The 72,089-nt window shown below is 40.4% G+C and overlaps 3 protein-coding genes across 3 annotated transcripts in view; all 3 read right to left on the bottom strand.

Moving 5' to 3' along the window:
• Window positions 1–12,010: 12,010 nt before the first annotated feature.
• atp7b (ATPase copper transporting beta) lies at window positions 12,011–38,220 on the bottom strand (the record flags this gene model as incomplete). Its single annotated transcript, XM_079264077.1, has 21 exons — window positions 12,011–12,287; window positions 14,585–14,687; window positions 14,831–14,948; window positions 16,082–16,285; window positions 16,352–16,494; window positions 16,705–16,845; window positions 17,991–18,174; window positions 18,272–18,454; window positions 20,277–20,471; window positions 20,550–20,684; window positions 20,766–20,920; window positions 20,995–21,122; window positions 21,208–21,299; window positions 23,878–24,111; window positions 24,184–24,366; window positions 25,099–25,176; window positions 25,253–25,414; window positions 25,498–25,661; window positions 25,731–25,973; window positions 28,673–29,438; window positions 37,933–38,220. 21 exons carry the CDS (start codon window positions 38,218–38,220, stop codon window positions 12,011–12,013), a joined length of 4,176 nt encoding a protein of 1,391 aa, XP_079120203.1.
• A 266-nt stretch (window positions 38,221–38,486) lies between these two features.
• Window positions 38,487–49,209, bottom strand: eed (embryonic ectoderm development). The gene is made up of 12 exons (XM_079263812.1): window positions 49,045–49,209; window positions 48,084–48,236; window positions 47,915–48,007; window positions 47,302–47,367; window positions 46,935–47,060; window positions 44,959–45,040; window positions 44,337–44,428; window positions 42,434–42,567; window positions 42,247–42,352; window positions 41,935–42,093; window positions 40,754–40,827; window positions 38,487–38,913 (listed from the first exon to the last, which is right to left on the bottom strand). Exons 1-12 carry the CDS (start codon window positions 49,162–49,164, stop codon window positions 38,787–38,789), a joined length of 1,332 nt encoding a protein of 443 aa, XP_079119938.1. The 5' UTR covers window positions 49,165–49,209; the 3' UTR covers window positions 38,487–38,786.
• Window positions 49,210–56,674: 7,465 nt separating this feature from the next.
• Window positions 56,675–72,089, bottom strand: part of LOC306774093 (uncharacterized protein) — a 54,738-nt gene continuing 39,323 nt past the window's right edge. The window contains exons 7-16 of the mRNA XM_079264076.1: window positions 65,679–65,810; window positions 60,985–61,422; window positions 59,672–59,935; window positions 59,312–59,566; window positions 58,983–59,231; window positions 58,588–58,845; window positions 58,127–58,429; window positions 57,765–58,034; window positions 57,373–57,456; window positions 56,675–57,262 (exon numbers count right to left, since the gene is read on the bottom strand). Coding sequence (XP_079120202.1) covers window positions 57,196–57,262; window positions 57,373–57,456; window positions 57,765–58,034; window positions 58,127–58,429; window positions 58,588–58,845; window positions 58,983–59,231; window positions 59,312–59,566; window positions 59,672–59,935; window positions 60,985–61,422; window positions 65,679–65,810 — 2,320 coding nt within the window. The 3' untranslated portion in view covers window positions 56,675–57,195. The remainder of the gene's footprint in view (window positions 57,263–57,372; window positions 57,457–57,764; window positions 58,035–58,126; window positions 58,430–58,587; window positions 58,846–58,982; window positions 59,232–59,311; window positions 59,567–59,671; window positions 59,936–60,984; window positions 61,423–65,678; window positions 65,811–72,089) is intronic.

Below are 72,089 nucleotides of genomic sequence, written 5' to 3'. Positions count from 1 at the left end.
TAAATCTGAAATGACCTAATAAGGAAACACAAAACCCAAAAATGAAGATGAATCCTTAGTAGTTTTAGTTGATCGTTCAAGCCATTTATGACAATAAAATAGTTAGTTTTAAGGTAAAAATTGAAATTAGTTTGCATTGGGAATAGATTTGATCAAGCCTGTATGATTTGCAGTAAATTCAGTTTTCTGGGAAATTCCTTAATGGGGCGTTCACACCAGGATTCTGGTGGGTTCAGTTTGATTGACAGTTGCACCTCCCTTTTGTTTGGTTTGCTGCCACGCTGCACTTTACTCGAACACCAAACTGCCTGAATCACATCACACGGTTACAGCAACTCATTTTTTTAGAGCAGAGGTGTCCAGCTCCGGTCCTGGAAGGTCACAGGTTTTCCATGTATCCCTGCTCCAACACACCTGACTCAAGTTATTCAGTCATTGTACAGAACTTCATAGGCTGTTGGATCCATTTAATGGAAGCCAGGTGTGTTGGAACAGGAACATATTGAAAACCTCCAGGACAGCGGCCCTGGAGGACCAACTTTGGACACCCCTGAGCAACAGAAGAAGAAGTGAGATATTTATCATTCTGCACTATGCCCCATCCTGTGTCACTTCCTGTCTTTGCCTTACTGGACAGTTGTTTTGCTGTCATACTGTAAACTCAGACCTCTGGTTTTCAGGCAGACCAGAGTTCACCTCTTTGGTTCGTATCGGGGTATAAATGCGCATTCACACTGGTCCCAAACAAAAAGTATTTTCCATCAAAGTGAACCAGGGTTTGTTGAAACTGAACAAAATAGCGGCGATGTAAATCTGCCCTAGCCACGTCAAAACCCATTACAACCAACAGTTTGAATAAAATGCAGGTCATCTACATTTTAACAGAATAGACAACAATCTCACACCTTGCGTTGCAGAACGGCAATGTCTTTTCATGAATTTGGTCAACAGCTGGAGCTCCACAGCAGCTGGAGCATCGTTCACACCGCATGTGGGAGGAGACAGACAATACAGTGGATCTGGCAGCGATTTAAAACCAGTTTCCACATTAAAACATTGTTCAGCAATGACTCAACACACATTAATGTGAGCTTCTGCTTATTAAAATGAACATCAAGGTTACTCAGCATGAAAAATACTTTGCTATAATAATTCATTTGTCTGATCCACTCCTGTTCTCGCTTATCAAGAGATTAGACGTGGGACTGTCACCCTGACTTCTTTCTCATTTACACACATCACACACACACATCTTTATTGTTTGTTTGAGCTGAGGCGTGACGCCGCACCTTCATGGATCAGTGTCCAAGGATTAAACATCTGCAGCAGTGACAAAAAGCCAAAGGGCTGTTCATACCGAGGTATCTTAGCTTTGGGAAACAAGGAAGTAAGAAATTTCTGTCTAGAATTAATTTGAAAAATACTTTTAAATTAAAATCCTGATACCAAACTATGTTCCTAAAAGTCAGCAGAATCCACGCCTGCCTGCTACACAAGCTTAATGTCACATAACACCATTTTATCCAGATATGCAAGAGTTTAGGTGATTCTGCAACATTGTTTATCATCTGGACGTTTCATCCACACAAAAACGGCATTCTGGGAGTCAAAGAAAACCATTATTCCCACAGTGAATATCTCTGCCAGCTACATGTACAACATGAATGCATACAACATGGTGCCCCAGACCCCTTTCACAGTATGAACTGGGTACCAGCACGGTAATGGTTCCCAAACCTAATTTAAACTGGCACAATTCAGCAACAGGGTGACTCAAAGTGTTCCACAGAGACTCTGAAACATTAGAAAATAAGAAGCAAAGATTAAAATACAAACTAAAGGGAAAGGGAAAAAACAGCAATATCAAGTTTAAAAATTCAAGCTTTATAAAAGTTTGAAGACTTTTTATAACGTTTATTAAAGTAATAAGTCTATTAATGCTTTTTACATTAAAATATCAAGGGATGTGTGAGGATGAGTAGATGTGTGTGTGGAGGGGTATGTTGGCGCGTGGGTTGTATTGGGGTGTGCCTGTGTTGGAGGAGTGAGGGTATGTGTGTGTGTGTGTGTGTGTGTGTAGGGGGGGGTGTATATGCGGAATGGGATGTGTGAGTGAGGGTGAAGTTTGGAGGGGGGCTATGGGTGGTGGAGGGGTGTTTGGTGGGGCATGTGTGGTTGGGTAGAAGTAGAGGGATGGGGTGGCGGGGTGTTAGCGTGTGTGTGTGTGTGGGGGGGGGTGAGCGTGTGTGGGGGCGGGGGCGATTGGGGTTCGTGTGACTTGGTATGGGTGAGTGAGTAGAGGTGGGGTGGGGTTGTATATGTTATGGATGATGTGCATGGATTGCAGAGGGTTGTGTGGATGGGGGTTGAGAGGGGAGTGCGTGTTTGGGGGGGGGGGGGGGGTATGCATGTATATGTGTGTGTGGTTTGGTGGTGGGGGGGTGGTGTCCTGTACCCGGGGGCGCAGCTGGTGCGCTGGGGTGCGACCTGGCTGCCGCTGGGTGGCGGTCTGGGGATCCTGGTCCTCCGTCGGTGTGGGCTGTGCCCTCTGCCTGCGGGGGCGGGGGGCTGCTCACGGGCTCTTGGGGCCCTGGGGCCTGCGCTCTGTCTGCCCTAGGTGGCCGGTGCCCGGCGGGATCGGCCCTTGCCGGCCTGGGCCTGCTGGGGCCTGTTCCCCCTGACTGCGGGGGACTCTGGTTGGGCACCTCCTTCGCCACCTCCTGGGCAGATGCATGGCTGGCTCTGGAGTGGGGGGGTTGGGATCTGTACCTGGGGGTGACTGTCGGTTAACCGGGTCTCTGGGTTCTCCTGGCCTTCCTCTAGCTGTAGGCGGGCGGGGTCACATTGGCATGATCACTCTTCTCTAAACACGTTCCACTCTGAATGTTCTGCATGAATGTTCTGCATGTGTCACAGTCACTGAGTCATCCAGCAAGTTTATTCACTAACAGCAGGTACCTCTCTTTCTGTCTTTTTGACTTAACTTGCTAGTTTCTGGTCTTCATGATTGTCAACGGTTTTGTTCTCCACGAATCTAGAGTTGGCTTGTGTGGGTGTATATATTTATGTGTGTGGGTGGGTATGTGTGTGTACTTATGTGTATGTGTATGTGTATGTATGTATGTGTATGGATATGTATATATGTATGCATATGTGTGAGTGTATGTGTATGTGTGTGTATGTGTATGTGTATATGTATGTGTATGTATGTGAGTATGTATATGTGTATATATGTATATATATATATATATATATGTGTGTGTATGTATGTGTATATGTATGTATGTATATCTATCTTTATGTATGCATGTATGTGTACATGTGTGTGTATGCATGTGTATGTATGTGTATATGTATGTATGTATGTATATATGTATATATATAATGTATGTGCGAGTGTATATACATATATATGTAGGTGGGTATGTATGTGCATATACATGTATGCATTGATCTCTTTCTTTTGTTTTTTTTTTTTGTTTTTTTTATGTTCTCTTTTCTGTTCTCTTTCTGCCCCTTTCCTGTCCTTTCCGGTCGGGTCCAGTAGCATAAACTCTGTAATACAAGCTATTATCCAAAACAAATTGAAAAATAAAATAAGAATCAAGAAATACAAGGGGATCATTACATCTACAAAAGTTCCCCTTGGCAAAATAAATTTGCTCAGCAGAACACAGCATCCAGAACATCAGTCTGCTTGCTTAAATGCTGGACAAGACAAAAAAAAAAAGAAAAAAAAAAAAAAAAAAAAATATCAAGTTGTTTTCAATTTCCTTGCAAATTTGGCCTTGTGAAAATAACAGTCGGCTAAATGTGATCTCTTACTATTTGACTTTATGGGGGTTTTTTTTATGGTCTTGAATTGGTTTTTGCTTTTTGGTGCTGGGAAACATTCATTTCATTGTTCGACTTCTGACTTTCAAAAATGTTTTTTTAAAAATGCATTAGTTCAGCTTTGTGGACACATTTCAGTTTTGGCCTTGAAGTTGGACAGCAGTGCAAACAGGTATAAACACACAATGACATCAGAATGAAGGCACAGAGCTTGTAGGAAATACAAACACTTCCTGCAATGCTTTTCTTGATATTGGTGTTAATGAGAGAAGCCTCAAACTACTGATGATTTGTTAAAAACGGATGCTTTTCTTGTCCCATTCAGAATATTCTTCCCATATTTCAGAGATTTTAATATGCTCGTAAGGTAATAAAGACACAAGGAAAGTAATCCATTCCTCTTTGTTCGAGAAAGTCAGGAGGAAATGCAGTGGAGAATAGAGAGAAACTCTCAGTCACTGTGCTGCATGCAGGCTGGTGGGTGAACAGACTGAGCGGGACGCTCGGCTCTGCATGAATTCAGATATCTGAAGCGTTTGAAATGTGTTTGTTTGGGGAAAGTGATAAAGCAGCGTCAGATAAAGAATGAATTCCTGACCTTCCTCTTTCATTTTTAAATCTGTTTATGTGCCAAAGTTTGTGCAGTCCCCAAGTCAGATAAATACCAGTTCTTTCCACGTTCATGAACTTTAATCAGCTTTTATCGTAGAGAATTATTATTGAATTACAAAGTAACTGCAGAGGCGGAACGATTCAGGCTCTGGCACACGTCGTTTCCTCAACATATTTGTTTTACGGAGAGTGAAAGCCTCGTATCATGTCTCCCTCAGGAAAACAGTTGAATAAATGAAAACTGAAATTGTTTTTCATTTTGAAAACTTTTTTTTTTTTTTTGTGAATGACAATCTCTTGCACATACACATCATCCAGTATTTAGATTCACAACAAAATCCTTTTAAACCCAGCAGAACACACAATTAACTTGAGTATTTGGTCGATTGTTTTTTCTTGGCTATAAATGTAATACTGACGGAAAATCTGGTAAGATAAGATAAGAACTTTATTAATCCTGCAGGAAATTGTTGCGCCAGGGAGGCCATACAGTAAAACCAATAAAAGATATACAAAGAAAATAAGGATTTAAATAAGGATGAATATGAAGTATAAAGGATCAACCATGAAATATGGATACAATGTGCAGTTTAGCAGTAGATACGGTACAAATAAAAGATCTTAGTGTCTATTGTACTGGTACTGTCCAATGTGGAGAAACTTCCAGTGTTATTCTGTGGAGCACCTTGCTACTCTCTATGGTCTATGGCTAAAGGTGCTGCAATTGGAGACCAGTGTGGCACTCAGGGGGTGTGAAGTATTGTTCATGATACTGAACAGTTTCCTCTGTTCAGACACCTCTGCTAAGGATTGTTGTTCCATTCCCAGGACAGAGCCGGCTTACCCAAGCCTGTTGGCATCAGCTGTCTTCACCCTGCCGCCCCAGTACCCAACAGCAAAGATGACCCTTGAGACCACCGAGTGGTAAAACATCAGCAGCATTGTCCTGCAGACAAAGGTGACCTGTCCTTTCTTGTAGAGGGCATTGGTGTTGGGTGTCCAGTTCAGTTTATTGTCAATATGGACCCCTAGGTACCTGTAACAGTCCACAATGTCCACCTCAGTACCTTGGATGATGATCAGGTGGGGCTGGGCCTTCTTCTTCATGAAGTCCACCTGAAGCCGTCTTTTCTTTCCCACTGTTGAGCTGCAGGTGGTTCTGTCCACACCACTCCACAAAGCTGTCCACCACACCTCAGTATTCAGCTTCCTGGTCCTCACCGATGCAGCCCACAATGATGCAGTCATCCAAGAACTTCTGCAGATGGCAGGACAGAGTTGTACCTAAAGTCCGAGGTGTAACAGATGAGGTGAAAGAACCGTCCCTTGAGGAGTCCCTTTACTGCTAAAGATGGTGTCTGAGGTGGTACCCTGCAGCCTGACGTACGTTGGCCGACTTTGAGGTAGTCGCCAATCCAAGAGACCAGACAGTCATTCAGCTGCATGTCCAGAAGCTTCCTGCAGAGTAGAGCAGGTCTTATGGCGTTAAAGGCACTGGGCTCTGTGCAGCAGGTAGATGACGATGTAGAATCATTGATCAGATGAGGTTTATTCCTCTTTTAAATGGAGCCACATGTGCAAGGTGAATGTATGATAAGCAGCAGAGTTAAAGGGTTGTGCTAATCAAAACATTCTACGTCTCTGCGATCCTTCGATCCTTGGCTGGTTTGGTCAGTGGCCTTTCTGTGTGGAGTTTGCATGTTCTCCCCGTGTATGCGTGGGTTCTCTCCGGGTACTCCGGCTTCCTCCCACCTTCCAAAACACATGCATGTTAGGTTAATTGGTCACTCTAAATTGCCCCTAGGAGTGAGTGTGAGCATGAGTGGTTGTTCGTCTCTCTGTGTGGCCCTGCGATGGACTGGCGAGCTGTCCAGGGTGTACCCTGCCTGTCGCCCAAAGCCGGCTGGGATAGGCTCCAGCTTCCCCGCGACCCTGAATTGGAATAAGCGGTTCAGAAAATGAATGAAAAAAGGTCTTAGTAACATGAAGACCCAAACACAGTTGCAGTAAACTGGAAGCTCCCAACTCATGCTGGTCACCACTTTCATCACATACAGCTGAGAGATGGCATCTCAGTATTCGTCCCATCCCAAACTGCACACCCAAGCTGAGATCAGGACTACAGGTGGGTCATTCCTCTTTACTATTCTGGAGGAAGAGCAGTATTATCTTTGAGGACAGATTTTGATGCCAGATAGGTTATAAAATCTCCACATCTCTGCACTGAGATCGCCTTCAGTGATGACAAGCCTCGTTTTTCCAGTGAGGAAGATCACATCATCACACTACCTCAACCCAAACCCTGTGATCATACTGATGTTGGCATTACTTGCATCTACATGTCCAGGTTCCGGTGCATATGTTGCTGACACCAGTATAAAAGAGCTGGCCAGTAAAGTACAGCCGTGGCAATCAATATATGAATAAACATCATAAGCAAAGTTTTTCATGAGTAAAACCCACAAACTCAACTTTGCTTCTTACCTCACCAATACATCATCCTGACAAATGTGTCTCCATTTAAAAGGCTTCACAGCGAAGAAATAACCCAACAAACACACATTTCTTTACTTTTTCCCTAAGTTTACATCTACTAAAAACTGATAAGACAAAAACAATTAAAAACCTTAAATAATAATAATGATAAAGATCGTGGAATCAGGAAACAAAGAGGTAAGATCTAAACACAGGACTCAGACACACAGGCGGATGCTGGAGCCAGTTTAGATGGTTTGATAAAACAGAAAAGTGCAACATAGAAAAAGTTTTACTGAGGAAACTGAACACTGGAAGAAAATCAACAAAGAGAAACATAATGGGGCCCTGCGAAGAACTGGCGAGTGTCCAGGGTGTACCCTGCCTTTCGCCCAAAAGACTGCTGGGATAGGCGATCCGCGACCCTGAACTGGATTAAGCGCTTAGGATAATGAATGAATGAATGAAATACAATGAGGTGGCAAAGGACAAAACCCAGATACAAGCAGAGGGATTGGTCACCAGATGAGGAGCAGCTGTGACAATGACTGGAAGCAGGGAACAGGAAAAAAAGAGGGAGCTTTAAAGAAAAATATGGTTTCATTTCTCATAAAAGACAATACATTTTAATTTATTTTGATTTTGGTCAAATGTCTTTAAAAATAAAAAAAAAAGCTAAATTTGAGTATAAAACTGTCAATTTTCAGCTATTTCACCATGAATTTCTTCAAGGTTAATAAAGTGGAGACTGGCAATGAGCTGAATGGTTGTTAAACATGCAGACATTAAACATTAAAGTTAAAACAAATAATCACATGTAACAGTAAAGATACAAACTTGTTTTTGATACATTTTATAGGTATTTTATCTCTCTTTTTTTTTGTGTGTGACATTTCATTAGATTGTCTGCTAAACTTGAAATAAATCGAGAGATGGAGCTTCACGTACGTTCTCTTTATTCTGGAAAAAAAACTTGTACCCTTCTTTTTTTATAACTAAAAAACATGCCCTACTCACGTGACCACACCAACGTGATGACGCAAAACCTCTGCGCCATCTTACGACCACCACTAATAACTGGCTCAGTCTGATGGCTTGATCTGAACATTACAACATGTTTCATTGGTGCTCCAACTGTACTATAAGTTTTTTTTATTAATTAAACAATGTGACTGATCAGGGCCACCTTTCTACTTTTACTTTATACACCTTTGAAACCAACACAAGAAGTTCTAACAAACAAAGCAACTCTAGACCAGAGGTGTATAATCCAGGTAAAAGTCCTGTTCTGTGTTCTGAACGTTCCAAAAGCTCGATTCTTTTATCCTGAACAATGTTCCAAACAATTCAATCTCCCAAACGTTCCATTTCTGCCACTACTGTTTCTTAGTATTTGTAGGTTTTGGTGATGGCAAGATTGAAATGGCGTTCCAGTCTGAAACTACTGCGGAACCTGCGATGTGAAACAACGTTCCGTGATCCGAATGGAGGTATGTAGGTCACGTGACTGTCCCATATCACGTTCCATTACGTCATCAATCATTCTGGAATGCCATGGTTGTTCCACTCTGCGTTAGAATTAAAAATCTGCACCAGTCTTTTCAACATTGTGTCCAAAAATGGACAACCAAAATAAAGTAAGAATTGTTACCACATTCACAAAAATGTACATTTTCACCAAAAAAAATACTGATATTCATAATTACTTCTCGTGTCTTTCCTGATTGGCGGCTGATCCATCACTTGATGTGCGTTAAATATTTTAAATCTCTCTGAAAGTGCTGTTAATTTGCAAAGCCGTGCTTCATTTATCTCTAATGCACAAAGCGTTCTTTGAGAATTGTCTTGTATGCAACATTTGGCCTTTTGCAATGATACTACAACAATGAACATCCTGATGTCTCCATCAGTCCCAGCGCAACACAGAGCAGTGAATCAAGGCACTTGTTGACCAGACTGTAAAGGACTCACAACCCTTTTTGATCGTGGACGATGGCGGTTTGAGGAATTTGTAAAGAAACTTGACCCTAATTATGTCAACCCATCCAGAAATGCACTTAAAAGGATACTGAAGTCCAGATATGTGGAGTGTAAGGAAAAGCAAGGGAAGAGGTTAAAAAGGCCAAAGCTGTGTGCCCGACATCAGATATGTGGACCTCAGTTAACATGGATGCCTACCTGGCAGTGACGTGCCACTTTGTTGATAAAAGGAACAAACTTGCCACCGCTGTCCTAGAGGTGTTCAAATTCCCTTCGTCACACACAGCTGTGAATCTGAAGGAGGCCAAGAGTGTTCTTCTGCATTCATGGGGGATACACAACAAGGTCACATGTTTGATCACTGATAATGCACCTAACATGACTGCCTGTGCACAGATGTTACAAGTGGGACATGTGGCTTGTTTTGCGCACACACTGAATTTGGTTGATGAAAAAAAGCCAACAAATGTTTCAAACAATCTCACAAACTTTACATTTCTGCCATTTTTTCTTTTTTACTTTGTTCATGTTCCAAAGGTGTAAATTTAAACGCTCAGCAGATAATGGCAATGATCACCTCTTGTCTTCTTAGCAGGGCACAGGAGCTAAAAGAGGAAAGATGGCTGAATTACCTGCTTTAGAGCAAGTGGAGCAGACCATATAAACGAGGGGGGTGGCTGAGATAAATTAAAGATTAATGCAAAGTATGATAAAAGATAGTTGTTGAATAATGTATAGGCATGTATAGATGTGTAAATATTTATGCTTTGTTGTGTTTTATAGTTGGTGATATGTGTTATTTTCAGGAGTTTTGGTATTGTAGCCCCACCTCAATGAGCTGATCTCTCAAATCATTGGTAGACTGCTGAAACTCTATGGAATGTAATGATGGTCAGAGTAAGATGGTAAATAAAGCTGACTAACTGGACCATAAAGCAGTCTCACACCTCTCATTTATAATTTGTTTAACTGACAGTGACATTGCAAGTAAAAAGCAACCAGTTACCCTGGTTACACATACACAGCACAGTGGGATTATCTCCAAATTTCCCCTGCAAACCTTTTTCCTAAAAGTTCCTTTTTTAGCACCCTAAACAAGTGGATGAAAGGTGCAAAGACGAAAATTAACCATTTGCATGTGGACAAGTTGGGTTCTGATGGTTATTCTGTGTTTGGCAGCGTCTCACACCTCTGCAGATATGTTCTCAGGCATCCAGATTAGACTTTTTATTGGAGAAAACAAGCAAACTAACTAGTGAGCATGTCCATATGAATCACTAGCTGTCTGATGAAAACATGATGCCATCAGGTCGTGCTTTATAGCTTTTGGTGCCTAAACGCTGAGAAGATTCTGGCTTTGAGCCCATTCCACTACAGTCTTTCAAATTTTTTTATTTCGCCAATTGTCTTCCATTTTGGTCTGGATTGAAGTTGATTCTTTACAATGCCCCGTAGCGTACCAGTTTGGAAGCAGACTTTCTCCTCTGGTCAGTATTGAGGTTGCTTGTTTCCACATGGTCTATCTCCATCATGTCCATGTGGATCTGCAGGTCTTCATTGTTTGGTCCACGTTGGTTTTCTTTTTTTTAAACTAGTGTCCTTCAGTAACAACTTAATTTTGACCAATACCATCCCTCCTTTTAAAGATGCATTATGTAACCTTCTTACCTTAAAACTCTGTGTTAGATGATCAGGTTTATAGAGCTACTACAAGCCTGATAATCTAACCCAAATTAAATGCATGAAAAGGCATCAATACCTAAAGAGCAATTATAAACTTCAGTTGTTCTTGTGTTTACCGGAAAACCAGTGACTCAACCCCTGAAAACTGGTGCTGGAGTAGCGCCAACTGTTTGCTGAGGTAGAGGAAATAACCGCTTACGGATGAAAATGATGTGATTGCCATGTTTAAAATCTTATATCCTGCTTCATTTAAGAAATAGGCACAAAAAACATGCTGTATGATGGAATCAGCAGCAGTTTATACCTCTATACCTCATGAATGTGTTCATCTCGCTTTCACTGAGTGTAAATCAGCTAAGAGCGCCGACACAAAGCAATGCCATGGCAGACTTGTTGCTGACAAAAGTCTGGATGCTCCTTTTGTTTTCTGCTAAATTTCTTCCAGCAAAACATCTGAATCCTGATTGGTCTGACCATAAACCATGTGTCCTCTGTGTACTGGTCCATCCCAGATGCCTCCAGGTGCAGGGAGGTTAATATAAAGTTGCATCTGAGTATAACTGAGGAAGAGAAAGACTGAAATGATTGGCTGACAGTGTGAAGGATGCTCTCCAGCAGCTGAGTTCCAATGCCAGAGGAACAGAGAGATTATTAATAAATCATCTGTAATTAAAACCATGAATAATGGCTGAGCTTAAAGTGGTGTTCTGCTTTTCCTGCTGGAACATCTCAAACAGCTGTAGGAGAAAAGTCTATAAAGAGGTCTGAAAGTGACAAAAGAGCTATAATTAAAACCCTAAAGTCTATATATCTACTAGCTTGTGAATAAGCTCATTCTTTGTGGATAACTATAGAGTCCATGTGTGAGGCTATTTGATTAATGCCTCCCATTAACTATCCCTGGCATGGCTTGAAATTCTGCTCTCCCTCTTTTCAGGTCTATTTTTACCTTACAGTTTCTGAAGGTTTAGACAAAGCAGCATAAAACGATATTTTCCTCCTCAGTTGGATGCACAGAATCAGGTGGATTTTTACAAAGAAAGTTATTTTCCTCTATCAACACATGCATTATTTATAACCTCACAGATCAACACAGCCACTGACAGCCTTATCCACACAGAAAATGTGCACAGCAGTTTTACTTTGAATTGTGGATTTTGTAAAAGTGCATTTTTAAGCAGTTTTCTCAGGATTTCATATAGAAGATTTCCTTCATGTGGTACCTGCTACCGGACACAAAATGCTTCAGATGAAGGAAAGCCATAGATTAGACCGAATAGAAGCTAAATATACAGAATGTGTTTTACCAAAATATTAGAAAATGAGTCTTTTTTACATTAATATACAAAACGTTTTGCATAAAAAGCTTCACTGAATTTGTAAACATGAGAACTGAGAAGAAACTGTTTTCTTCTCTTGCCTTTGGCTAAACATTAATGTCCTCTGCAATCTGATGATCCAGGAGTGAGTAGCGGTCCTGCTCCGGAGCAGCTTTATCCAGCAGCTCTGGACCCGATGGTTGGCTGGAGAGGCCGGGTAGGGGTACGGGGGTCAGGCCGAGCTGTTCCCGAGTATTAGCTGGAAGAGCTGGGCTGCGCCGTCGTCCATCCAGACCCAGATGTGTGCTGATCTGAGACGAGCGAAGGCTCCTCATTTGGCCCCGTGCACGAGACTCGTACAGCTCTGTCGAGGTTTTCTTATACCTGCAGGGAACAGGTAGCCATTATAAAATGCTTTTGACACACAATTTACGACTTTCTGTGGAATTTTGTTAACAATCAAGTTCTTCCATCGTCCACTTTCAAATAAAAGTGAAGATTTCCACTTTAATTTTGTCTAAAGTTTCAAATCTTTGTGTCCAAAAAATGTATGTGTCCATGAACTTTGACAAGACTCTGAGTCATCTCTCACTTCACAAAACCAAAATGGACTAAAGGAACCAAAAGAAAGAAAAAGCGTGATTAAAACTAAAAATAGAGATCCAGCATGTTTATTAGAAATGTCGAAAAAAGCTTTAAAATCAAACATTTGCATCTTGTTGTACCGTCACCAAGTTGAAGTTGTCAGTTTTCCTCAGAAATGTTGTATAAAAACATAACCAGGTTCATTATATTCCCCTCTAGGATAGTTTTTTGTGTGTCATTTATTTCACTTTCATTACTTATGATGAAACTGGGACTGATGAGACAAAAAAGTCTACAGGCGTGTCTTTGTCTTTGGGGATCCCGCCCCTGGTATCATGGTGGCGCCGGCCCGCGATGGTTATGCTCTGGGTGGGGGGGTCTCTGCCGGGACTCTGCCGGGGGGTACGGGTGGTCCTGGGGCCTGTGGGCTGCTGGCTCTCTGTGCGGCCCGCGCTTTGGCACCCGGTGTCCGCCGGGCCGGCTTGCCGTCGCCCTGTGCTACCCGGTGCCCCTGCCTCGTGGCGCCGGGTGGCGCCTGCTTGGGGGCTTCCACTGCTCTGGGCTCGGCGGACGGCGGCTCTCTCTGCTTTGCCTGTCTGGACTCTGTGCGCGGTGGGCTTGCCGGGCCCTGGGGGCCTTGGCTTCCTCCCCTACACCTCGGGTCGTGGTCGTGCTCCCCTACAAGCACTCAGCTGATCTTTGATTGCATGATCACAGGTTGAACACTCACACGTGCACGCCCACAAAGCGCTCATCTTCCCATCTGCTTCCTACTAAATGTTGCTGATGACTCTCTGTAGGTATGTTTAATAACGGTTGGTATTGTAATTGTTATTTTTTTTAAATTCATTTACTTTTTTTACTTTTATTTTTTATTTTTTGTCTGTTTTTTTTTTGTTAATATTGTCACTATCCTACTTATGTCTTGTTGTATTTCTGTAGTAGTTTATTTTGTTTTGCAAATACTGTAACTTTAGCAGCTTAGACACGCCTTTCTTTTCTCTCTCTCTCTCTTTTTCTCCCTACATCTTCTTTTTTTTCCCTCTTCCCCTGCCAGGTCCAGATCAGCTACATCAAGACTGACAACGATTGCAAAAGAAAAAAAGAAAAAAAAATAAAATAACTATCATAATAATAAAAATATTCAGATTATCAAGGACAGCTATATACATGAGATATCTCCCTTGACAGAGCAAATCTGTCTGGCAAAAATATGGCACGCAGATTGCTGTTCTGTATGCTGAGATGCTGGACAGGACAGGTTAAAAAAAAAAAAAAAAAAAAAAAAAAAGGAAATATAAATAAACAGATAAAATACATAACATTTGGAATGAATTAGGGCTTACTGTAAGGGTTAGGGGTGTTAGTTTTGGTTTTAGAAGTGTTGTGTCGAATGCAGTTGTTGGAGGAGCTAAAAACATAAAGAGTGGGTACGCACATAAGCATGATTAAATCGTGATCTTTCATAAAACACAGCAACGAAACAGAAAACATTTAATAAAACAATACATTTTTAGGATGTGTGACTACAAACGGTGTCCCATTTTCTGATTTGTTTTCTGATTTCTGTTTTGTTTATGGGTTTATTTTTGTTTTGGTTTTTTTGTTTTTTACTCTATAAAACCAGTTTAATTGTTAAATATAAAAAGCATGTCATGAATTAGTTACATCAACATGGTCATTTAAACACTTCTCCAAAGCAGCTTAAGTCCGTAGTTTTCGCTGAAATGACCGTAAAAACCTCCATTCTCAACACATTTACACATTTATCTGTTAAATAAAGTGAATAATTTTACTTCTGGTTGCAATTTTCTATCTACATTCTGTTAAAGGCGGGGTAGGAGATCCTGGAAAAACTGTTCAAGCAGGCTACATTTATAAAATATACAATTCAAAAGTCTAAACTTTCTTCAGACTTCTCTAAGAAGTCACGGCTCCAAAGCACAGAAACATACAATGCTTGATCAAGAAGGGTTGAGGAACAAATGGCAGTTGAGTTTGAGATATATACAAGCAGTACAAAGTTTGGTAACCCTTTCCAACTCCAAAACTCCATTTATAGACAGAAACGATGCAAATCAGTTCTCTGAACTCACATCTTCAGCAGCAGAGAGGACAGAACGACTGACACAGACGAGGCAGCCATCGCAGCCGAGCCCATCCAGGGCTGCAGCACCAAGCCAGCGGGCATGAACACGCCTGCAACCAGGACAGCACAGAGCCACAGAGAAAAGGGTGAAATTCTGACAGATCACATTCATCTCAATTGTAGCTTTGAGTTTGTTTCTCTGCTTCAGGAGGCAGAAACGTAACGTTGCAGAGCAGTTCGGGTCTGATCACACCTGCTGCGACTGGAATACCCAGGATGTTGTAGATGAGGGCGAAGACAAAGTTGATTCTTATGCGGCGTACTGTCTTCTTTGACAGTTCGATGCTGGCCACCACGTCCAGGAGGTCGTTCTGCAGAGTGAAGAACCGCTTGACTCATTTATAGACATAACTGCATCTATACAAATAATGTTTCATATGGAAGCTCATGTTTGTCTGAAGTAAATCTAGATTATGCAATAATTATGAGATATAAACACAGACTGTATAAAAAAAGATGGGCATAGCCTCCATGACGTCACCCATAGGTTTCTGAAGAGCTGTGGGCGGTTCCTACCATCGCCATCTTGGCAGGGGCATGCGTGTCGTCACGCCCGGAAAATATAAATATGAGCAAAGAGGCAGAGCTAAGAGGGGGGCTGTGAGCGTCATGGTGGATGATTGACATAAAGTGATCTCCGAGCTGCCTGTAGCTAAGAGCTAACCGAGCTAACGAGCAAATAAAGGTAAGCAGGCTAAAGCTAAGTCACGCTGTTAGCCCGCTAAAAACCGCAGTTGTTCTATGCTCTTCTCACTTGAAGCGGGAGATCGGGTACCTGTCAATCAAAAGGGCATGCTTCTAAATATGCCGAATTTCAAGATTAAGTTACTTTTAAATGGGCGAGTAAGAAAAAAGTTCACTCCCCCACAGTTGTCATGAAGGTAAACCTGACCTATAAACCTAAAATGGATTTTTGAACCAGGCTGTAAACATGTTTATTTCTGCTGTGAAGTTGGCCTTTTTAACATGGAAGTCTATGGGGATTTGCTCTGTTTTGGAGCACCTAGTGGATGAAGGGGGAACTGCAATTTTTTTTGCACTTCCACATAGGCTTCACTTGCTATATCCACCTGGATATAAACTTATACATATGAATAAACTTGACAATTAAAATTCACAACTTAAGATAAGAAAAATAATAATGAGAATTATAATTATGAGACTAAATCCAGAGTTATGAATTAAAATTACCTTTAAAGGCTTCATTATAAGATGGAATTCACATTAATAATTATATGATAAAGTTAAAATAAGAAAATAAAAAACAATCATGGTGACATAAAAGATTATCATTGATAAATGAGGGGGGGGGGGGGGGGGGGGCTGGCTCATAAAAGGTTAAGAATCGTTGGTCTCCCGACTAATGAGATGAGTAAAAATTATGAGTTAAATTTCCTTTTTATCTCAAAGTTGCTGTGATGGGCTTCAATATTTCATAACTCACTCGGATCAGGACAATGTCAGCTGCTTCGATGGCCACGTCGGTGCCGGTGCCAATTGCGATGCCGACATCAGCAGAAGCGAGGGCAGGCGAGTCGTTGACGCCATCTCCCACCATGGCCACTTTCAGGCCTCGCTCCTGCAGCTCCTGAACTTTTGCCACCTTATGTGACGGCAGCACCTCTGCGAACACCTTTCTGATCCCCACCTGCAGCCAAACCAACCCTGTGAGTTCATGTAATGTCTTCAGGTGTTTATCTGCGGAACACATTACCTGTGCTGCTATGGCTTTGGCTGTGCGCCTGTTGTCTCCCGTTATCATGACAACTTCGATGCCCATGCTGTTCAGCGTGTGCACGGCTAATGCTGACTCTGCTTTCACTGTGTCTGCGATGGCCAACATGGCACACAAAACACCTAAAGAGAGCGCACACGGTGTAAAATTAGGTCCTAATTTATGGAGTTAAATCACTGCCAAAATTATTCAACACTGAATTTTTTTTTTTTTAAGTGTAGCAAATAATTAAATTACTTCGATTTTGAACATTTTCTATTAAGTTTTTGTCCTGCCTGCAACCCTGAATTGGATTATCCTGTTTATAAGATGGATGGATGTTTTGTCCTCACCGTCTACTGCCACCAGTATGGCTGTCTGTCCTTTAGTTTCATGGCTCGACATGGCCGCATCAACGTCTGCTTTGATGTGGTGGCCATTTCTCCTCATCCACTCCCTGTTCCCGATCAGGACAGAGTAAGATATTCCCTCAGCTAGAAGATGAGAAGACGTTTAGCTTGTTTGGGAGATGTATGCCCTTTAAGTCCACAGAAGTGAAAATGATCAAATAAATTCTTGCTTTTACAAATAATTTGCATTTCCTTTTGAAATTTATTCAAGCTGTAGAGTTTACAAACCAAATATTTTAAAAGAACTTGTGATGAATCTGTAAAAACAGAAAAATACATTTTGTTTTTGCAAATTTGAGTTACAGTCCCAGTAATTTTTTTTTTTTACCAAAAAAGGAATCTGTTTTGTGCCATATTAATGAGCTGTTAAACTATTCAGATGATCCATTAAAACCTAATAATCCTTCACAAAACCATTTAAACCCCTCTCATGCAGTATTAACAGATTACAAGCCATTCATACAAAACAGGAATTTTTGTTCCTCCTATTGATATTTTGCACATTAAACTATAGCACTTTAGACCACTGAAAGACTTAAGATTCAGAAGCTCTTAAATCAAAACCATTTTCCGTTAAGTATTTATGAGTATCATAATTAAAAAAAAAAAAAAAATGAACATCTTAGATTAAATTTATTGAACTATGGTGTTAATAAAGGTCTTTTGGAAGTTGTTTTGGAGAAATGTATAAACATATTCATCAGATATGGTCGGTGAGGGGGGGCATACTTAAGAAATGTCAAATATGAAATGAATGAAATATATTATATATGATTATATATGAAAGCAGAATTTATATAGATGAAAATACAAGTATGGGATCAGAGTAATAACTGCTTGTTAAGTTTATTGTTTTTAGGTCTTATTGGGGATTAAAAATGACTAGAAGATAAAACAAGCCCAAGACACCAAAACGATCTCTTCATGCAGACTTGTCAGTATAGCTTGATATGTAGAAATTTATAGTGTTAAATCCTGAGCATTCTTCTATTTATTTGAACTTACAGGCTGCTGTAGCTCTAAGATAGCAGCACACATCCCTTCAAACATAACCTCATGGACAGCATATGTCTGATTAGTACCATGTCCTAACCTACTAATGTTGATCACACAAGGTTGGGTGAACTTTATATGATGGAGCTTTATACGTAGTTCTCACAGAGGAAATCCACATGTCATAAACTTGAAAGAAAATTGTTGTTTGTCCTTCAGAGACAACAGGTAGATACCTAAAGAGCTAGAGCCCCCCCCAGAGAGCAGGCTGCTTTCATCAGTGGTGGCACCAGACAGCAGGAAACACTCATCAGTCTGCTGCTGCAGCAGATGTTCCACATTGGACACCCTGCAGCTGATCCCACAGCCGGGCACAGCCTGGAAATCCTGGCAGTATCCCAGGACATCAGAGCCCAGTTCCTGTCGGATGCAAGCTCTTTTTTTATTAGGATGCAAAACGGTTTAAGTTTTTTAGAGAGTTAAAAAGTCAGGTGATGTGTATAAAGAAGGCTCTCACATCTTTGCAGTGTTTGGCCACCGCCATGCCCAGCGGGTGCTCGCTGCTGGCCTCTGCTGTGCCGACTACTGCCAGGATCTTTCTCAGGGGCATGCGGGCCATTTCCCACAACACCAGCACACGAGTCACCCGTGGCACGCCGTTTGTAATGGTACCAGTCTTATCAAATATCACCACACCAATCTGAAGACAAATACAAGTACATGTTAGTATGTCATAGATCACACATAATGTCATAATTCCTTATATCATCAGATAGAGAGATTTCAGCTGGAAAAATTCTTCCAAGGTTTCCAAATGATTTCTCCATCATGCCACAAGAGGTCAGTATTTGATCAGGTTGAGAAAATGATGATTTACAGCCTTTTATGCATCAAATCAGAAGATTAATGTGTATCTGTTGCACCTTGCACATCCACATAGCAGAACACAGTGCAGGATTCTTGTTTTTATTGCAGTAAAAAGGCTCCACAGACACACTGCATGAGTGTGTTCATTAATGATTTATTCTTCTTTTCATGTTTTCCTCTTTTCTGTCAGAAGTTGCCACTCTGATCACAAATAGTTCCCCTGCTCTTCGTAGTTTCAGCATCAGCATTATTATTTACTGACAATGTGCTTCATGAATGAACTTTTATCAGGCTGTCGGTGTGATACTGGACTGATCCGTTCTACTGGGCGGAGAAATATATATATATATACAGCACTGCAGAATGAAGCTTGAGCCACTATTTATTTATATTGTGTATCCAGCCAGAATAATTTGGTAAAATGACCTTTGGCAAGAGTTTTCCAGCTTTGTGAAGGTTGTTAAAGTTTTGCTTTATTTTGTTTTTAGTTTTTCATTTTGCAGCACTGGTGTTTTACTCATTTTCAGGGGATTTTTTAAGCTACATAACATTGATCAATGAATCATTCAACTAATGAAAAAAAAGTCCTAACTCAAGCCTGTCACAGAGACACATCATTTGTCCCTATTTGTTTAGCTGCATCTAAGAAAAATGCCAAAGATAACTCAGTTTGACAGACCGAAAATAAGGTTTTTGCAGCAACGAGGTGATTCTCAAAGAGCTATTGGCTAAAAAGAAAAACTCGCCATATCTCAGCATGATGTGGAACGTGTCCTGAATACATCTGGAAAAACTCAAAGCATTGAGTACAAAAGAAGAAGTGTCAGACCTAAAATCTATGTACAGGGCATGAAGAAGATCTAAAAATGATGTCCTGAAGAAACAAGAGTAAATCTAGTAAAGACCTGAACCAAGACCTTGAAAATAAATCTGAACTGATTGGACAGGAACCTGACCAAGCTCCTCTTCATACATACAAATGTGACAAAACGTGGTTGGACACTCTGGTGGAGGCATCTGCAGCAACTACGAAAAGGGCTTCCATGCAATATGTGTGGGTAGTGGCGTACCTGCTCACTTAAAACCTGAACTACCTGAGATAATCTCACAATGACGTCACATAATCTCGCAATATTCCGGACATAAAAATACCCAACAAGTTTATTACAGGAAAGCAAGATATAATCAGGAAAATATACTGGAGAAACACAGTGTTGGCTCATCAGAAATGGTTAAAATGGAAGGAAAACTGGGAGAAAAGGCTGAAATATGTCAAATGACACAGGAACTGGACTCAAAATGAGCAGCAACAGATTTGAAAAAGTGACAAATTCTCCCCAGAATCCACACTTTAACATTACTAAGGCAGCATTAAATCCTCTTGACAGAGAACAGAATAAGAGACAGGCAACATCCAAAGAAGAGCTTTGGAAAATTCAAGAAGTCTGGTGAACTATTCCTTTAAACTACATAAAGAAATGACAAAAAAAAAAAAAAAACCTTGTAGAAGAAGTTTAGAGGCTGAGTTGAAAAATAAAGCTGCCCAGACCAAGAAATACTCATTTCCACATCCAGCTTCTGCCTTATGAATCCCCAGCACTATTTCCTGTTTTCTTTCTAAGATATAAAGACATGAGGGGTGTGAAGTGCATTACCTTGTGGGCCATTTCCAGCGGCTCGCCTCCCTTGATGAGAATCCCATTCTGAGCTCCAACCCCCGTTCCCACCATGACAGCGGTTGGGGTCGCCAGCCCCAGAGAGCAGGGGCAGGCGATGGACAGAACGGTGATGGAGGCCTGGAAGGCGAAGCGGACGATGACTTCGGCCTTGGAGATGTTCTGGTTGTAACCCTGCATGGGGGGGGAGAGTCGGAGCTTTGTGTGAGCTGCTTCAGTTTGCTCATGAAGACAGCTGTGAAGGAAACCCACCGGAAAGTTCTCTTTCACAATGTCAAAGTCGACGAAGCCGATGACCAGCCAGACCACCAACGTCAGCAGAGAAACAAGAACGATGAAGGGAACAAAGTAGCCGCTGAGTCTGTCTGCAAACTGCTGGATGGGGGCCTGAGTACACACACAGAGAAGTAATCTGGGTGAAATAATCAGGATTTTTATGGGATTTTACATAGAAAATATGCTTTCTACCTTTGAGGTTTGGGCTTCTTCCACTAGTTTAACAATCTGAGACAGAGTTGTTTCAGCACCGACATGAGTGGCCTCCACCAGAAGGGCGCCGTGAGCATTAATGGAGCCTGCAATTACCAGACTGCCCACCCTCTTACTAACAGGCATCGGCTCGCCTGATGGGAAGAAAGAAGTAAAAATGAAAGACTGATGAAGGCGTGTAACTCTTCACCTGATGCAGTTTGCTAACCTGTAATCAAGGACTCATCTGCCATGGAGCTGCCCTCAATCACTTTCCCGTCGACGGGGAACTTTCCTCCCGGGGCAACCTTCACGATGTCCCCCCGCTGGACCAGCTCCACCACCACCTGCTCCTCGCTGAGGCAACAGACGGTTTGCAGGTAAAAGCTGGATATTATGTAGAAGAGTTATTGCTCTGCAGAGGTCAGCATGTGTGTCTCACCTGATAACAGAGTGATTGGCTCCCAGAGTGACCACAGTGGCGTCCGTGGCTTGTAGTGACATTAATTTGGCCAAAGCTTCTGAAGTTTTGCTCTCAAATGGAGGACAAAAACAGGCTCAGTGACAGAGACATTCTTCAAAAGCAAAAGATAAAGCTCTGTTTTCTAAATAGTTATCTTTTTATTTGGGGAATAATAAAGCATTTTTCATTGCATTTAATTTAATTTAAAGGGGCGCTATGATGGTATTTGGAGTTTTCTGAGCTTTCTACAGTGTTACAGTGTTGAATCCTCATCAGACATGTGAACGGTACTGTTTTTTATCACCTAAACACATATTTGAGTTTGAGTTTGAGTTCCAGCACTCTCTCCGTTTGGTTTCCATGGCGACGAAAAACGCGTTGTTTTAAAGAGTTTTTTCTACTTGGAAATCCTTGTGACGTCCCGGGGGATAAGGTTCGGTGATTGGTTACCTTCTACTGGTTAACAAGGGCATGTACAAATACATCAGGCAGGTGGAAAACGTCGGATAAAGTTATTTCCAACAATGGCTGGTGAGTTTACCAAAGAGAGACATCCTGCTGCATTCGTTGCTGTGGGTTGCCAGTTTCCACTTGGTTTTCAGGGTCTGATTCAGGTTCCAACATGTAGGGCTGTATGCTATGTGTTGACATTGTATTTTTTTTTTTTTTTTTATTGAGTTCAAATTAGCCTAATCCTTCTGTTTATGAGATGTTACAATGACGGCAAAAGCAGTTGCAGTGAGCGCTCCTGAAGTAGTGCAGTGGCAGCTGACCAATCAGTGGCAACTTATATCTGGTGGGAGGCGGGGCTTAATGCGGAAGAGTCTCAATCCACTCGTTTTGCCCACAGACTGATCTGACAGCCTACGGACAGGGTCGGTCTGAGGTAAATAAAGCAATTTGTGACAATAACTCGATCAATCCCAGCCCTTCTGGGCTCAAAAATAAAAATAAATTTGCCTGAAATGCACAGAATAGTTCCACTTTAAATCAAATCTATCATTTTTTTTTTTTTTAATTCTTAGATTTTTTCCAAATTAACATACTTCCAAAGTCCTCCATCAAGCTCTCAGCTGGACGAGGTAAAGATGGAAAAAAGATAGAACTGCAATTTAGTATTTTACCAGTATTGAGGTTGATTTGTTGACCTAGAAATAAAACAGAACTATAGGGAAAGAAACGAGTGCTGGCTAGAAGCTGCAGTATGAAGACCGTAGGAGAAAACTCAGGAGCCTCCAGTTCAACATCACCTCCATCACCTCCAGCTCTTTCAAGGCACTGTTCATACACAAAGCTGCCATTCCCTAAGAAACTAGTCAATTCATCAAAATATGGCTGAATTTGGATTTTGTTATACATCTTTTATTAGAGAGCCTGAGAACAGCTATGGACTCAAGGCCATGGGCAAATTGTTTTCCTCGCCTGGAACCCAAACAACAATCATATCTGGATTCGGCTTCCCAGCAGCCTTGGGCCGACGCAACCTCCCCTGAGAATGGAAGAAGACATGTTCATAGACACTCTGTCCCCCCTCCTCAACAGCCCCCAGTCCCCTCCCACATGACTCACCGCCTCCCTGGACTTTGTGTGTCTTGTTTTAGTTTGTGCTTCAGTGTATGAGGTTTTTTTCTCTGTATGTCCGGACATGTCTCTGTATGTCCGGAGTTACATGACCTTGTTTTTTCCTCGACATCCCCTATGATCTTAATGTATCTCTGTTCTTATCTTGTAAGGCAGGGCTGGTAAACTAGCTGCATGGCCTAAGCTTAAACTTGGTTCTGTATTACTTTTAAGTCATTAATGTTACATGTCTGTATGTCTGACCTTGGACAAGCTGGCTTGAACTCTGAATTTCCCCTCAGGGATGAATAAAGTATCTTTGATTTGATTTGATTTCCCTCCCCCTCAATAACAGTGTTGCATCATTAACATGTATGTCTCCTGTCTCAGCAGGTCTCCTTGGCCGGGAGTAGCAGTTCCTGTTGTCTGTTGTCTTTCTGTCCTCTTCCTCCCACACAGCAGAGGCAGATGGCTGCCTGTCCCTGAACCGGGTTCTGCATGAGGTTTCCTTCCTGTTAAAAGGGAGTTTTTTCCTTCTCACTGTCGCCAGTGTGCTTGTTCAGGATGGGAGATTGAGTTGGACCTCCAACTCAATCTGTTGGTTTCCTTATATAGGCTATTATGAATTGGCTTTCATCATGTTTTCTCCTCTGTCTGTAAAGCGTCTTGAGATGGCATTGCCGTGATTTGACGCTATATAAATAAAGTTGAATTGAATTGTTTAATTCAGAAGAAATGAAAAGGGTAAAAACAATTGTCATAAATTTAAAAACAAAGATATATTAAACTTATTTTTGTTGAAACAATATCAGCAGATTATCAGCATTTTATTTGACAAAGAACTTCAGGAATGCGGTCAAGTTTCCATCTAAACATCAAGTTTTACTTATTCATTTATGCTGCATCGATGATTTCTGGATAAATGTGTGACAGAATCATCTGATGTGGAGTGATACATTAACTATGATAACTACTGACGTACAACAATATCTCCGGCTGTTAAAATCTCTCTTATGAGTCTTCAAAACACTGACGGAAGCATGGTGGTTTGAGATCTTGGAGAGTTTTTCTTTTTCCTCCTTTATTTACCTTGGCAATGTGCTCCAGCCATCGTCCCAGGGCGATGAACACAAAGAGCATTGGTGGAGTGTCAAAAAAGGTAACAGGGCTCTGGGCGGCCCGCTCTGCCATGGCGACGATCAGCACCACAAGGGAGTAGATGTAGGCGATGGAGGTGGCCAACACGATCAGAACATCCATGTTGGCTGTTCGGTGTTTTAAAGAGCGATACGCTTGGATGTAAAAGTACCAACCCCCAAAGATCTGAAGAGATAAAAAGAAAAGAGGTCAAACCTGCAGGGTTTTAGTGCCTTACATGCTGTTCCACCACCTCACCTGTACAGGTGTACAGAGAAGCCAAAAGGCCAGGTTGAGGATGGAGAGACCCGGCAGTATGTTCTGCTCCTCAGGCATGGAGCCTCCGTGTTCTTTGTGCTGGCTGTCCATCACCATCATGTAGATCATGAGGCCCATGACGGGAAGGCCGAACACAAGGTTGAGCAGAAAGGAGCTCTTCCACCTGCAGAGGCAGCATATATGAAACTGGTCATTTTCACAGGACCAATACAAAATCAATAGCTTCATGGATAAAGTGCTCTAAACCTAAACCAGTTATCATCTGGAGCTGGGGAGTCAAACTTCAGTCCTCAAGGGCCGGTATCCGGAAGGTTTCTGTTGTTTCCCTGCACCAACACAGCTGATTCAAATCAAATGGATCCAACAACATCTTGTCAACCTATTCATTCATTTTGGTCAGGTGTGTTGGAGCATGGAGACAACTTAAATCTGCAGGATACCAGCCCTCGAGGACTGGAGTTTGACACCTGTGTTCTGGAGGGAAGGACGCAAATGAGAACAACCAGTCAAGGTTGTTTTTTTTTTTTTAGATTGTTCTTGGATGGAATAGAGATAACTGGGATGTTTTATGACAGTTAATCACATCGATCTCGAACAAGGATACAGAACTTCACCATTTTGCACTGAAAGTGACTTTACAGATGTGCGTTCAACCCACTGACTAGTTGTATGGCTTCAGGAAGCTTCTACACATTCACCTCAGCTGCGAGTGGAACGTACAATCCCTGGTTTGCACACTGGGCTACTCGGGCTTCAGCAACAACACACTACAGTCACTCTGGATGAATGGTTTACCATGAAATAAAATGTGTCCAAATATAGAACAGCAAACCTTTCAGTTCACACCTGTGCCATGTATAAGCTAATCTATAATGACCATTTTTAACCAGATACTTGCTGTCGGATTTCTTCTGAGTGATCCAGATTGGTTTTAAACCCCTCCTTCACCAGACTGGCATCGAACCCGAGACTCTGTAGAGAAAATAAAGACAAAAAACAGTCACACATATGTAAACGTGTAGGCATGAAGACTTTAAACCCCAAATACCTGAATGATCCTGATAATATCTCGTGCTCCGAGCACCTCCGGGTCAAACTGGATCTGCGCTTTTTTGGTTGCCAGGGCAACCGAAGCACCGAGGATCCCTTTGGTAGCGGTGAGCTTGGATTCGATGTTGTGCACGCATGATGCGCATGTCATGCCTGTTATCTGTAGGTGAAGCATTGCGGAGTGTGAGGCTGCTTTAGGACAAAAGGGTGAGTCCTGTGTCGTATAATGTTGCACATTCTTACAGTGAGATCCAGTTTCCCATGAGTCACTGCGTTATCCTCTATCAGCTTGGCACCGAAGCCCAAGTCCTCTACAAGCTGAGTCACAGCTGCCGCATCCAGGACGTCTGGATCATACTTCACCTCTGCCTTTCCAGCCATGAGCGACACCAACACCGAGATGATTCCTGCAGGTAAAAGTAAAACACCATCAAACAAACACAACCCAGTCAGTAGCTATCACTTCTGAGACTTACCCTTTTGTTTGAGCAGGTGTTTCTCGATGTTGGCCACACAGGAGGCGCAGGTCATTCCCATCACACAAATGAAGCATTTCTCTACTTTTTCGGGGGATTTTAGATGACCTCTTATAGAGTTTCCCTGTGATCCAGATCCATTGCTGACTCCGGCCCTGCTGGGTGTCTGCAGGTCAGGATTATCAGACAATCCTGAGCCAGCAGCTCCAGACGTTTTATGACTCTGGATGCTCTTTATAGGCTCTGAAAGGAGAATGAAAAATGCCAGAATGGCAAAGTGCATCCAAACATGACCATAAAGCTTAAGCAGCATATCCATAGCAGGACTACTAAAACAATATCCTACAGCGTTAATAAGCCGTTCTGCAAGAATCAACGATAACAACTGAAATTTAAAGAAAAAAAAAGACGTGGAAGAATCTGCTCTTAATCTCCCAAAGTTAATTCCACATCTTGGCAAGCTGGTTTTCTCATTAAAGCTCCGGCCAGCATAAGAGCACTCCGAGTCGTTTTGGATTGCATACTTGCCTGGTTTCCATAGCAACTGATAAAGATAAAGTGGGGCAAGTGAAGGCTTCATGCGGGTCTTTATGAACATAATGCACAACAACTAACTATAAGTGTTGTTGGACTTTTTTCTGGCATAGTTCACACCTGCATAAACACAGCATAAAGTCTCCTGAGCATACATTGTCATGTCATGAAGCAGATTTCTTAGGTGTGTATGACATGACATACCCAAGATGATTCAATGACACAAAATATGCTGTTTGAAGGCATCTAACAATGGGTGCTTTTCAGTCCTGACCGGGGAGCTGAAAAACCAGTTCAGTAAAACTAGAGCATAAAGAGTCGACTCTTTATATCTTTTGTGTTGCACCTGGACGTCATCTCTTTGTCAGCTGTCATGTGTTAGTTTTTATGGACAGTATGTTTCAATAAAGTGGTCAAATGCACCAACAGAGACCTTATTCTGTTACTGTCAATATTTCAAAGTATGGCAAATTAGACCAGACAAATTTGTCAGAAGAGGCAAATGAAGTCAAAATAACGTAAGAGAGATGGAAAGCGAGATAACAAAAGGCTTTGAAACTAACAATAAAAGGTGGGAATAAGCTGCAAAGTAGCATTAAAGGGCCACAAAAAATGTATTTACATCAAACAGATGCAAAATGTAAAGAAACAGACAAATATACAAAACAGAAGCTGAATATCTTGAATATGAAGCAACACAACAAAATAAAGCAAAACTACCGAGTAGGGTAGATGGTAAGTAGAAGCATAAAGAAAACACACATAACATGATAATCAAGTTATGCTAAATGTCCATCAAAAATAGACAGACGACAAACTGAAATGTAAAGAAAGACATCCAGCCTGCAAGGAGAGTCAGGAAGTCAGACATGAAGTGATGAAAACACACATTTGAAACAAATAAGTTAAAAAAAAAAAAAAACAGTCTGGCGAAAAAAGTATAAAATGAAAACAAAATTACAATTTCACACAAAACCATTAAACTTAGACTCAACACGCAACAAATAAAATAAAATATAAAAAATAGATGAAAAATGACCAGACATACATGCAAAATTACTGAAAGGAGCCAAACAGACAACAAAGGCAATGAAGCATAATATGGCAGAAAGGAATGTAAACTCAACGTAAAGGGAAAAACAAACAGAAAAACAAAAGCAAAAGCACTGGGCCATAAGGATTTTATTATTTATTAAGTTATTCAAGCCAATGGACCTGTAAAAGTGCAACAAGACGAAGTCAAATCAAATTTTAAAGACAACAAAACCAATAGAAATGTAGTAAAAGACATTAAAAGTGGATTCAGGTTCATTGTAAAGACACAAAACAGACAAATGGAAGACAAAGAAATATAAACTGGAAAATACTTATAATAGCAAACTAATACGGTAAGCACAAGTAAATGATGCTAAAAAATAGAAAACGTTATTCGAAATAACACAACTAGTCAAACCCTGCAGTCTGGGGTCGTTTATAAAAGAGCTCATTAATAAGAGAGAGAAGATGTGAGACAAGTTTGCTGATATGAAACCAAAAAATACCAGAAACTTCCAGTTGTTTGAGGAGCTTAGTTTGGCTCAGGGACGGCCGATGGCCAGTCCTGCAGGTTTAACATGGCTGAAGCTGAAGTTTACAGTGTGTAACATCTGTCCTACATGTAGAACCGTTTCTATTTGCTATGTTTTAACAGCTAAAATTTCTTGTTTTGATTTGATGAGGAAAACGCTGATGTCCACAGGAGAGATGTGTGAGTGAGGAAAGTCAGAATGGATTACCTTTCATACACTTTTGTTTGAATAACTGTAGTTTTTCATTTAATGTCTGATTTTTTCTCAGAAATAAAATTATATTTCAATGTTTTAGTTTTGTTTTTGGGATGGAATATGAACAGAAGTGATTCTTTTAAATAAGCGGGTGATTTTGTCTCAAAGAAATCCTGAATCCAATCCCACCAGTATGGTAAAATCTGTGATATTAAAACATCTTACTGCTGGTGTTTTATTTACACCCCTACTAAGAGTTGTTACATACTTATGTTTTGTTTCAGTAATTTTGTAATAATTATGTAAAAGTTCAAACTGGGATAAAAGCCGCAACCAGTTTATGAGGATTCTCATAGAAATGAATGGACTGCCAATTTACTTAAACACACATCTTTGGAAATCAGATGGTAATTATCTCAAACTGGACTGAACTGGATTATAATGGGCTGCATGTAATTCAGCTTGTTTGTACAGATGTAACATTTCAATTGAACTGAACTCTATAATAATAAATAAAATGTCAAACTGGTCCTTTACAGACACCAGAAGTAAAAACTTACTGGACGAGGAAGTCACCTTTAGCAACAGGAAACTGTGATAGAAACATTTTTATTGCACAAGAGAGATGCCCACCAACTCTCCTACCTGTAAGTGATGCATTGAAGCCCATGTCGTCGATGGCTGCCCTGAGCTGCTCCGGCTCCGTCACACTCGGGTCAAAACTTATTGTTCCCTTTTCCTCCTTCAGAGACACAGTGATGGACTTCACTCCGCTCATCTGAGAAATTCTGCCTTCTATAGACTGCACACACGAGCTGCAAGTCATCCCTACAATCCAAACGGTTACAGTCTGCACGGTTGTGTTCGATGGTTCCTTCTGCCAGCAGCTTAAGTCTCCACTGGATGGATCCTCAGGTAATAAAGTAGCATCAAACCCCATGTCCTCTATCTTGTCTCTCAGCTCCTGTTGTGTAATGATGACAGGCTGAAATACAACCACAGCGACACCGTCTTGAAGAGACACTTGAATATGTGAAACCCCCGTTAGCTCTCTGATGCGGCCCTCAATGGACTGCACGCAGGAGTGGCAGTGCATGCCTTCCACTTTGATCTGCACAGCTGTTTCCACGCTGCATCCCAGAGTCTGCAGCTGCAGGGAGATCTCTTTGGTTGTGATAGCGGAGCCGTCATAGTCCACCTGGACCAAGCTGTCAGGCACAGACCAAATGACAGCAAGAACTCCCTTCAGGCTGCTGAGCGTGCTTTCCATGACTTGGTGTTCAGAGGCGAGTCCCAGGAGTTTAAAAGTGGCTCTGGAGGGAGATCTGGGTAAATGGGAGAGCTCGCTCTGGCTCCCATACTCGTAGGCCAAGTTGTCAAAGCCTTGTTTCTCAGAGACAGAGCCGTTGTCCTGGAAAGATGAGACAGAAGTTGATCAGTTTAGATGTCTTTGCGTCTGTAAACAAATACAGTGTAGAGAATTTACAGATGGAGGCAAGAGAGCTGATCCAACAATGATAAACACTGCAGAGTCAATTATGCAACAGACGTTCAGACTGAGCATCAGATTTAGGTGACTTTGAACGTGTCATGGTTGTTGGTCGGAGTATTTACTGGGATTTTTTACACACAACCATCTCCAGAGTTTACAGAGACGCTCTGAAGAAGAGGTGAGCAGTGAGCGAGAGTTGTCTGGAGTAAAAGGTCCTGTTGGATCAGATGGTCTCCAGCAGCAGAAGACCACAGCGGGCTCCCTCCTGTCAGTAAGAACAGGAAACTGAGGCTACAATTCATACAGACTCACCAGAACTGGACAATAGAAGATGGAGAAACGTTGCTGGTCTGATGAGTCTCATTTTCACCTCCATATGACATGGTTGTACCATCACAGCCTACCTGAGTGTTGCTGCTGACCATGTCCATCCCTTTATGAGCACAGTGTAGCATCTTCTGATGGAAACTTCCAGCAGGATGATGCACCATGTCACAAAGCTCACATCATCTCCACCATGACGATGAGTTCACTGTCCTCCTACGGCCTCCACAGTCACCAGATCTACATCCAACAGAGCAGCTTTGGGACGTGGAGGAACGGGAGATTCTCATCATGGATGTGCAGAAACTGTGTGATGCTTCATGTCAACATAGAGAAAAATTTATGAGGAATGTTTCCAACAACCTTTTTGAATCTATGACAACAAGAACGAAGCCAGTTCTGGTGAAAAGGGGTCCAACGTGTTACTAGCATGGTGGAGACTAATAAAGTGGTTTGGTGGTGTAACTAAACATTGTAAATCTCAAACAAAAACTATTGATTAGAATATCTTACAAATCCAAAAGTTTCCTTGTAAATAAAGATTTTCCTGTTTTAGAGGATTTTAAATAATAATGAGATGTTTTTGTCTGAATATTCCTGAATAAATATGTTATGCCTCAAAATTGTGAGAAAACATTGCTTCAAACATTTCCTAGTAATTATATTGTTCCTTGTGATCATGTCTTTGTTTCGTCACTATCAAATGATTTCACATGAATATTAAACAGTTAACAATGTAAAGGAAATGTCAATAAAATGATATCAGAAATTATGAAAACAATAAAAAAAAAAGATCACTAAGATGCTCATTTATAAATGTGACATAACATTCTCATTGTAGTTTTTAATTATTAAGACTTTTCTTTTATTTATTAGGTTCACATTTTACATTTAAGCACTTTATTCACTACTTTATTAGAATATCAAGTTGAATCACAAACTGATTCTTATGTCTATGAACCTGTTTCTCAGATCTTCATCTTCTCATGTTTCACCAGCGAACTTTTAACCTTGATCTAAGTTGTAGACATGCCATTTATATTATGTTTTTCCTGTATTACTGCATTATTACTAGAAAAAAAACTGCGCACCACTCAAACATGTTTTCTTTTTCCTCTCCATCTGTTTACTTTTGTCCTTGAATTCAGAGTTGAGCCCAGAAAAACATCAACAAACCCCAGTTTTATTGTTCTCACTTTCACAACCCCTCAGCAAGACGCGTGTTGATGAAAATTGATGTCCTGTTGGCAGCAGAAATTGCAGATTAGATTTTAAAAACATAGGATTTCTTGTTCCAGCAGACTCTGAAGTGTTGTTTTTAATGCATTACGGTTCTGTAGGGGAGCTGAAAACCTGGAAATCTGTGTGAATTTATCATTTAGAGGAACTAAAATAACAAAACCCTGTTTCAATGTGTTGGATCATGCTGAAGTCTTCTTATTAATGTTATAGCTTGTTCTGTAATTTCCTTTCTATCAAAGCTAACCTGGGACTTTGAACACTGAAGAATAAGTCTGTAAGACAAATAAAGTGACAAGATGGCGTTGAAATGCATCCAGAAAGCTGAGATTTGGGTCAAATTTAGTCCTCTGAGCAGGAACATTTTAAGCCATACTGACTGGACTAGTTTCTTGTTTTAACAAAGGTGGATCAGGTCCCATGCATAGTTAAGATACAGCTAGATAGCACCAACCCCTCATGAGGCACAGCCAAGTTAGTTTGGGGCCTGAAACCTCATGACTAACCCCTTTACATAAGCCCCCCGGCGTGACTCTGCTTAAAAGCACCTCCGTAAACTTAAAGGAGAAGTTAATCCACAAGAGGTGCGGCACTCCACACAAAGACGTGACATGAAGTGCTTTTGCTTTCTTGTTTTATTTGTAGTTAAATCATAAACCTGAGAGAAATATTTACAAGATTCTGGCTTTATTTACAACTGTGTGCAGCTCTCTGTCAGTCTGCATGATCATGCAACACAGTACCATGCAAGAATACTTCCTAAATATTGTCATCAACAAAATGATTCTATTGTATTTTATTCTACAGTCATTTAGCAGATGCTTTTATCCAAAGTGACTCACAAATGAGAGTGAGAGCAACACAAGCAAGAAATCAAACAACAGGGGACATTATACATACTGTTAGTGTTATTCAGACTGGATCAGTCCAGTTACATGCACGTGTTGCTATGTAATGCTAGAGACAGTGCAAATTTATCTATTTATTTATTTTTGGTTTTGCTCCCTTCCATCGCCAGAATAATCCCTTTATTAAAATACGAGAAACAATTGCAGAAGTGCTCCTTGAAGAGCAGAGTCTTCACTTTGCTCTAAAAGTACAGTATAAAACAAAACAAAGGGCAACATTAAGATGACGAGTGTGTGGCTAGATGGCATAGAACAAGTTGGTTTTTTAGTTGGGATTTGAAGAGCGGAGGAGAGTCTATGATACTGAGATCAGGGGGATGAGAGGTCCACAGGTGGGAAGCAAACAGACTGAACACCCTGCTCTCTATAGTGAGGAAGCCAGCAGGGTGGACAAGCAGCTGGACGGAGGAGGAGGAACGTGAGCGGACAGGAGTACTGATATGCAGATCAGATGTGTGTGGTGAGGACAGACTATGAAGTGCTGGACATGATAAGTAACAATATTCAGGAAGGCTGTGATGGTTACACCATGTTGGTGTGAAATGGTTCAAAATGGGCCAAGAAAGCACCCCCCCCACCCCACTACACCGGCAGCGGCCTGAAACTGATCCAAGGCAGGATGGATCCCTGTTGTTTCACCAAAGTCCGACCCTACCATCTGAATGTTGCTACTCAGAGGGAGACTTATCAGACCAGACTTTTTTAATATGTCTTCTGTCCAGTTGTTGTGATCGAGTGTGAATTAAAGTCTCAGAGCAGCCTGTCCGGCACCAACAACGAAGCCACAGTCATCCCCTTTCTTCCCTTACTTCAGGAGGTCATCTGGTCCATGTCTATGAGACTAAAAGCACCGAGTTGCTGCCATGTGATTTACTGATCAGCCATTTGTGTTAACAACGAACGGAACAGGACGACCTAATAAAGTGGACAGTAACTGGAAGTTATAAATAATGTAAAATATTGCAACCATAGCTGCGAGGTGCAGAACTGTAAACATAGAGGGAAAGCAAACACTGAAATGTTTGCTGTTCAAAGTGCATGAACATCCCTAAATCACAGAAACACAAAGGAAAGTTTTCTTAGAAATGCTGAATGTTTGACACCTCCGCTAAAGAGTTCCCGCAGGGCAGCGCAGGAACAAACTCTAGTGAAATAAATTTCATTTATTATTTAAAATCTGTGACTCTGAGGAAATTACATGACTCATTATAAGGTTAATGACAAGATTTTAGAGAATAAAGTCTGATTAGTAGTCTGGTGCTGCTGGCATTAAATCAGGGAGAAAAAAAAGTTTTTTCAAGTTCCTGATAAAAACCGATTAATGGGCAAATATAATAAGCCTTTTAAAACCCAGTTCTTTAAATTATACAAATTAAACAGCCTTTTTATCAACTTTTAGCATCACGTTTATGGCCATAGTAGCGTTCCAGCCCATTACCTGTTCGAAGAACTTATTAAAATAATGATGTGACATTTAAATCAGAGCAAAAACACAACCTGCAGAAATATCATAGAATTTTATCATTACAAATTCAACAGACTAACTGAAACTATACGGTTAATTAAATAACCTTTTGGAGCTCTTAAACTTTGTTGACAAGTTTCCAAACTACATCATGTTCCCCACTGAACTCATCAAATCACTGAATCCGGAGTACTTTATGGCAACATGAATTTATTATCCTGCAGCCTGATTACTGGGATGGGCTCCAGCTTTCAGCGACCCTAAATGGGACTAAATGGTTAAGAAAACGCTTAACTGACTCATCTGATCTGCAGCCTACCTGCATCGTGATGGTCTGGCGTCACCTTGCTATCTTGACTTTTTCCCTGCACATACTCGTCCTTTGTTGTCTCAGGTATTCATATAGGATGAAAAAAATGAATGATTGGGTGACTGTTCCACCAATCAAATCATTCGTCTGACTTGCTCTACCTGTTAACAAAGGAGTCTCCCTCACTGATTGGCTTTCTGTTTAGGAGTTATGGACATGTCCAATATAATTACAGTAACCCAAACGCAGCATTGGCAGAAAGGGATTTCCTTTTGTTTGTAGAAAAACAAAACTCTGATTATGTAGTAATTTATATAAACTTAGAGAAGCTTTTGTGGTGCAATAATAGTCTACAAGGAAAATAAGAATCCAATTAAAGAGTACGGGTGTCAGTATCAACCACATTAGCTTTTGGTTTTATTTAATGTTTATTTTGGTTTTATCTATTTTTAATCTCTTATTCTTTCTAATTGTTTATTGTTTTTAGATTGTTTTAGAAAGAATGAGCAATTATTTTATTGTATTATTTATCTGCTTTTAATTGTTTTATTCTCTTGTGTTGCTTTGACTGAGTACATAAAACACTTTGTTTCAACTGTGGCTGTTTTAAAGGGCTTTATAAATAAAGTTGCTTTGATTTGAGTTCATTCACTTAGTTTCATATCCATGATAAATCTTGCAGAATCACTGAGTTTAGACATTTGTTTCAGACAATAACAAACGTGGTGATGATGGAGGAGATTATCCATCCATCCATTTTTTTAACTGCTCAGTCCAATTAGAGGTCGGAGGAAACTGGAGCCAATCCCAGCAACCATTGGGTGAGAGGCAGGGTCATAGATCATGTATGAAAGATGGACAGAGTTTCCGGTGGTTAAAAGTGAAGCCTATGCGGAAGTGCATAAAACTGCAGTTCCCCCTTCATCCACTAGGTGCTGCAAAACAGAGCAAATCCCCATAGACTCCCATGTTAAAAAGACCAACTTCACAGCAGAAATAAACATGTTTACAGCCTGGTGCAAAAATCCATTTTCGGTTTAATAGGTCAGGTTTACCTTCATGACAACTGTGGGGGGAGTGAATTTTTTTCTAACTCGCCCTTTTAAAAGTAATTTAATCTCAAAGTTCACATATTTAGGGGCGTGTCCTTTTGACTGACAGGTACTCAATCTCCCGCTTCAAGTAAAAAAAACGTATAACAACCGCAGTTTTTAGCCAGATAACAACGTGACTTAGCTTTAGCCCGCTTACCTCCGTTAGCTGGTTAGCTCCTGTTGTCTCCGGGTTAGCTCGGTTAGCTCTTAGCTACAGAAAGCTCGGAGTTCGCTCGATGTCAATCATCCACCATGACACTCACAGCCTCCCTCTCAGCTCCACCTCCTTGCCCATATTTGTATTTTCAGGGCGAGACGACACACATGCCCATGCTAAGATGGCGATGGTAGGACTCGCGCACCAAGCTTTGATTCAGCTCTTCAGAAACCTATGGGTGACGTCACGGAGGCCCCGTCCTTCTTTTATATACAGTCTATGGACAGTTAACCTGATGATATGAAGAAGCCAGGGGAACCTACGCATACACGGAGAGAGCATGCAATCTCCTTACAGAAAGGCCACTGTTCAAGCCTCCCGCCAGTCGAGGCTGATGAGGCTACGGTGCTAACCGCTACACCACGGTGCAGCCGAGAAGCTCATAATAATGAACATTCTCAGAAATGTACATTATTACGAGAAAAGCAGTGCAGTAGACGACGGTGGTCTGTGCTGTGATAAAATATATCACAGCTTCCTCTCTTCTTCATTCCTTTTGTATGTCACATCTCAACTTTACCGCTCTACACTGCTCTCTGAGGTGAAGAGTTCTCGTTGCCATTTTGTTAAACGTCATTGTCAACAATCTTTCTTCTTATCGCAGTTGTTATGTCGCTGAAGGCATATTTACCCTCCTCTGACTTTCACAGCAACTTTTGAGTTGTTTGGTTTCTATCAAGCAGCTGCTGGGTGGAATCGGACTGGAAGAGCTCTGGGATATTTCTTTGACTATGTGACAATATGTTTCTCACGCACTACAAAAGATCCGACAAGCACTTGTAGTTTCATTCCACCACAAAGTAGATCTTTGTCTTTGTCTAATATAAGTCATTTCAACAGCATAACAACCAAAAGTCACCCCAGCCCACATATTTCTGACAATGCCCCCTAGTGGTAGCAGAAACATACAGCATTTAAAGGATCAGCTCCAAAACTTTGTTCAAGTCAAACACTTTAGGCATCAAACAATTTTATTCTGTATCTTTAACAAACATACCACCAAACACAAAATGTCAATTTGAATGAAGTGGACAGTTTTAGTATCATTTCAGAGTGTAAGAAGTCATGTGGACAGAGATCATACTGCCAAGTGTTAAAAACTCAAGTCACAATTAGAGATTTGACATTAAAACCTGACCTGTTTATATACTATTCAGCTGTTTGGATGGAAAACAATGAAAACAACAAGGAGAATAATGATAATAATAAACATTTTAACCACAATAGGGTCCAAACTATACTTCATATTGCTTGGACCCTAACAAGCATTAAAAAAATAAGCTTGTAATCTTATAGATGATAGATTTTTATAGTGTAAAAAGAAGCTCTTTAGATTGTTTAATCAGAGGGAAAGAGCTTAAATCTCTGCACTGTAACTGGACTTTCAGGAAAATAAGAATTATCAGCAGAGTTTACCTCATACAGTACAGAGATTCAAAAATGCCTTTTCAATGCCTTTTTACGATAAATCTTACAGAATGTATGAAGTCTTATGTTTAGTTCATCTCTGGCCGTCTTTGAAGAAGAAATCTGAAGAACCTGCCAGTTCATTACTGAGCTCAAAGAGACAGAAACCAGTCGTGTGTATACTCAGTTCATTAAGAATTTGGCATGTCTTTGGACCGCCGGAAACCAGAACACCTGGAAAACATGCCAACTCCCCACAGACAGGCCTGAGCTGGGATTCAAAACCGGGAGCTGTGTGGTAGAGTTTATGTGTACATGCAGTAATTTCTGCATGTCTGATTTTACAGAAAAATTGCCTGAGGACACCAGAATCAATCATTCTACTGCGTCCTCTTTCTTTTCAGACTAAATCTTTCAGTGGTTCCATGAAGTACACCATTGATCTTGAGAAACATCTTTATTGAACTGTTGATCTAGATTTACTGGCCACTTTATTGGGTCCACCATGCTAGTATCGGTTCAGACCCCTTTCTCCTCCAGAACTGCTCTAAGTCTTGGGGTCATAGACTCAACAAGGTGTTGGAAACACTCAAAGATTTCGCTCATTATTGATATAAAGCTTCACACAGTTGCTGCACATCCATGATGAGAATCTCCTGTTCCACCACAGATCTGGTGACTGTGGAGGCCGTTGGAGGACAGTGAACTCAACATCATGGTGGAGATGATGTGAGCTTTGTGACATGGTGCATCATCCTGCTGGAAGTTTCCATCGGAAGATGCTACACTGTGCTCAGAAAGGTCCGCAGCAATACTCAGGTGGGATGTGGTGGTTACACCATGCCATGATGGTAACAAGAGGCCCAAAATGTGGCAAGAAAATATAATCGATTACACCAACAGCAACCCAAGCCATTGACGCAAGGCAGAATGGATCCATGTTTAAATGTTTACACCACACACTACCCTACCATCTGAAATGGAGCGGTATATGGTGTGGATTTCTGCTGAGTCCGTCTGATCTGACAAGTCATTCTGGTCCAGACAACTGCTTCCCACAGCATAATTACTCCTCTTCAGACCAGTTCTGTAAACCCTGCTGATGGTTGTGTGTGGAAATCCCAGAAGATCGGCTGTTTCTGAAACTACAACCATGCTGCTTTCACTGTCACTTAAAAACTGTTGTTTCTCCACATGAACCTTCCCAGCTCAGACCTTCAATATGTCCAATCACACAGCAGGCCTGTTGTCAATTAACCTAATTAGCTGTGACATGTTCCACTTCCACTCCAGTTTTCATGAGTTGTCATGACATGTGGTTTGGTTTCCAAGATTCACGTGCGTCAAAGTTGTACATGAGGAAGTCATAGAGTGAAAACTTCCAACAACAGGTCAAGCAGGGGAGATAATGAGGGCAGATGTGCCGCAGCTGTCCGGAGGCCTACCTACCTGCGGTTCGGCCGGGCAGCGTCTCGCGCCGCCGCTCGCGCATTGGACGCCGCAGGTGCACTCCGGCTCGCAGCGACACTCCACCATACAGATCTGCTCCGGAGGCCTGGACTCGTTCCTGGACGGGTTTCTGGGGGTTTTAGGCGAAAACATGTCGCAGCTGCTGCGTGGCGGCTTATCTCCACAAGTTGGAAAGTCGAAGGGCAAAAGTCCGCGGAGGGAAAGCGCTCGTTCCAGCTGCGCGCGACGCGGCGTGGAGCAGCGCGGCGCGCGCCGGTCTAACGTCATTTTATACGGACTTTCTCCCCCATTTCATTACAGGGGGATTCAATAAAGGCAGGGTGGACAAAGTCTAACATCACATGACTTCAGCATGCTGGGCAGAAAGACACTTTTTACATCTATTACAGGATGGCTGAAAGCTAAGAGTTTTAGCCAAACATATAAATAAACATTACAGTCAAATCAATGCTATATTTTATTTTCTTTAAAAATTGACTCATGAGCACATATTTACAAAAACTTGGATTAAACCCATGAAAGGCCCACCGAAATGTCGAAAAACAGGCAGAGAAATGATGGAACAGGCGAGAATGTGTCTGAAGAACGAGCATTAAAGCAAGAAAAACTATAAAACGTGTCAAATGGGGAAAAAAAAAACTGTTTAGTCTGAGCAGTTTACCGTCAGCGATGGATATAAAATCTGCCATTTTATTCAGAATAAAACACTTTCTTGAAAAGAAAAAGATTTCAGAGCACACAAAAACAAATTGGCATTTTTCTTGCAGTGTGTCTGTAAACTGGTGGGACGTTGTGGAAATGGGGGGGGGGTGGACTGTGATGGGAACCACGGTTCAGCGCTGGCGATCCCAGCGCCAGATGGAGGCGTCGTCACACACGGCTATCAGGATGCTGCTGTCGCGGCTGAAGCTGGTCTGCCGGATGGCCGACGTACACTTGGGAAGCGTCAGCGTGGTGCACCTGAGGGGCAGCGGAGAGATGGTAACTTAACACAGCGGCAGCATGACCTGGCTCCACACATGCAACCATGACAACATTTCCTCAGATACAGCTAAGAAGGAAGTGAAAAAGCTGCAGCTTGGATGTAAAAAGTTAAGTTGGCAATGTGTGAAAATGTCAGTAATCAGATGTGTGAAATCCCTGAATAAATCCAACCGAGTGTCCAGCTGCATCGGACACTGAAGCGATCCCCAGCTGGAGCTTTACGTTTTCACCCTCTGTAGAGTTTGCAGAATCATAAAATCCCACTTTCCCACAATGCATTTCTTCAAAACTACCAGCTAACCTTCGTTAGAAGCTGCTTTGCTTGTGTGTGTCTTGCATCACAATATGAACGGTGCAGTTTGCATTAGTGCATGCTTTTACAAAAGAGCTGCACAACATTAGCATGGACATGTAGGGCTGCTGCTCGATTATGGCAAAAATTAAATTGAGATCTTGATTATTTAACATGATTATCCTTTTATCTTTAACAACATGAATATAGTTAACATTAAACCGTGGCTTTTAAACGAAGCTTTAGGATTCCACAAATCTTAGAAAACAAATAAATAACATGAAGCTTTGTCTTGACAAAGTGCAAATACTGATTTAAACTGAATAAATAAATATAAGTAAGGATTAAACAACGCTGTTCTCGGCTCGGCGCACGCTTCAGAGTTGTTTAATCCGGTCATGCCATGGTCCCACACAGTAAACATTCATTTATTCATTCATTCATTATCCTAACCGCTCAGTGAAGGGTCGCAGGCACAGTAAACGTTTTAGAACAAATTTGTATTTATTTTTTTTACATTTGCCAAATATACTAAATTATACGAACTATTTTACGTTGGCCTGGATGTACGTTTTATGCCAAACAACCGCTGTCAGGCTGCAGCGCGTTTCTCTCATCCACCTGTTAAAAGACGGCTGATCTGAACCAGCAGGTTAACGCGTTGCTATGGTAACGCCCTGTGACAGAGGGATATTACAGTGATTTAACTCGCCGAACTATGTATAGGAAAATAATGCAGCCAGTTCTTACTGACAATGGTATAAACTATGTTTAGGTGAACTTCCACAACCTACTGCAGTTATTCTACATGGACCTGCAGCCGGAGCCGACTGAGACTGGCCGCCTGGGAGTGCTTTAGGACGGGAGAGGCTCCCGCTGCTCCTTCCTTACAGTAACTGCAGAACAATATGTGCCTTCAAGTCAGTCGCCAAAACACCAGAAAAGTCTCTAATAACTCCAGTAAAAGCTGCTAGATTTGTCGCTTTTAACAAAAAAAGTCGCCAAGTTGGCAACAGTGTCTGAATGAAAGCAAAGCGGCTGTGGGAGGAGTTTACAGCACAGCGCTGCAACGCCAGAGACGCCTGATTAGCAGCTGAAGACAGCAGGAGAGGAAACTGCTAAGAGAAAAATAATCGCACCCTTTTATTTTTATGATCGTTGAAAACCCAGATCGAGATTAAAACTGAGATTAAAATCCGATTAATCGGCCAGCTCTATGAACATATAATCATTTTACACTCCTGACGACTAAAATTCAGCAAATACTGCAGTAAAACAGTAAAAGGACGACAACAAGAGCCTAGAACTAGATGTAAAGTATCATTACTCCTGTTTATAAAAGAAAATTTACACTCCACAAGCTCACAACCCACAAGGTCAGTAAAACATTGATGCTAACGCCTGTTTTCCACCAATCAAAGCCGTATGAAGTGTCTCATATTTTCCACCCTGTGATGCAAACGTCCTGGACGTCAGCGTGATTTAAAGCCACATTTCTTCTGCGATGACAAATCTGTCACTTACTTGGCTTTGTGTGGGTCCTCCACCTCAAGGTCCCATACGTAAAGCTTCCCCACCTGGTTTCCCAACGCCAGCATCTGTCAAAGCAGCACGACGGAGGACAGAGCATCAGCGACAGAGCTGCGCCCGCTTTGAGGTTTGGGAACGTTGTGTAAAATGGAAATGAAACCAGAAGGATTTCCAAATCGCATTAAGACACATTTTATTCCCAGTGGAACATAAATAACATGTCAGATGATGAAAATATCTGATGGCAGCAACACGTCTGTAAAAAGCAGTTCCAGGATGATGTTTAGCATTGTTAGCGTCTCTTTTAACATCTGTAAACATCTGGGAAGTGAGGAGACGAGTTACTGGAGTTTTAGGACAGGAATGTCGTCCCGTTCTGGTCTGATTCAGGATTCTAGCTGCTCTACAGTCCTGGATCTTGTTGGACGTTACAGATGTTTTGTACTGGTGAAAGAACTGGACTGCAGGCAGACCAGTTCTCCTCTGATGGATGCAGGATGTGGTTCAGCATCGTCTTGCTGAAATCTGCAAAGTCTTCCCTGAAAGAGACGTTGTCTGGACAGGATCAGATGAGGATTTCAGCGTGAACTGATTTCTGGAAGAGTTCCCGGTTCCATGCAGGCATTTCCAGGAGAGAATCGTGTCTGTGATTAATACCGCGCTGGAGACCACAAACATCTGGTTTTGGGCTTCAGCCTTGTCCCCTGCATACAGAGACTCCCCCAGATTCTCTGAATCTGAACTGACAAACATTTTAGACGGACGGATCTTTAGTAGCAGCATTTATCTGAAAAATGCTGGTGAATCTCTCCAGTTTAACATCTGTCAGACTCTGGATATTTCCTTTTCTACCCAGTTATGTCATTGATCTGCTGCCAGTTAACCTGATTGGTTGTTAAGAGCTCCTCCAGTTGTTTTTATTTCTACCAGTTACCCTTCCAGCCGTTTGTTGCTCCTGTTCCAACTTTTTACACACACGTTGCTGCCATCAGAATCAAAATGAGCTCATATCGTCTCAGTTTCATCATCTGAGAAGTTGTTTACGTTCTGCTGGGAATGAAATATGAGATCTGCAAATCGCTGCATTATGTTTATATGTATATATTTTACACGACTATTCTGGAATAAGGGATGGGAAAGATGTTGGCATGAAAATGAAAACTAAGGTTCCAGACCTTCTGCCAGAAGTCCATGGAGAAGCGCATGTACCAGATGTCACACTGGCTGTAATCAAAGCGTCCCAGAATCGTCACGTTGGACTCGTTCGGCTTAATGTGGTCGATGTCGTCCTCCATCTTCCCTGGTTTCCAGCAGACGATGGCGTTTTCACAAGACTACGGTAACAAAAAGCGCATGTATGCTTATAATAACAGTTCTCACTTAAGATTTTTAAACAATTATGTCCTTTTAATTTACAGAAATCGGGTTTAAATTGAATCTAAATGACAGGAATGAGTAAAAAAAACTGAAGGATTTCAGGGTCTTGCCTTGGAGAGAATGAGATCCCCGAGCCACCGCACACAGTCCACGTAGTTTCTGTGGATGTCTCGCGTCGAGAAGTCGGGGAAGTGAATTTTCTGAGACACGAAAGGCCTGAAGAGAAAATTTCCTTCATGAATAAATGAAGCTATTCTGGTTTTATTCCACACTGACAGTAAAACAGGAGGAACTCACCGGTTTGTCTTTGAGGGGTTGTACTCGTACGAGCCGCGAATGGCTTTCTGCAACCTCTCTGAGTTGATCCTCCAGAGTTTGAGCGAGTGGTCCATCCCACATGACATGATCTTCTCTCCCAGCAGATCAAAGTCCTGCAGAAATAAACAGATCGTGTTCTCACACGTTTCTGTTTCATCACCAAACTTTAAAAGGACTCCAGGAAAACTGCAGGAAGCTTGTCTGTGTTTCCTTTACATATGCAGCTTTAGGAAACTCGTCGTTTCCTCACATCTAAACAGTGCAGAAGATGGAAACTTCCAATGAACTCACAAAGAGCCTGAAAATGCTGGTTTCCAAACCCCGAATACAGATTTACAAGCTGAGAAAGATGACATCAAGCAGCAGAAGACAAACGTAGAGACGAAGCCCAAATTAAAACATGTGATAATTAAAACGCTGCAAATGGAGATCAGCAGCAGCTAAATGAGCGATGATGTGCAGAGAAACGTGCCTCTCTGCACCTCCTTCCTGAGAAAACCCGTCCACATAAAACATGTCGGATTTAAAAAAAAAAAGGAACGAGAAGCGTGAGAAGCAAGAATGTAAAAGCCGTTCAGACTGGTTAATACAAACACTAAACCAATCACACGGCAGCAACTCGGCTCGTTTGGTTGTCATGGTGAAGACGATCTGATGAGGTTGAACGGTTGTTGGTCTGAGTGTTTACTGGGATTTTCACACACAACCATCTCCATGGTTACAGAGAAGGTCTGAAGAAGAGGAAATATCCTCCTTTGGTTGCCGTTGGTTTCTTTAATAAACTTTTGTTAAATGTTGATTGTTGGCGGTCGTCTCTCTTGTATGTTATGGTTCCTAATTTTGAGCCTTATTATAGTTATGGGTAGTCTAGCCATCCATTACTTATGTAGCAATGGGGGTGTTACCTGATGCACTGAGAAGTACCTCGCTCTATTTCTCTAATATATTAATGTATAAATATATGCCAATATTGCCGTCTCTTAACTTATTTCTCCTTTTTTCCGCAGGTCTTCCTGAATAAGTGCAGTTGTACATGTTGATCTGTCTTTCCTGTCCTCTCCACCCCAACCAGTCGAGGCAGATGGCTGCCCTCCCTGAGCCGGGTTCTGCCGGAGGTTTTCTTCCTGTTAAAGGGGAGTTTTTTCCTTCCCACTGTCGCCGCGTGCAGCTCAGGATGGAGGATTGGATCCAAGTCATGACTCGATGCAATCAGTTGGTTTCTGTTATAGGATATGTATGAATTGGCTTGAAATGATGTGTACGTAAAGTGTCCTGTGACAACATTGTTGTGAAGTGCCGCGATACAAATAAAGCTGAATTTAATTGAATTTAGTTTAGGGACCGTAACAGAAAGTAGGACTGAAGAAAGTTCTGGAGGAAAAAGGCATCTAACTTCTTTCTTGCAAGGTTTACGTGATAAAGTCGCCAGTAAGTTTGACGCTCTGTTACAAACATTTATATAAAAGACTGAAATAAACGGAATATCCCGTTCTAGTTAGAGGTGTATGACACCTCATACAGAACGCCGGAGCCTTTATTCCTGTTTTTCCTCATCATGCATGTCCTGTATTTCATGCTGCAGATGGAATAAAAAGTGTGTGAGATGCTTTTTCTCTATAATGAATAAATCATCTTTTCAGGCAATCAAAACTCAATAAAGTTACAATGATTTTTCCTGTGTCGTCATCTGCTCAGTAGTGACACCTGCTGTTCAGGATGAGGACTGCAGCGGAGAGTTTACGTCGGTTTGCCGCTGGAATAACCAACGACTCGGCTTAATCAGCCTTTAACTCTTCTCTGACGTAGCTAGGATGCTCCTCTCCCATCGACTGGAGGAAAAGGTGTCTTGTTAGTAATCACAGGGATGTAATCAAACACTTACAGCACTCAGGACTTCATCTCGGTGACCCTCCACGCCTCCGAATATCGCCACTAATGTGTCTGTCTTTATGTTCCACAGTCGCAGAGCGTGATCTGAGGAAACAACAATAAAACAGGACCAATTAAACGTTCTATCTAAAGCAAGATTACTCATTCAATTAAACATTTCATCAGCAGGAAGATGACAATTTTTTTTTTATTCATTCATTTCATTCAATAGATCAAAACATATTTTAAAATCTGAACATATTTTCAAGTTTAAAGTTGACTGAAATAAGGAGCAGCAGAAGTAAAGTCTGATAATATCTGCCTTCTTTTCACCCAAACATCACTGCAGTAAATAAAGAGACCAAAAGCAAAACAAATTATACAAAAATGAAAATAAATCTACAGAACTTAATCAGGTACACAGCATCCCACCAACTAAATCTTTTTTTTTTTTTTTGGTTGGTTTTTAAGCAATTCCAGTTATACAACTCATTTTTAATCATATCTCATTTTCATATTATTCATAATATCTGCTTAATAAAACGTCTTTAATTATCCTTTTAAACAGAATTTTTGATGTTAATTCTTTCACTTCGGACTCTTCTGCGACTCAACGGGCGTTTTGAGGCGTTTACCTTTGCTGACGGACAGGAGGAGGTTCGGATCCCTCGGGTGAAACTTCAGCTCGTTGATGGCGTTCCCGTGACCGACGTAATGCTGCAAACAGACACAAACGGGAAGATTTCTTACGCCGTTTCTTCATGTAAACAAATCAATGCGCCCACGTGCGCACGGAGAATCTGATCATCTGACAGAAGGATCCTCTGTCACCAGTGGTTCCCAAACGTTTTCTGTAGGCCCTCCTTTTCATCAACGACAATAATGTCGCGCCCCCCCCACCCGTCACATGGACCACAGAAACAAACTAAGAAAAGTCTCTTTAGTTTTAGTGGCCGTATTGTAGGTATTTATAATTAAAACCACGTCAGTACTATCATCCATTCTTCTGCGACCAGGAATCTCTGCAAACGACTTGAGGTGAGTGAAGTTCACTATGAGACGATGCTGCTTTACTAAAACAAAACTTTATTTCTAAAGTAACCTTCAGGCTTTTCTTTGTGTTCAGGATGAAAAGTCCCAAAGTGCTGTTGGAACTTGTTTGGCTTCATACTTCATTTTATTAGATGATAATATTTTGGTACACACAAAAGAATGCATTCTCATTATAACCCACCACTGATTATTATTATTACTGGTCAAGCAGGGACAGATCTGCTCCATCATAGTTTGTTCTGTTTTCTTTTACTACTTAAAGTCTGTCTTGTTGATTTATCATTATTTCCTATGAGAATTTTTACAAATTTATCCGTTATCAGATTAAAACTAATCCTGATGTCTTTGCGTGACGTCTCGGGGCCTCGAGAACAAGAAAATAGTTCTGGCTTCCCGTGGGGTCAAGCTGCACGATTCTTTTTTTTTTTTTTTTTTTTTTTTGCTGAGAACTGAGATCATGATTTTTTTCCAGTAGAAATATTCATTGCCCGTATTATCACGTATTATCGACACATCAACTTTGCAACAGCTGACACTGAACATAAAAACAATAAGTGTCTCTTTTGTCTTCTCTTACACACAACCTTTGAATAATTTTAATAGTAACACTTTTGAACAATATTATTTCTGTGCATACAGAGATGAGAGGTAGGGATGTCTCTTAACATACAAACAACTGGAGTGTCGGACATGAAGCTAGAAATTTCACACAGTAGTCATGTGGTTAAATTTGATATTCTGACACTTAACAAAGGAGGACAAAAGTGATTTATGCAATGTGGGTCTAAAGGGATTCAAAATCTACTTTTTTAAAGTGATAGCCTATTTCAATGGTAACATTAAAAAAAAACCCGCAGAGAAGAGTTTATTCATAGTACTAAACATATTTATTAAACATATTTTGTTTCTCCCACATTATTCCTCTCTCCTCCAGCATCCATTACATTACAGCATGTGGACAGATTAAACTGGACATTAACAATCTGAATGGACCAAACAGAGACAACAGAAATGATGCTAGTTTACATCCCACTCTGTCAGCAGTGGATTTGTACGTGCACTATTCATTGTGACTGTGCACGTGTCCTCTCTGCTCCTCTGACCGGCTGAGCGCTTTATGACGGGGAGATGTTCCCGCCGCTCCTTCCTTACAGTCACTGCTAAACAATATGCACCTTCAAGTCAGTCACCAAAACAGCAGAAAAGTCTCCAATAACTCCAGTAAAAGTCGCCAGATTTGTCGCTCGTCGCTTTTAACAACAAAAAAAAAAAAAGTCGCCAGATTTAGCGAGAAAGTTGCCACGTTTTTTCCTACCAGCCGGCATCTGCGTCGTGCGGTTTAAGGATCCGTGTTGTCATTTGTTGAGGGAAAAAGAGGGAGCGCTTGTTTTGATGCCGGTGATGTCCCAGTTCGAAATGCGCGACATTCATGGTCTTTTTTTTTTTTTTTTTAAATCATTGTCATTTGAAAATGAGATCGCATACGAGTATGAATTGAGATCGCGATTCTTTAACGATGAATTGTGCAGCCCTACCGTGGAGGATGTAGCCGGTTTACCTTGATGCACTGCATCGTGATGTGGTTGATGACCCTGATGATGCCGCGGGACCCGGCTACAGCCAGCAGGGGATGACTTGTGCTGGTGTCGTAGGTCCAAGCGCACGTATAGAAGTTCTCATCTGCCTTCGGGAAATCATTAAGGAAACTAGCAGGTCCATACTTTCTGCAACCATCTGCTAGACACGACTTCCAGCTTCGCTCCAGAGCTGACGAGTGATCCACTAAGCTGCAAAGATTCACTTAAAATATCAACTCATATCAGAGCTTTAAAAGACAGAAAAGCCGCCGTTAACTTGTATATCTGTGAAGAGACGTGGAATAAAAAGTAGGAAGATGGTTTCGATGCAATCAGGCGGAAGGATACGTCTGCATCAACGTAGGACTGCAAGAGTCGGATCTCTCCCTGAGAGTGACACTCGTACAGAGTTACCTGGTGAAGCAAAGACAGAACTGGTTAAAAGACAAACAGAAGCTGATTTTAGGCAAATCTAGAAGCTCCATGTTGGAGGAGGAAGAGGAGGAGGAAGAAAAAGTGCAGTTTCCCAGAGGAGTAATAGTCATGCATGATGCAACACCAGTTTAAAACCAACCCTGGTGTATTTCTTCCATGTTTTATGACTATGGTGTCTATAATGACTCATAATGATGATGATGATGATGATGATGATAGAGTGATAGCGACATCTGGTAGAGCATTTTCTTTAATATAAAAAATTAAATTAATTTTACATAAATTTGTAGTTTAATCATTGTCAAAACAATTAATTTACTCATTGATCTTTTTTTTTATTATGACTTCTCTCAAGCCTTCATGTTCATAATAATCTGCCTGTCAGATATTCCTGCACTCTGTACAATCATGTAATTTTCCTTCAACGGACATAAAGTACCATAAACTAATGACATCGTACCGTCCATAACTAATTATAGACTGTGTTGGCAACTTTAGGACAGACAAGAAGATGCTGGGACATTACCCTGTTGCTCCCGACTGTTGCAAACACCAGTGGGTCTCCCTCCTTGCTGTGCCAGTTAAACTGGACTCCAAACAGCGGCTGACCGTGGTCCTCCTAAAAACACGTGGAGATGCTGCTGGTGATCATCACGCTCGTCGTAAAATGTGTTCAGGGTTGGTGGTGAACTCACCCGCAGGCTGTTGACACATTTAAAAGAATATCGGCACTTCTTGGACTTCCACTTGCCCTTTCCCCAGCTCTTCCTGCCCGGAGCGTTGGCCGTGTTGGTGGGTGTGTCCGGGCGCTCTGCATTGGTCCCACTCTCAACACTGACGGCGTCATCCTGCAAATATAAGCATGTTTCCATGTATTATTTTCACATAAAATTGGACAACCTTGGTGATAATTGTTTGAGTTCTTTGATGTATTTTGGAGTCTGATTGTTAAAGACAATGTAGAACTTGGCAGGATGTTAACAGATAATACCATCTTAAACTAAATGCATCTAGTTACTGTGAACAAGACCATCTCCATGGGTTTATATGTGGGAAAATGTGATTTAAATCTTTTTATAATGGTCGTTTCTGGTGGTTGAAGCTAACATAATGCTTCTCTACATGGATCCTTGACATTTTCTACAAAACTGTTATTTTCTTCTGTTAAGTTTTATTTGTTTACATCGTTTAATTCTACTTAAAAGTGACAAATAACACTAGAAAAACACAAAGATGGCTCTGATATGGGTTCATGTTGGAAACAACAGGTTATTATCAATAAGCCATCGTGAAAACACCTTTAAAGTGTAGTTAAATTTAGGATTAAACTTGCAATTTGACAGGTTATTCTTCTTCACATTGTTTACATTTAGACCAAGCAGCAGCAACGCGCTGGTTAATGTGCTGCTTTTTCTACAGCTAGTCCTGCACGTGAACATTACAGCTCGCGGAGCTAAAATAGCAGAAACATCTGTGTTTACAAGACGGCTTAGATAGCAAACTGGTTTAGAGTCAATACCACTGCAGCTGCAGGTGTGTTAGGCGAGCCGGTTTGGGTGGACAATGATGCTAAGATTTCATCTAGCAGCCCGGCTACTTTAGCACGGAGCTAACCCGCCAAAACACCGAGTTGTGATCGTATAAACACGCGCTTACGTTCTCGTCTCCTGATAAATCGGGATTACTGTTCTCGTCACTGCTCAGTTTTTGTTTTTTCGCTGGTATTTCTTTTCCCGCTTGAGAAGGGGACTCTGATATATTCTTAGTTTCTCTCATTTTGGCCTGCCGTCACCGCATCCTCTCCTCTGACCATCCACGCTTTGCCCGCTTGAAAATGTCGTGCGCGTCTACTCTGTATCTTACGGCTGAGAAGCTCACTGGCCATGGTGCGTTCACGTCCACTTTATAAATGTACGGTGATATGGCAACAAATGTGAAAATTCAAGATGTTAAAAATCACATTTAACCAGAAATTCAACCAGAAAGCTTTCATCCTCCTGTTCTCTCCCACACCCAGAGAGGTTCTTTTGAAGCTTTGGGAATTTCTCTAAATACTACGGACAGAAATAAGAAAGGTTTTCTGACCGGATTATCGAAGAATAAATGTGGCAAATACTGACTTTGAAACGCAACAGAATTGTAAAAACGTCTTTTTTCTATCGTTTTTTTATCTCTTACGTTAATAGGTCAGTTTTGGTCTATGTCTTGAAACAAATATCTATCCTCCAATGTTTTTATTTCTGCATTACCTTCGTAAAATACTAATGTGTTCAGTGAGCGGCGTTCCTACAGTTTAATTTTGAAAAGGCCAAACCGGAAGTTTATGCTGTGGTGTTGGTGGGAAATTGACGGTGCTGGCGGATAAAGAAGCGCTAATTCCACGGCACCTGTTTGTGTTCTTGTTTTGTACATAGTAAAAGTTTAGGTGCACAGACCTTCGGTTCCACCTTGTTATGCTTTTTTTCCCCCACGAGAATAGTTATTTTATTGCTTTTGGTGTGGGCTTTTCTATACCCTTATATATACTGTTTATGCAATAAACCCATCGGTTTAATCGAAAAAAAACTGGTAAAAATGAACCTCAAGAGGATTATATGAGTAAATAAAATGTTGTTTTGTTTCAGATAGAGTGTGTTATAACACTTTAAAAAATAAATTAGAGTATATTTGTTTTTTATGTTAGCTAACGTGGTATTACACTTTGGACCCATCGCTTAAAGAAAGCCCTGAACGTGGAGGATTTTTAGCACATTTTCCCCTTGAGTTTCCTTGCCTCTTTCAATAAAACTGCCAGAAATTCTCAAAATATGTCTTGCATTTCAGTGATTCTTGTCACTGCTAATGTCATTTTGATAACATTTACAGTTGAGGTAGGCTACCTCCAACAGATTTTACCATGTTGGGACTAATCTTTTAGCGAATAAACAGACCTCATCACTGTGTCGTCTGGCTGGTCCTCCTCATTGTCGGACTTCGCAGAAAGTCACCCATTCATTTCGCTTTATGGCTCAAAACTTGCCTCACTTAAAGGTGTTTTAATTTCTGCAGGTGTGAACTCTGCAAGTCACCCATTCAAAACTGAATACAGTCCGTCTACGTTCAAGACCAGTCCATGTTGTTGCATGATTTTGCTTTTTAAATTTCCGTTTTAGTAATTATTTTACTAAATTATTAGTTCTAGTTATTCCCTCGTATAATCTTAATTATACAGCTATGTCAAAACCGACCCTAAGGACCCAACAAAGGTTATAGTTTTTTTTTTTTTTTTAGAGATTCCTGACAAAGACAAAAAGCCTCGACAAAAAATGTTGTTCTTTTACACATTTGAAACCTAAAAAAGAGTCAGTGCGGACCCTAACAAAAGAGAAGGGATATACAGCATTGTTTATTATATACATTAGAATCACAATCAATGGGACTTCATATTCATTTGTTATTCAATTTAAAAAAATAAATAAATACCTGCAGTACACAAACTGACAAACTAAATGCAAAGATAAAAATCTAAGCGAAACTCTGACAGACTGAACTGCTGTAAAGAAAGTAAATCGCTTAAAACTTCATTCTGGCTCAAATTTAGCTGCGCAAAAACAGGTTTTACGGTATGGTATTAGTAGGGAATCCGCGAAAGGACAAAAAGACCTGAGCGAAATTGTTTCAAAGCATTTGCTGATTGATTAATATTGATAATGATAACGTAATAATAGTAGTCATAAGGGTGGACTACAGCTAAAAATCGGTCCTGGCATTTTGTATTCACACCAGCCCGTGTATGATTGTAACCGAGGGTCCCGTTTGCACGCCTATACTTTGCAATATACAAAATAAGGACACGGAGCGTTTCTGCGGAACTGGCACAGCCGCCGTCTTTACTACTCTTCAGCACCGTCACTTTTACAACCACATCACGGCGCACACTTCCGGTATGGCTCCTTCAAAACAAAATCACCGGAACACAGTTTATCGAACACATTAACTCTTTTACATGATCATGGACACCGCGAAACTGAGCCAGGCAACCCGACAACTTGTTGGTTAGATAATATCACAACATTTAAAACAGGAACGACAGACCAACAGAATCTTGGTAGAGTAAATTGATCTTGCAAGGAGTTCACTTTAAGCATAAATACAGGTGACAAGAAGATGTGAACCGAATGTGAGCTCAGAGCAAATTGAAGAACAGGTGCTTGTAAGGAGTTTTAAAACTGTAGTAATATCAAGGTCATGTTCAGCTTTCTACGGTGGCCCTGAAGTGTCACAGCAAAACAAAAGCCACAACACAACACATTAAGCCACAACACAACACAATTCTTTTTTTTTTTTTTCATTTTTATTTTCTTTTTTTTTTTTTTAACCATCAGTGTTTTCTTTTCTTTTTGGACTTTTTCAAACGATCTCCCGTTTATCATCTGTAAGGACTGAAAATAGCTGACTTCCCGTGATGTTATGTAATCGCTGCTCCCTTTCAGATGATGTTAATTCCATTATGGTGGTCCCGAGAAAAAAAAAATCACTTCCGTTGTGGCTTAATGTGTTTTGTTGGGGCTAATTGTGTTGTGTTGTGGCTTAATGTATTGTGTTGTGGCTAATTGTGTTGTGTTGTGGCTTTTGTTTTGCTGTGACACTTCAGGGCCACCGTAGTCTTTCCCATGAGAAACATGTATGTTCAGAACAGGATGTTCACCGCACAGAAGAAGACAAAACATGATGACATAGTCAGGAAGAAAAATTATTCCACTGTCATTGTGTTGGACTACATTACACTGTGTAGTATGGTGGCGTTTGAGTGCAGCAGGAGTTGTTGCAAAAATAATGGTTTGGGCCGGACTAATGACCGGACTAATGACCACTGTAATGGGCAATCCCTGCCACAAGGGGGCACTAATGGTCCGGACTCGTCTGGACTACAAATTGTGTCGCCCTCTAGTGGAAGAGACAACTCATTACAGTTATCCAAGTCTGACATTTTAATAACATTCAAAAACGCGTTACAATCAAATAAATAAATTAAAGTAGTGCAATTCATTAAAAAATTTTTACATTTTCCATACAGTTATCTCTCTTCACTGGGTGGTCCTTTATAGTTGCATTTAACAAACTTTACAGTAATTTTATGACTTTTTTTTAAAAGCTTTTTTTCCTCAGAGCAGCTGTGTTTAACAGGAACCACTGCCTTTTTCCTTTTTTATTATTTACTGCTAACATATGCAATCCATTGTGAAGGAAGTACGCTGTACAAATGTATGTAATGTACCAGATATGTCAATCCCACCACGAAATAGGTCAACAAAAGTATTGGAACATCAAAAAACATACCAAAAGGGTTCAGTAAATGTGTACAATTAAATAAAAAGTAAAGCTACATAGCTATCATCTACCATAAAAAGACTAAATCAAATAATGTTAATCAGTTACATATAGATCACATGAAACAACTTTTCTAGGGGAAAAAATTTAAGATGTCGCTGCAGATTTTTTAAAATACATCTTTGACATTTTTCTTAGAATAATATATGAAAAACTAATTTTTAAAACAAGCACAGGAAAGGTTTTTATTTCTTTATTTTGTTATTTATTTATTGTTATTTTCCCAATAAAATAACAATGTTGATTACATCAGAGAAATTCTGATTTAGGTTAACCATGAAATATACAAAACGTCAAAAGCCTAAATGATGGAATATTGTATTTTTTAGTGACAGCAATCTCTTATATCAATCCAGAAACTGCTTGACAGTGGACAGTGGAAATATGCTCAAAGGATTCCACTGCAGCATTACAGATTCACCTCAAATTTAAACATCTGATCTTGGATATACGCTATGTGCTACTTTTTTACTTGACTTCAGGTCTTACAGGCCATTTTATAATATTTGACTGTGATTTTTCATTGACAAAGTTTACTATTTACATTTAACAAGGTAGTAAATCATTGTGTAAGGCAACAAGCAGGGATTAAGATTTGCTCGCCTTAATGAGTTTTATTATAGGAAAGTTAATAAATAGTCAATAAAGTAAATAAATTTAGAGGAAAAATTTTGATAAAAATATTTCTATTTATGTCCAAAAAGTCCATTACAAAGAAAATGCCTCTTTCACACCAGTTCTGGTTAAATATGGGCTTCCTGTTAATTGTTATTATTCTATTATTTTACATAAAGTGGAAGCATGGAAAGAAAAGATGCATGACAATGTGTGAAAAAGGAGCTTTTAACAAATTAATTTTTATGATACCAAACAATGACTTAAAATCTAATGCTCTTCTACTTCATTTTTCATATTCCTTCACCAATTGTCTTTTTGATTGTTGAGCAATTTTGTTCTTTCACAAAAATGTAAAAAAAAATACAATAAAAAAACAATAAAATAATAAAATCAGCCTTTTTAATATTGGTATAAGAAGTGCATAGAATGAAGTTACCATCTGATGTGGCACGGACCACTCATTACAGTCACCCGGATCACTGATCTAGTCGCTCTCTAGTGGCAGACACCGCTCATTACAGTCATCCAAATAAATGATCTTGTCGCCCTCTAGTGGCAGAGATCACTCATTACATTCAACCGCATCACTGATCTAGTCGCCCTCTAGTGGTAGAGACCACTCATTACAGTCATCCGAATAACTGATCTAGTCGTCCTCTAGTGGCAGAGACCACTCATTACAGTCATCCGAATAACTGATCTAGTCGCCCTCTAGTGGCAGAGACCACTCATTACAGTCATCCGAATAACTGATCTAGTCGCCCTCTAGTGGCAGAGACCACTCATTACAGTCATCCGAATAACCGATCTAGTCGCCTTCTAGTGGCAGAGACCACTCATTACAGTCATCAGTATCCCGCTCCCTGAGCCGTCACCTTATCGTGGTGGAGGAGTTTGTGCGTCCCGAAAAACCTTGCAGCTATGATGTCTGGGGCTTTATGCCCCTGGTAGGGTCACCCATGGCAAACAGGTGTCTAGGGGAGGGACCAGACCAAGTACGGCTCATCGAAACCTATGATGAAGACAAACCTGGGCATCGACGTTCCCTTGCCCGGACGCTGGTTACCGGGACCCCCCTCAGGAGCCAGACCTGGAGGTGAGGTACAAGAGTGAGCGTCTGGTGGCCAGGCCTTCGCCCATGGTGCCCGGTTGGGCTCAGTCCGAAAGGGTTACATTGGCCCCAACTCCCGTGGGCTCACCATCTGCGGGAGGAGCCGTAGGGGTTGCGCGCAATGTGAGCTGGGCGGCAGCAAGGGGCGGGGACCCTGGCAGTCTGATCCCTGGCTGCAGAAGCTGGCTCTAGGGACGTGGAATGTCACCTCTCTGGTAGGGAAGGAGCCTGAGTATCTGCGCGAGGTTGAGCGGTTCCGGCTAGTGGCAAAGACCGCTCATTACAGTCATCCGAACAACTGATCTAGTCGCCCTCTAGTGTCAGAGACCACTCATTACAGTCACCCGGATCACTGATCTAGTCGCCCTCTAGTGGCAGAGACAGCTCATTACAGTCATCCAAATAACTGATCTAGTCGCCCTCTAGTGGCAGAGACCACTTATTACAGTCACACGGATCACTGATGTAGTCGCCCTCTAGTGACAGAGACCTCTCATTACAGTCATCCAGATCATCGATCTCGTCGCCCTCTAGTGGCAGAGACAATTCATTACAGTCTGGACCAGACCACTAATGCTGACATCAACTATGTCTGTAGTCGTCAGTACTGGGACGGATAATTCCGAAGTAAGTCAGATCTATGTAGCGCATATGGGGATATTTTTAAGTTATTTAGTGAAGGAAAATGTGTTTTTATCAGTTTCATTTATCAATATTGGCTGTCTAACAGTCGTCACATGGTTTCATGGTTTTATGACAGATGTTAATTTATTCATTCATTATCTGATCAAGGGGGGAACTGGAGCCTATCCCAGCAGCCTTTGGGTGAGAGGCGGGGTTCACCCTGGACAGGTCGCTGGTCCATCCCAGGGCATTACAGATATTATGGAGCAAATTTTATTACATACATGTGGCCTAATGACTGTATTATAAAATATTGCTGTGGTTGCTAATTTCATCTTAACTTGTGTAGAAAAATGATTATCAAAAGGATGTGTAAAGTTAAACAAAGGTTATTTCCTTTAAAAGAACACACGTACATGAAGAGAATCACGACTCTCATTATGTCCAAGGAGGTTCGGGAGAGCTGGAAAAGGGAGATGTTTTCTACATCCCAGTTATCTCAGGTACTGCGATGTATGAGGATCAGAAGACAGTTTCTACAACTCCACAGGTCCAAAGAAATACTGGCCACGCTTTGTATTGATGTCTTTTAAAGTTTTATTTACTCTCTCCTTTCTTTAGTTGACACGGTGAAAACTACAAAATAAAGAACATTTCCGTTCACACAATGTCTTTTCCATTTTCTTTAAGATTCATGATGTCCATCATTGAAGCTGGTTCAAACATATTAACATCCCAGCAATAAGGATAAAAGTAATCTTAACAGCGTTAAATTGTCCCCAAAATTCAAATCTCATTCAGTCAAACATAATAACGGATGAGTACAGAGTCCACAGTTTGGATCACATGCAGGACTGTGCTGAAGAAAACGTGTGTCCTTCCTCTGCATCCATGTTGAATCCAACACATAATACCACAGGTCACATCTTATGCTAAACTGGTCACATGAGCCTTACGCTCAGCATAGAATAAATCCATTTGATGCATTTTGACAAACTATTTTACAATTTTAGACTTTAGACAATGAAATACATTTTTATCTTAAAAAAATATTACTACATTTTCTGTATTTACAGAACTCAAATGTCATTTAACAGGTACACTAAAATCTTTGTCAGCTTGTCTCTTAGACAGTTACGTGCTGCTTCTCCTTTCCTAAAACACTCTGTCTTATCTGACAGATGTTCTGATCCAACAACCCAGAACCAAACACACACTGGCCCTGTCCAGGGTCAAATCAGTAAAACACTAAATACATTTATACAAGAAAATGCACAATACAAGTGTAAGATTAAAACTAAATGAATTGATAATGAATAAAAGGAAAATGTTTATGTAATAAGGATTAAATGAGGTGAATAATAAATTAATATATATAAAAAATACATAAATAATGAATGTGACAAATAAGGAAAAATTCTTTCTCAGATTTGAGCAGGTCATCATCATGATGCAATACACTTGTTATTGCATGATGGATGTATTGATTTTGCTAATCAAGAATAAAACATTAGGTTAAATGATAAAAAAAAAAAAAATAAAAAAAAATAAAAAAGTCCTGTAAAGAGAAAACCAAAAGAGAAAAGCAGCATTTTTATGACTTAAACTCATATATGAACTAATACAGATCATCCTGGTCATTTCTTACAGTAAAAGATAAAACGCTGTTTTCCCCTGAGTTCAGTTATTGCATCATAACTTTGACACGTCATCATAAAGTCATTTTGTTTTGCTTCCACTGAAACATGTAAACCAGAATAAATCCAGTTAACAGATAAATGAGACATCACTAGATTATTTACAGTTTAGCTCTTTGATTGAACAAATAAGAAAATCATTTCAATATGACGGAAACAGAGGGAAATATCAGGATGATCATCATCAACCTGAGCTCCAAAAACAGACAATCCAGTGTCACAAAGACTGGACATGTCACAGAAACAGTCCTCTTCATCATCAGGTAAAAATCTTTTTTTTTTTCTAATATGGTCATCATCATCATAATCATCTGCAGACAGTATTTACACCTAAAGACCAGGAGAAGACGCCCTGATGGTCACATGACCGCCTGACTGGCGGCATCTTCACCACATCTCAAACTGCTTGTGTTCCTTAAAGCGCGTTCTGTCCACCATGTTGTTGCTGAAGAGTCTAGAAACAGAGAACATCGAGCGTCTTTCACTCATTCAGACACAACAAGATGAACTCAGATCAGGCCAGATTACCCAGGATTCCTCTAGGAGTCATGAATGTTTGCTCACCGCACAGTGTTGATGGAGGGATTGATGGAGACCAGCTGGAGCAGGTCATCACTGGAAGCATCTGTGATCTTATTGTGACTCAGACTGGAACACAAACACAACACTCAACATTATTTTATATTCTAATATGTGTTAATAAATAAATCTAAACAATCCAAATAAAACAATGTTTTGTTGCTGCAAACGTGTGTAAACAGTCCTGCAGAACAGATTTCATTTTCCTGCAGAACTTTATCCACATCATCATACAGACGCTAACTGGGACTGAAGTCTCTCCTGAACCTGAAGGCAGCACCATGAAGGTCTGTTTGTTCAGGTAGAAACTCGGTTTTAGCTGCAGGACTTCTGGATCTAAACAGATGTGATGTTTGTCTCCAGATGGAGACACTCACTCCAGGACGTGGACTTTGTGCAGATGTGGGATGAGCGGGAGCAGCAGCTGGTCAGTGAGCTGACAGTGACTCAGGTCCAGCTCTGCCAGCTCTTCACAGGAGTCCAGCATCTGAACCAGAGCTCCACAGATCCTCTGATCCAGTGTTGTGTGGCTCAGATCCAGCTCTCCACCCAGTGCTCGACACAAGGACACCGCTCGTCTCACCGTGTCCCTCTCACTGTTCACAGGAAGCAGGGACAGCAGCTGGAGGAGGACAGTCTTACTGGTTCTGAACAGGAGGAACAGAGCGAAGAACAGACGGTCACCATGCAGCAACATGAAGCTTCCACCTGGTTCAGCTTCAGGAGTCGCTTTCCTCACCTGAGACGGACCCTGTCTAGGACAGGAAACAGGAGGTCCAGTCCACTGTCCTCCACCTCACAGTCCTGCAGGAGGAGCTGAGTGTCCCGGCTGCTGTGTCTCAGGATGGTGCCGACGGCCCGGCAGTCTCCAGCAGTCAGACTCAGACGGTCAGTCTCATCCTCCTCTGGTACCTCCACACAGGAGGAGCAGGACAGGTCCAACCTGTGCTGCAGAGTCCTCAGCAGGTCTGATGCTGCCCCCTGGTGGTCGGTACAGGCAGCACAGCAGTGGATGAACCTCAGCAGCTGGTTCCTGTCCAAACTGGGAGGAAGATTGATACAGAAACAAAACAACACCAGTTCATACAGATGATGATTTATCTCCAGCGATCAGCTCCCAGTATCATCTATAATACACTCATATTCTAAAGACAATATTCTGCTGGATTTATTTGATGGCTGCAGTCAGACTGAGTTTACCTGAGACCTGTAACTCTGTCCAGCATCCAGAGCACGGACTTCATAACCTCTGCTGGGATGAAGGTCCACAGCAGCTTCAGCTGGACTCTGTCACTGTGTCTGAGGATGAAGAGCAGAGCTGCACAGTCCTCTGAGTCCAGTTCAGTACAGCTCAGGTTGAGCACATGATCCAGCGACCTCAGTAAACTGGGAACCATGTGACTGGCTCGAGCTCCATAGACCTCTCTGATGGACGTCCTCACAAAGCCGGGACTGGGCCTGCAGGCGGCATATTTACAGAATTGAAGTTTAGTGACAGAATCCATGATGCAGTGATGAGAGATGAGCCTCAATGTTTCAGATACAAATGACCAAAGAAACAGCTGGTTAAAAGGTAAAAACTAGAAATTAAACACCTTTTAATTACAATCCTGTCCAGAAAGGGCAGCAGATGCGCAGCTCTCTCCTGTAAGAAGCGGTTCTTCCTCAGGTTGACAGTGATGGTCTGAGCTGACGGCACCTGCAGCAGATGATGGAGAAACTCCCAGTTCACACAGAAGGAGGTCAGGTCTCCACCAACCTTATCCAAGAAGGAGAGCGTCAAGTTCTCATCCTGGACGTCATGGAGGAGAACCAGAAGTTGCTGGATGTTGTCTTTGCTCAACCTGAGGAAAACAAAGAAAACAATGTTTTCCACATGAATGTGTGTTTAGTTAAGCTGTGAACAGTTCAGGAAGACGTTTACCTGACAGTGAGAGGAGCATCATGAAGCAGCAGGGTGACGAGACTCTCAGCCGGGATGCTGGACTCAGTCAGATCTAATTGTCTGACCGTCCAGTATCTCAGCAGGGAAGCCGAATCACTGACAGCTTTTAACACGAGTCTTTCTGCTGGTTGAACCTTTTTAGAAACAAGGTAAAGCTCTGCAACAGCCAGACGACGGATCAGTCTGCCTCTTCTGACACACTGAAGCAGGATGGAGGTCATGCTGTGGGAAAGCCTGAATGTCAGAGAGGAACAGAAATGATAGAAAGCATGAAGTAAAGACTGAATATAACAGCAGATATATGATATTAAAGGGAGACAGTGTTGTTGAACTTCCTACTTCAGACTGTGTAGCTGTGTTGTGTATCTGAAGAGGAGAGCAGCTCGTCTGACAGACATCCTGCTGGGTGTGAGGGTGAGATCCACTTTAGAGCCGCACACTTTGAGAAGTCTCCCCACAGAGCAGCAGGTTTTCCTGCATAACTCTCCTGTTAACAGCAGCTGGAAGTCCAGGAGCTTCAGCAGAGAAAGCAACTGCAGAAACTCCTCTCTGGATGTCACAGAGATGGAGGAACACACACTCTGGAAGAACTCTGGACCACAACTAAAACAGTCAAAGTGGGAAAAAGAAAAGCTTCAAACACATCATTACAAACAAGACAAAATACTGACATACTGATAAATAAGTTAAATATTCTCAGAAATTTTGAAACTGGATGAAAAAAAACAAAGTGATTTTAAAACTAAGAATCAGACATCGTGCACAGATGACTTGGTTGTGCAGGAGCTCTTCCTGGATTCTACATCTGAGCAGCTCTTTGGATGGAAAGCTAAAACATGAATGTGAAGGAGATTCTCTGGCTCTTTCCTTTCAAGAACTTCTATTGATTTCATTCATGAATATTCATAAAATACCGATTAATAATTGGGGATTAAATAATTCCAATTTAACAGTGGCTATATTTACATGGGAGTTTTAATTCCTCTTTAATACGAAAATACAAGTTAGTTAGTGGTAAACACTGTGTAATGATTAAGGCGGGGTTTAGTAAAGATAGCACTAGCAGCTTCCATCCACTTTTATTGATTTCATTCAGAAATATTCAGACGCCAGCAATGCTGATTAATGATTGGGGATTAAATAATTCCAAATTAACAGTGGCTATATTTACATGGGAGTTTTAATTCCTCTCAAATACCAAAATACAGGTTAATTCTGCTTTAAACTGGTGAAAACGGCACATCATCGGTATGGGACAAGGTAACGAGCATGTGCAGGACAATAGGAATAAACTTAGAGCAGAATTGATGTTTACATGACAAAGTTTAATTCTGAATTAACTCTGCATCAGGAATTAAGTGTTTACATGGCTGTTTTTTTGTTTAAAGCAGAATTAACTTTAATTCAGAAATAAAGAGAAATTAAAACTCCCATAAGAACGTAGCCAGTGACAGATCACTGGGTAAGGGGAATTTCAGCTGCTAACCTTCTGGTCATTGGAGGACCTGCTCTACCGCATGAACCGCAGACGCCCATAACAGGGTAGCTAATAGGTAAACTGCTACTGCCAGAAATGATCACTGGAGATATCTTAACAACTGTTGAGTTGAACTTGATCCTTTTGTTTATCATAGTAAGTAGAATGAATGTACCTGAGCTGTGAGATATAAGGCAGACACTGCAGGAAACTCCTCACTTCTCTCTCTTCATGTGAGCAGTCTGTCAGCTCCACTTGTTTCTTCTCTGATTGGAGTTTCAGCACTTCCAGGAGGATGGAGGTCTTTCTGTCTGAGAGATTTATGGACCAGACTGCAGGAGCTGACTGGAAAACTGACTGTAAGGATGGAAGGAGACTCAGTCCTGTTTTAGTCTCATGATCCTTCATCTGGGAGTACAGATCCAGCAGGAAGTCAGACTGGCGTTTACCATCCATGTTTCTGCTGCTTAAAGGGAAAGTATGATATGTGCAGACTGATGATAACATCTTCAGCATCTTCTCTCCTGTCTGCTGTTCTCTCTCTGCTGCTGCACAGAACAGATTCACAAATAACCTGCTTTGTTGGTGAAGATCTGACCTCTGAGGAACCAAACTGGAAGAATAAGAAGGAAACATTTACTGATGATTTGATCTCAGCTGCATAAATACAACCACACACTACTGATGGACTCCATCTTGTACATGTGTGTCCTGTATATGATGAACTTCCATGTTCAACACATCTTTGATGAGAGCAGCTGAACATTGATTTTAGACTCTTACTGACTCACAACACAAACACTCATCCTGTTACTGAAACCACTGAATTATATCTGTCCCTCTGATTTCATTTCATCTCTGAATTTTAAATGTAAAATATAGAAAAACTCAAATGTGACAACAATAAAGTAAAACAGCTTCAGCTGCTTCATCTTTCTGCTGATGTAACACACATGGAAATCCCAGTTCTGCTCCACAACATGTGCAGGTGGAGACACAAAGTGATGAAGACTCATTGGTGTGTGTAATCTGAATGTGTTGCTCTCTATAGAGCTGCTACAATCTTCATCATGGTCAGTAAAGTTACTCCAGTCAGAAATGAAAATAGCAGGTAAAATTAACTTTGTTTTTTTTTTTTTTTCAATTAAATACAAAAAGTTCTTAAATCAGAAAGTGAAACCACTTTTTTTTCAACTATTTTTTTCCTTTTTTTTAGAGAACAAAAACAATATATATGCATATTCAGATATCCATGCGCTTATGTACATCTACATAAACACATATGGATACATATTTAAATATAACGTGGCAGAACAGAATAACAGACAGGGTTACCCTGGGTTAGGTGAGGATAAAAAGATTAAAAATAAGAATGAGAAAGAGGGTCCATTCATACTGCAATGTATTCAAAGAAAATACTTCTTGGGTTACATTAAATAATATAAACCAGTGTGCATTGTTGAGTCCAAAAATATCAATTTGATAACATTGAAATTCTTCATGGCCCAGATTCTACAAACCACAAATTTTTCATTTTATTTCCCATTTCTTATCTGACTATCCCATACCATGGTACACAGGAGTGTTTAATAAAAAATAAATAAATAAATAAATAAATTAAAAAAAAATGGGGAGGGGGTAACCAAGGACATAGGGTAAATTATTACAGTGGGTCAACATAGTTTGTCTATTTTTCCCACTATTTTTCTTACTTAGAGGCACATCTTTGAGAGAAAGTCATTTGTTCCATTATTTAGATTTCCTGAACTGTTTCTCTCTATTCTACTAATAAAGGTGGTTTGTTTTTCAGCCACTGCCTGGTTATAGCATTTTTACAGCGGACCAGTCGGATTTGTAAAGGGTACCGATCCTGCTTCTCCAGTCCTGATGGCAGGCTACAAAGGTATCAGGTACTGAAGTCAAAATTAATCTCCAGGTTGATTACTGCTGTGATCTCTACTATCACATCTGCCCAGAATTTAGTAATAGTAGGACACTCCCAGAAAAATATGAAAATAATCTGCTGACACAGAACCGCATCTCTCCAACACTGACCATGTTCTGGCTTGTTGGAGACTATTTCCTCCATGAAAAACCTTTTCATATTTTTCCAAGCAAACAACCTCCAGAGATCTGAGCTAGTAGTTTTAGACTGGGTTATACAGATATTTAACCACTCGTCGTCTGTCAGTTTTATTTTGGCATCCCTTTCCCATCTGGTTTTAATATACGTTGTGGAAAGTCCTGTTCCGAGCTGTAAAGAAGTATAAATCCTGGAAATCAATTTCTCGTTGTTACCTTTATATGTATCTGTGAAAACCTTAATCATATTCAAACCGGCCTCTCCAGTAGCTTTTATATTTCTGTCAAAGTTATCTCTCAGTTGTAAATATCTAAAAAAAAATCTTGTTTCTTTAAATGGAAGCTGTCTTTAAACTGTTTGGAGCTATCTATGTAATTATTAGATATTACACAGTAGGAAGTGATACCTTCAGTTATCCAGTGTTTAAATCTGTTGTCCAGCTTAGCTGAGCTAAATTCTGAATTATATGCGATCCAATGTCATGATCGTGGTTTCCTCTCAAATTCCACATTTTTAAGCCGTTTTTGCCAGATAATTTATGGGACAGCACTCCAAGAATTTAGTTTTTCAATGTTCATCTTTAAGAGTGTTCTTTCCCCCAAAAGAACCTGAAGAGGAATGTCAGTCTGGTTTAGTTCCAGGTTTTTCCATTTGGCTTCATATAGTGTTCACACCAATACACTAGTAAACGTAGTTGAACAGCTTTATAATAAACTTCCAGACATGTCAGGGCTCTCCCACCTTTTTCCTTTAGGGAGCTGCAATGTCTTCAATTTAATCCTGGGTTTCCCCCCCCCTCCCAAATAAATGCTGATATTATTCTATTCCAACTATTAAATTGTTTCTGGTGTATATCAACTAGAAGTGACTGAAAGATGAAAAGTAATTTAGGTAGTATGCTCATTTTTACAGCTTCCATTCGTTTGCTCATATTTATTTGTTGTATAGACCATCGGTTTGAGTCAGCCTGAATATTAGAAGTTGTAAGGGTGTAATTTAGGTCAAATATGGTTGACAGATCTATTAGAATTTGGACTCCTTGATATTTAATTGCATTTTTGGCCCATTTAAATTTACATAGCTTTTCAATGTTAACTTGTGGCGCATAATTAAAAGTAAGAGTTTGAGTATTGTCGAAGTTCACTTGTATCCAGAGTACGAACCAAACTCTTTAAGCAGGGACAATAATTTAGGCAAGCTCAAGCTTGGGTTGTGAGAGTCAGAAGGATATCATCTGCATATGAACAAGTCTTGTGTTGCACACCTCCAATCTGTATCCTTGTTATATCTTTAGCTCATATATCACAACATGTGCAGGTGGAGACACAAAGTGATAAAGACTCATTGGTGTGTGTAATCTGAATGTGTTGCTCTCTATAGAGCTGCTACAATCTTCATCATGGTCAGTAAAATGAATGCAGTTAGAAATGACAAAAAGCATGTCAACATAACTTAAATAAAAAATGTTAAATTCAACAGAAATTGAAGCTACTTTTAGTTTTTAGCTGCTGAGAAATTCCCAAAGCCAACAGCAGCTTTAACTGCATGTGTTTCTATGTGTGTATGAGGAGGTATGAACATGGATGTGTTGTTGTCACTCAGCTGTAAGGATCTGTTTATGTTTTATAGTTATGGAAGAAAATCTACTGAGTCAGAAAGAAGGAAATGATCTACATATTCCTCTCCTGTATACTCTAAACTACCTGCAGTCCAGTTAGCTGATGGTTAACTTCCTATTTTCCCTTTTAGTATAATAAGGAAAGAAAATTTGGAGGTTTTTCGTGGGAATGAACATTTTTAAATTTCTTCAACTCATCAGTCAGAAATTTTTTTTATTTCCAGACATTCAGATAAACTCAGTAAAAACTGTCAACAAGACTGATTCATAACTGACTGTAAACTCCTCTCTCATCGTTGCACATTGTTCTCTCTGGTCAGCTGATCATCACTATCTATCCACAGACTCTTACACTGCTAGAACTTCTTTATAAATCCATCTTTGGGCTTCTGCATCATAATGATCCTCCTACCTGCTACTTAGACAGAACAGTCTCAGCCTACACTCCCAGGATTTTATTACTTTCAGGGTTTCCTCGGTTCATACTGAGCTCGGTAAAATGACGTTCTCTTACTTTCCTACTTCAACTTGGAACATGACTCAGCAGGATGGAAAGCTGCCCACCAAGATCCATTAGGGGGACGTGAAGTTATTCAGAGAGAACTGGAGAAAGCATCTTAGAGTTGGTCTTGTTTTAGTGTTTTTTTTTTATGTAACCTGCTTTTGTATTTATGTGAATTTTAATTTAAATTCTGTATTGTTAAAGTTGTCTATAACTGTAATTACATGATTATTATAAGTCCAAAATAAGTTTCCCTTGAAAATGACACTTTGAATCTCAACAGGGTTACATGTATAAAGTTTAAATGAAAAAGAAAGAAATATTTTACTGAAATTTAACTTCACTCTTTAAATTAGAAAAGTATTCATTTTTAATAAAAAGTTTAGCTGCCAGCCAACTGAAAGAAAAACAAAGTTTGTTCAACTCTTTTTCAGGCCTGAGGTTTTGGACAAAAAGGAAGAAATGAAAGTGCGAGTTCTGTGATACTTATGATTAAATTTCTGGAACAAATAAATGACTATTATAATAACACTATTACTACTACTACTAATGATAATAATAATAATGACGATAATAATAATCATAATAATTATATTAAAAATAATAATAATATAAAACACGTCTCATCTGGTAAAAAGTTAATCATAGAAAGAAGAATAAATGTACCTGAGCTGTGAGATATAAGGCAGACACTGCAGGAAACTCCTCACTTCTCTCTCTTCATGTGAGCAGTCTGTCAGCTTCACTTGTTTCTTCTCTGATTGGAGTTTCAGCACTTCCAGGAGGATGGAGGTCTTTCTGTCTGAGAGATTTATGGACTAGACTGCAGGAGCTGACTGGAAAACTGACTGTAAGGATGGAAGGAGACTCAGTCCTGTTTTAGTCTCATGATCCTTCATCTGGGAGTACAGATCCAGCAGGAAGTCAGACTGGCGTTCACCATCCATGTTTCTGCTGCTTAAAGGGAAAGTATGATATGTGCAGACTGATGATAACATCTTCAGCATCTTCTCTCCTGTCTGCTGTTCTCTCTCTGCTGCTGCACAGAACAGATTCACAAATAACCTGCTTTGTTGATGAAGATATGACCTCTGAGGATCCAACCTGGAAGAATAAGAAGGAAACATTTAGTGATGATTTGATCTCAGCTGCATAAATACAACCACACACTACTGATGGACTCCATCTTGTACATGTGTGTCCTGTATATGATGAACTTCCATGTTCAACACATCTTTGATCAGAGCAGCTGAACATTGATTTTAGACTCTTACTGACTCACAACACAAACACTCATCCTGTTACTGAAACCACTGAATTATATCTGTCACTCTGATTTCATTTCATCTCTGAATTTTAAATGTAAAGTATAGAAAAACTCAAATGTGACAACAATAAAGTAAAACAGCTTCAGCTGCTTCATCTTTCTGCTGATGTAACACACATGGAAATCCCAGTTCTGCTCCACAACATGTGCAGGTGGAGACACAAAGTGATGAAGACTCATTGGTGTGTGTAATCTGAATGTGTTGCTCTCTCTAGAGCTGCTACAATCTTCATCATGGTCAGTAAAATTAATACAGTTAGAAATAATATAGCAGGTAAACATAACTTTGTTTTCTTCATTTAGATAGAAAATGCTGTTAAATTCAACAGAAAGTGAAGCTACGTTTAGTTTTTAGCTGCTGACAAAATTCCCAAAGCCAGACATTCAGATAAACTCAGTAAAAACTGTCAACAAGACTGATTCATAACTGACTGTAAACTCCTCTCTCATCCCAGGATTTTATTACTTTCAGGGTTCCCTCAGGTCATGCTGAGTTCGGTAAAATGATGTTGTCATGGGTCTTCAGACTGTGTGTGTGTGTGTGTGTGTGTGTGTGTGTGTGTGTGTGTGTGTGGGTGGGGCGTGGTTCTCTTTCAGACTCCTAAGTAACAGATGTCATTCATTATCCCATCACACAGCAGTATATCCCTCCGGGTCTATCCAGCATTCAACGCCAGATCGTACTAGGAACTAGTGATATCTGGTCTCTAGTATTACTTGAATTTACCTAAGTGTTTGTTTCGTGTTTAATGTTTATTTGTCCTCTTAGTGAATCCAGTCTGATCCCATTGCCATCCTCAATCTTTTGGAACAAACTCTTTAACCAGTCCTGCGCCACACCCGGATCCACCGGCACTCCCAAACATCCATTCATCTGTCTGTCTGTCTGCAATTCTATCAGCTCCCTGGACCACCGCCTTGTCTGTAATAAAGTTTGTGTTTCAGCGCTACATTCCCCGTCTGCTCTTTGGGTCTGTAACGCTGCATGTGTGACAGATGTTCTCTTACTCTCTTACTTCAACTTGCAACATGACTCAGCAGGAGCTAAAGCTGCCTACTTTTATCCCATTAGTGGGACGTGAAGCTATCCTGAGGATTGAAGGAAGCATCTTTGAGTCGGTCCTGTTCTAGTGGTTTTTTTTAGAATTTAACCTGCTTTTGCACTTTAAATGAAAAAAGAAATATTTTACTAGGATTCAACTTCACTCTTTAAATTGGAGATGTATTCATTTTTAATAAAAAGTTGAGCTGCCATCCTACTGAAAGAGAAAGTTTGTTCAACTCTTTTTCAGGCCTGAAATTTTGGCAAATAGGAAAAACTAAAAGTGCGACTTCTATGATATTCATGATTAAATATCAGTAAACAATAACTTACTCTTATAACAAAGCTACTACTACTATTACTACTTATAATAATAATAATAATAATAATAATAATAATAGTAATAATAATAATAATAATAATAATAAAAACATCTCAGTCTGTAAAAAGTTAATAATAAAAAGAAGAATGAATGTACCTGAGCTGTGAGATATAAGGCAGACACTGCAGGAAACTCCTCACTTCTCTCTCTTCATGTGAGCAGTCTGTCAGCTCCACTTGTTTCTTCTCTGATTGGAGTTTCAGCACTTCCAGGAGGATGGAGGTCTTTCTGTCTGAGAGATTTATGGACCAGACTGCAGGAGCTGACTGGAAAACTGACTGTAAGGATGGAAGGAGACTCAGTCCTGTTTTAGTCTCATGATCCTTCATCTGGGAGTACAGATCCAGCAGGAAGTCAGACTGGCGTTTATCATCCATGTATATGCTGCTTAAAGGGAAAGTATGATATGTGCAGACTGATGATAACATCTTCAGCATCTTCTCTCCTGTCTGCTGTTCTCTCTCTGCTGCTGCACAGAACAGATTCACAAACAACCTGCTTTGTTGATGAAGATCTGGCCTCCAATAATCCAACCTGGAAGAATAAGAAGGAAACATTTAGTGATGATTTGATCTCAGCTGCATAAATACAACCACACACTACTGATGGACTCCATCTTGTACAGGTGTGTCCTGTATATGATGAACTTCCATGTTCAACACATCTTTGATGAGAGCAGCTGAACATTGATTTTAGACTCTTACTGACTCACAACACAAACACTCATCCTGTTACTGAAACCACTGAATTATATCTGTCACTCTGATTTCATTTCATCTCTGAATTTTAAATGTAAAATACAGAAAAACTCAAATGTGACAACAATAAAGTAAAACAGCTTCAGCTGCTTCATCTTTCTGCTGATGTAACACACATGGAAATCCCAGTTCTGCTCCACAACATCTGCAGGTGGAGACACAAAGTGATGAAGACTCATTGGTGTGTAATCTGAATGTGTTGCTCTCTCTAGAGCTGCTACAATCTTCATCATGGTCAGTAAAGTTACTCCAGTCAGAAAAGAAAATAGCAGGTAAAATTAACTTTGTTTTTTTTTTTCCAATTAAATACAAAAAGTTGTTAAATCATAAAGTGAAGCTACTTTTTTTTCCAACTATTTTTTCCTTTTTTTTACAGAACAAAAAGAATATATATGCATATTCAGATATCCATGCGCTTATGTACATCTACATAAACACATATGGATACATATTTAAATATAACGTGGCAGAACAGAATAACAGACAGGGTTACCCTGGGTTAGGTGAGGATAAAAAGATTAAAAATAAGAATAAGAAAGAGGGTCCATTCATACTGCAATGTATTCAAAGAAAATACTTCTTGGGTTACATTAAATAATATAAACCAGTGTGCATTGTTGAGTCCAAAAATATCTTGTTGCTAACATTGAAATTCTTCATGGCCCAGATTCTACAAACCACAAATTTTTCATTTTATTTCCCATTTCTTATCTGACTATCCCATACCATGGTACACAGGAGTGTTTAATAAAAAATAAATAAATAAATAAATAAATTTAAAAAAAATGGGGAGGGGGTAACCAAGGACATAGGGTAAATTATTACAGTGGGTCAACATAGTTTGTCTATTTTTCCCACTATTTTTATTACTTAGAGGCACATCTTTGAGAGAAAGTCATTTGTTCCATTATTTAGATTTCCTGAACTGTTTCTCTCTATTCTACTAATAAAGGTGGTTTGTTTTTCAGCCACTGCCTGGTTATAGCATTTTTACAGCGGACCAGTCGGATTTGTAAAGGGTACCGATCCTGCTTCTCCAGTCCTGATGGCAGGCTACAAAGGTATCAGGTACTGAAGTCAAAATTAATCTCCAGGTTGATTACTGCTGTGATCTCTACTATCACATCTGCCCAGAATTTAGTAATAGTAGGACACTCCCAGAAAAATATGAAAATAATCTGCTGACACAGAACCACATCTCTCCAACACTGACCATGTTCTGGCTTGTTGGAGACTATTTCCTCCATGAAAAACCTTTTCATATTTTTCCAAGCAAACAACCTCCAGAGATCTGAGCTAGTAGTTTTAGACTGGGTTATACAGATATTTAACCACTCGTCGTCTGTCAGTTTTATTTTGGCATCCCTTTCCCATCTGGTTTTAATATACGTTGTGGAAAGTCCTGTTCCGAGCTGTAAAGAAGTATAAATCCTGGAAATCAATTTCTCGTTGTTACCTTTATATGTATCTGTGAAAACCTTAATCATATTCAAACCGGCCTCTCCAGTAGCTTTTATATTTCTGTCAAAGTTATCTCTCAGTTGTAAATATCTAAAAAAAAATCTTGTTTCTTTAAATGGAAGCTGTCTTTAAACTGTTTGGAGCTATCTATGTAATTATTAGATATTACACAGTAGGAAGTGATACTTTCAGTTATCCAGTGTTTAAATCTGTTGTCCAGCTTAGCTGAGCTAAATTCTGAATCATATGCGATCCAATGTCATGATCGTGGATTCCTCTCAAATTCCACATTTTTAAGCCGTTTTGGCCAGATAATTTATGGGACAGTATTCCAAGAATTTAGTTTTTCAATGTTCATCTTTAAGAGTGTTCTTTCCCCCAAAAGAACCTGAAGAGGAATGTCAGTCTGGTTTAGTTCCAGGTTTTTCCATTTGGCTTCATATAGTGTTCACACCAATACACTAGTAAACGTAGTTGAACAGCTTTATAATAAACTTCCAGACATGTCAGGGCTCTCCCACCTTTTTCCTTTAGGGAGCTGCAATGTCTTCAATTTAATCCTGGGTTCCCCCCCTCCCAAATAAATGCTGATATTATTCTATTCCAACTATTAAATTGTTTCTGGTGTATATCAACTGGAAGTGACTGAAAGATGAAAAATAATTTAGGTAGTATGCTCATTTTTACAGCTTCCATTCGTTTGCTCATATTTATTTGTTGTATAGACCAACGGTTTGAGTCAGCCTGAATATTAGAAGTTGTAAGGGTGTAATTTAGGTCAAATATGGTTGACAGATCTTTTAGAATTTGGACTCTTGATATTTAATTGCATTTTTGGCCCATTTAAATTTACATAGCTTTTCAACGTTATCTTGTGGCGCATAATTAAAAGTAAGAGTTTGAGTATTGTCGAAGTTCACTTGTATCCAGAGTACGAACCAAACTCTTTAAGCAGGGACAATAATTTAGGCAAGCTCAAGCTTGGGTTGTGAGAGTCAGAAGGATATCATCTGCATATGAACAAGTCTTGTGTTGCACACCTCCAATCTGTATCCTTGTTATATCTTTAGCTCATATATCACAACATGTGCAGGTGGAGACACAAAGTGATAAAGACTCATTGGTGTGTGTAATCTGAATGTGTTGCTCTCTATAGAGCTGCTACAATCTTCATCATGGTCAGTAAAATGAATGCAGTTAGAAATGACAAAAAGCATGTTAACATAACTTAAATAAAAAATGTTAAATTCAACAGAAATTGAAGCTACTTTTAGTTTTTAGCTGCTGAGAAATTCCCAAAGCCAACAGCAGCTTTAACTGCATGTGTTTCTATGTGTGTATGAGGAGGTATGAACATGGATGTGTTGTTGTCACTCAGCTGTAAGGATCTGTTTATGTTTTATAGTTATGGAAGAAAATCTACTGAGTCTGAAAGAAGGAAATGATCTACATATTCCTCTCCTGTATACTCTAAACTACCTGCAGTCCAGTTAGCTGATGGTTAACTTCCTATTTTCCCTTTTAGTATAATAAGGAAAGAAAATTTGGAGGTTTTTCGTGGGAATGAACATTTTTAAATTTCTTCAACTCATCAGTCAGAAATTTTTTTTATTTCCAGACATTCAGATAAACTCAGTAAAAACTGTCAACAAGACTGATTCATAACTGACTGTAAACTCCTCTCTCATCGTTGCACATTGTTCTCTCTGGTCAGCTGATCATCACTATCTATCCACAGACTCTTACACTGCTAGAACTTCTTTATAAATCCATCTTTGGGCTTCTGCATCATAATGATCCTCCTACCTGCTACTTAGACAGAACAGTCTCAGCCTACACTCCCAGGATTTTATTACTTTCAGGGTTTCCTCGGTTCATACTGAGCTCGGTAAAATGACGTTCTCTTACTCTCCTACTTCAACTTGGAACATGACTCAGCAGGATGGAAAGCTGCCCACCAAGATCCATTAGGGGGACGTGAAGTTATTCAGAGAGAACTGGAGAAAGCATCTTAGAGTTGGTCTTGTTTTAGTGTTTTTTTTTATGTAACCTGCTTTTGTATTTATGTGAATTTTAATTTAAATTCTGTATTGTTAAAGTTGTCTAT

Source organism: Telmatherina bonti, assembly GCF_933228915.1.
Source record: "Telmatherina bonti genome assembly, chromosome: 24".
Classification (NCBI taxonomy): domain Eukaryota; kingdom Metazoa; phylum Chordata; class Actinopteri; order Atheriniformes; family Telmatherinidae; genus Telmatherina; species Telmatherina bonti.
This window is presented reverse-complemented; position numbering and strand designations above follow the sequence as displayed.

Coding starts and splice junctions, on each gene's coding strand:
- eed (XM_079263812.1), bottom strand. CDS start 49,164: ATGAGAGAAACTAAGAATATATCAGAGTCCCCTTCTCAAGCGGGAAAA. Junction 42,353..42,433: donor AACCCCTCAAAGACAAACCG/GTGAGTTCCTCC, acceptor TTTTCTCTTCAG/GCCTTTCGTGTCTCAGAAAA. Junction 40,828..41,934: donor CCATGGACTTCTGGCAGAAG/GTCTGGAACCTT, acceptor CTGCTTTGACAG/ATGCTGGCGTTGGGAAACCA.